The following is a 72,089-nucleotide window of genomic DNA, read 5'->3' on the forward strand; positions in this document are numbered from 1 at the left end:
AGGAGGGGCAAGTGGGTTAAAGGAGCGTCTAGACTGAGAGTAGGTTCTTGGAACATTGGGACATTAACGGGAAAATCCATAGAGCTAGTTAAGATTCTAAAGAAAAGGAAGATTAATATAGCTTGTGTCCAAGAGACCAAATGGGTAGGTTCTAAAGCTAAAGAGGTAGATGGGTATAAGCTTTACTTCTCTGGTAGATCGAAGTATAGGAATGAGGTAGGCATTTTAGTAGACAATGATTTAAGGGCTCAGATGGTGGAGGTTAGGAGAGTCACCGATAGGATGATGTCGATTAAGGTGGCCATTGAAGGGACCACGTTGAATATTATTAGTGCTTATGTGTCATAAGCGGGCTTAGGCGAGGAGGATAAGAGGCGTTTTTGGGAGGATTTGGATGAGTTAGTGGGAGGCATACCTCTTATTGAGAAGCTTTTTGTGGGAGGGGATTTCAATGGGCACATCGGATCTATTTCGGGAGGGTATGATGATGTGCATGGAGGCTTTGGCTTCGGGGACAAAAATGGAGGAGGAATTTCACTTTTGGATTTCGCAAGAGTTTTTGGGTTGGTGATAGACAACTCGAGTTTCCCAAAGAAGGAGGACCACTTGGTAACCTTCCATAGTTCGGTGGCTAAGACTCAGATAGATTTTCTACTCCTTAGGAAGGATGATAAAGATTTGTGCAAAGACTGTAAAGTCATTCCGATCGACAACCTTACAATCCGACATAAGCTCTTGGTGATGGATTTAGGGATCAAGATGACGAGGAAGAAGAGGGTCGGGAAGGACCGATCTAGGATCAGATGGGGGAGTTTGACCACAGCTAGTGCCCTAGAGATGGGAGAGAAATTGAAAGATATGGGGGCCTGGGATAGTAGTGGGGATGCAAACAGTATATGGGATAAGACGGCTAGTTGTATTAGGGTTATAGCAAGGAAAGTGTTGGAAGTCTCGATAGGTAGTCGTAGTCGACATCGAGGGGACTGGTGGTGGAATAGAAAAGTGCAAGGAAAGGTGGAAGCAAAGAAAATAGCATATACGAAGTTGATGGAAAGCAAGGATAAGGTGGAGAAGTGGACGAATAGGGAACTTTATAAGATGGCAAGGAAGAAGGCGAAGTCGGCGGTTTCAACGGCAAAAATGACAGCTTTTGAATGCCTTTATACTGAACTAGAAGAGAAAAATGGGGATAGAAAATTGTTTAGGCTAGCCAATGCGCGGGAGAGAAGGGAACGCGATGTGGGTCAAGTGAAGTACACTAAAGATGAGCATGAAAAAAGTATTGGTAGAGGAGACCCTTATTAAACAGAGATGGCAACCATACTTCCATAAACTCTTGAATGAAAAAGGGGATAAAGAGATTGTGTTGGGAGATTTGGAACATACAGAGAGGCGGCACAATTTTGGGTGTTGCAGGAGTATTACGGTCGAAGAGATTAAGGGTGTTGTTCGTAGATTGCGTTGGGGAAGAGCAACCAAACCTGATGAAATTGCGGGGGGAATTTTGGAAGAGCGCGAGCTCGGTCGGTTTGGAGTGACTGATTAGGTTATTTAATGTCATCTTTGAGATGGCAATGCTGCCCGAAGAATGGAGGTCGAGCATAATGATCCCTCTATACAAAAACAAGGGGGATATCCAGAGCTACAACAACTATAGAAGTATCAAGCTTCTAAGCCATACTATGAAAGTGTGGAAAAGAGTGGTGGAGATGAAGGTTAGAAGAGGCGTGTCTATTTTAGAGAACTAGTTTAGATTTATGCCGGGACGATCAACTACAGAAGCCATCCATCTTATGAGGAGACTGGTGGAGCAGTATAGGGAGAGGAAGAGGGACTTGCATATGGTATTCATCGACCTAGAAAAAGCTTACAATAAAGCCACGAGAGATACTATAGAGATGTTTGGAGGCTAAAAGTGTAGCTGTGGCATAATTAGGGTGATCAAGGACATGTATGAGGGTGCTAAAACCAGGATAAGGACAGTAAGAGAGGACTCAGAACACTTCCATGTTGTGATGGGGTTGCATCAAGGATCAACTCTTAGTCCATTTTTATTTGCCTTGGTGATGGATGGATTGACGCGACAAATTCAAGGTGAGGTGCCATAGTGTATGCTTTTTGTGGACGACATAGTCCTGATCGATGAGACTCGTAGCGGAGTTAATGCTAAACTAAAGGATTAGAGACATACCTTAGAGTCTAAAGGGTTCAAGACGAGTAGAACGAAGACAGAGTACTTAGAATGCAAATTCAGTGAAACACCTTAGGAGGTTAGCGCAGAAGTTAGACTTGGTGACCAGGCCATCCAAAAGAAAATTAGTTTTAAGTACCTTGGGTCTATCATGCAAGGCAGCAAGGAGATTGACGATGATGTTATACACCATATTGGGGCAGGGTGGATGAAATAGAGGCTCTATTCTGGTGTGCTATGTGACAAGAAGGTACCACCACAACTTAAGGGCAAGTTCTACAAAGTGGTAGTTAGACTGGCTATGTTATATGGGGCAGAGTGTTGGCCGGTTAAGGTCTCTCACCTTCAAAAGATGAAAGTTTCCAAGATGAGAATGTTGATATGGATGTGTGGGCATATCATGAGCGACAAGATTAGAAACGAGGCTATTCGGCACAAGATAGAAATGGCCTCAGTGGAAGACAAGATGCGGGAAATGTGACTGAGATAGTTTGGACATGTGAAGAGGAGAGATACAGATGCCCAGTGCGGAGGTGTGAGAGGTTGGCCATGGATGATTTCAGAAAAGGTAGGGATAGGCCGAAGAAATATTGGGGAGAGGTGATTAGACAGGACATGGTGCAATTACAGCTTATCGAGGACATAACCCTAGATTGGAGGGTGTGAGGGACCCATATTAAGGTTGAAGGCTAGTACATAGTCTCGTTATTCCTCCTTATTAATAGGCGCATTAGCGCACTATAATTTTCTGTGCTCTGATTTCTATTATTATCTATTACTTTTTATACTTTGATTACTCTATTTTATCTGTGCCGCTTTGGTTATTTGATTTCTCATATATGCCTTATCTAACCACTTTTATGCTTTTATGCTTTTATTATGCCGAAGTCTTTCGGAAACAGTCGTTCTACCTTTGTAGAAGTTAGGTTTGCATATACTTTATCCTCCCCAGACCCACGTTGTAGGATTTCACTGGATTATTGTTGTTGTTGTTAACATTTTTTTAAAAAAAGAAAAAAATTACCATATATTGAATGGCTTTCAGAAGTGTACCATGAGAAGAAGAAAACAAAGCAGCGTGCTCTTCACTTGCAAATTAAAATGATTGAATGGCCATTTTCAGTAATAATTAATTATTGGGTTATTTTGGATACAAAACTTTGATTCAATGGATATATTTTCTAATTTTCTCTTAACAACATATTTAGTAAAATCTCATTAAGTAGAGTATGAGGAGGGTAGAGCGTACGAAAATCCTTACCACTACCTCGTGGAAGCTTAAGAGGTAGATAGTCTATTTTCAAAAGAGTCTCAACTCAAGTGCATTAAACCCAAGTCCTAAATGAAGAAAACATATCAGTTAATAAGAAAAGCAGTGTAAAGTCTATAAGAAAGAAATAATAACAAAAAATTTGATAGTCAAACACAATAAATAACATATGATAAGAACTAAAATGGTACGACTAGTACTATGCAACAACCTTCGAAAGGCAAGAAAAATATTATTCCCCTACTAACCTTCTACCTTAATGCACGACATTCACTCCTTCCATCTAGAGTCATGTCCTCAGTAATATAAAGTTGTGTTATTACCTGTCTAATCACCTCTACCCAATACTTTTTTTATCTACCTCTACCCTCGGTGTATCCCCTACAACTAGTCTCTCACACTTCCTCACTAGAGAGTCAGTGTACATCCTCTTTACATACTCTAACCATCTCAGTCTCATTTTTCTCGTCTTCTCCGTCACAAAGGTCACTCTTACGTTCTCTTAGATTATATCATTCTTAATCTTGTCTCTCTTAGTATGCCCACACATCCATCTTAACATCCTTATATCTTCAACATGTATCTTCTGAACATGTGAATTTTTGACTGGCCAATAATCTACCCCATACAATAAGGACGGTCTAACTATCACTATGCAGAACTTACCTTTAAGTTTAGGTGTTACCTTCTTATTACATAAGACTCCAGAGGCAAGCCTACAATTCATCCATGTAGCCCCATTGCAATGTGTGACATCAACATTAATTTCCTCACTATCCTAAATTTTTCACTCCCCAAGTATACATCCTAGTTTTGTCCGGCACTCGAAAATCATTATTAGTCCCCAAACGAATCATTGGTCTGACTGACTACTAAGCGGAAGATTTAACTTGATAAACAAAGTTTGAAAGCAGTGAGCATTTTAAACACTTTTAAAAATCTCATAAAAACTGTCTGAAATACTCTGAATATATGTAAAAAAATGTTTAAAATATAACTCTAAAATACTGAGTCAACTTTTTACACTATCTATGAAGCCTCTAAAGTACTATAGATAGATACTGAGATAGGCACATAACTACCTCAAAAGAACTAGTAGAAATGAATTAATTAACTACAATGAGTTCCTCCGAAAGCAAAGAGGTCTCACAAAAAGCTGGAGAAATATGATCTTCAACATTACGCTTGTTGAGGATCTCTAACACCTTTATTTGCATCATAAATTGATGCAGCATCGAAAGATGTCAGTACAAAAAATATACGATATGTAAAATAGCTGGAGGAAAACATACTCACTGAAATGAGTGCTGAAATAACTCACAAAAAGTAAAGCATGTAAGTATAATGAAAACCTCAAAGCTTTACCATAAAATAAGATAATAAATGCAACACAAATAATATAGTATTTTCTCTTCTTGAGGAGTTTCTCTAACCGAAAATCATCACTATGAGCGTCGTGATGATACAATGTATTACTCATGTTGTCAAAGCCATCCTTTACCTTGTCAGAATGAGGGATGCAAGCTTAACTCATGGATCCATATTTAAGTCCATATCAGCTACTAAAGCGAGGAGTCACTTGAATCATCGGTACAATCCTATCCTACGTTGGCTACATAGTTTATGGAGTTTGAGTTATCTAAACTCTTATCCAAATCGATACTCAATGCTAGTTTGAGTTATCTAAACTCTTACCCAAATCGGTGCTCAATACTAGTTTTAGTTATCTAAACTCTTACCTAAATCGGTGATCAATACTACTCACAAAATCAAGCAATAATGCTCATATAATAACGTGAGCAATATACTCAAAATATATCTCATTTAGTCTCATTGGACTTTACTTTGATTAACTCAACTCTTTCTCAAACTCTTTATTCTCTCTCTTTTAAAACGACATGCATTTGGGACTACTCATGTTTTCTAATGCTCATTCTTAAAATACCAATCATACATAGTATGCTAACTCATTTAGACTCTGAAAATCATGCATAAAATCATTAATGTAAAACTCTATGAATTCATGTAATGTAATGCACCTGGGACACTCATGTTCCCTCAAAACCTCTTTTTTTATTCGAAGCATGAAAATACTTTCTCCTCATTCTAAAATAATGCATAATAGTAAGAAAATAGTAACTCAATTCGGATTTATAGAAAAGCAAGCATGAACAGCAACCTCAAGAATTTAAACCATAGGAATACTCACAATCTCAATAAATATACAAGGGACTCAACGCAAGGAAATTTTAAGTCATTCAAACTCAATACAATCTGGACAAAAACTAAAACTTGAAATATTTAATGAAGGAATTGAGAAATAGGGCGCGAGGACCGCGAGGACGAACTTAGTCCAATGCTATGATTAGTCTTACATATCTGAAAGAATGATATTTTTTGCGAAACTCGAAGAACTTAATGGATACACTTGAACTCTAGCTTTTTCTCCTATGATTTGTTTCCGTCGCCATGGATAAGTCAATGGGAAAGAAATTTGGGTCAGAAAACTTCTGAGTAGTAACTTGGAAATTTCGACCCTTGATCAAACTTGGATGAAATCTAAGTCATGTGAATCCTGGGTAATCCGGTAATGGATGGTTAATTTAATTATGAATTTGATCATTTTAGTTGATAGCTAAGACATTAAGGAGCCTGTATGACTTTACGAAATCAAATTCAAATGAGTAGAACTCTCGTAATTAATCTTGGTGTGAAAGAGTTATTTTGGAACATCACGGTTTGAGTGTGTGTTACGAAATAGAGCTATGGGATGCGAGTTATGAGTTTTTATCTTCCTGAAACCCTCCACAATGGGATTATTCTCGCTATGGTGGGGCCTTCATAGAGGGATAAGTGGTGTCATGGCGGGACAGTTGCACACTTAAGTCAGAAAAATCCCAAAATTATTTTTATTTCTCCCACTTCATTTTTGAGAGACCAGAAGAGACCTAAGGCTATTTTTCTTTAGAAGATAAGTTAATCATTCCTCTAACTTTAATTTGATTTCTAGACCTTAGAAACTATGGGAATTCTCTTAGGGAAAGGTTTTAGCCTAAAATTAATAGTGGGAAAGCCCTAGTTGGGGGGATAATCATGAAAGTGGTCAATTTTGATATAATTCGGATATTGTAGGCCATTGTTCATTGATTCAATATATTCTTGATTGTTTCTATACCAAGAACGAGCCAAGACTTTGGATAAAAGGAAAGATCCAATTTTTTAGAGTTCCCAAGGCTTGTTTCGAGGTAGATGATGGTTAACTTCCTCTCTATGTTATGTGTGCATATTAAATACAATTGGTAGTATTGTGTGCATGTATGTGACTATGGAGGGATGTAATGAACTTAGTGAAATAACTATTGTGATCAATTGCATGCAATAAAACGGATACTTTATTATACAAGTTTGTGAACTATTCACTGTTGATTGTGATTGTGGTTGTTGGATCGGGTTTCACGCTGATACATAATTGGATTGAGTACCAGACTGGTACATATTTGATCGGTGTCACGTCGATACATATTGGATCGAGTACCACACCGATACATACTAACAGTTTAGGAATGGGTTCCATGAGAGGATAATTGTTGACTCTTATAATTTGAGATTTACACAGTAAAATTATTTATTACTAATAAAACGATAATTGGTAATGTGTTTCCATATATGTCTATACTATGTTGTGGTTACTTGTATATATTGTACTTACTGGACTGACCGTGTTATTCTATCAGTACACCGTTGTTATGTTTACTAATACTGCACTTGATATTTCCTTGTTGAGTACACGGCATCTTCAGGCGGCTACTGACAGACCTCAATTAGGGGATGAGTGATTGTAGAATTCAAGGGTGAGCTAGCTCTTTTAGACTACCGTGGATTCTTCTCTGTCTTAGTCCTTTTCCTTCGGACTTAGACTAATTTCATACTTTATTTTATATATTTATTTTTTTGGGGTTCCATCCCCTTACTCTTAGACTTGTTACTTAATAGTTTTGGTACAATGACTTTTAGGTTTTAGGGGTTAACTTTCGCATTATTTACTTGTTTGATTTATTTCTTTAGTTTATGGTAACTCAACTTAAAACTATTATTAAACGATGTTCTACATCTTTTAATGCCTAATTCTCTGTTAAGATGCTAGTTTGGGGTATAGTTTGGTTATCTCATCGGAGGGTTAGTATGGGTGTAACTCATGGTCCGATTTGAGTTGTGACATCTCCAAACCTTGCTCTAAGTCTTTGAAGTGTTAATGAGGAAAAAATCCGTATGATACTGATAAGTGACTCAAATTAGCCCCAAAACGTCAAGGTTTTGATTTGTAAAAGGATGAGAAAATACCCAAATATCCTTCACTTAAAACTGCATGAGGTCATCTACGGGTACCTCCTACGGACCATAGAGTTTTTACGAGCCGTAGGAGCCCTCTAGTAGAAATGGGGTGCACAATTTGGAGCTCACCAGAATTGCAAGAATTGGGTCTACGGGTCCCTTCTATGGATCATAGACCCTACTACGTTTCATAGGTCCTAGTCGTGGAAAGGGTCTGAGGATGAGGGTTTCAGGACCATGATCTATGAGACCTTCTACGAATCGTAGAATCTTCTATGCATCGTAGGGCCCCTTCGACTTTAACATTAAATGGTCAAGTCTGAGAGCTTGGTCTACGTCTCAGGTCTACGGTCTGCAGAACCTCCTACGGCCCATAGGCTTGGATTGTAGGTTGGACCTTTTGAAATAGTAGTTGAGGTTCATTTCCACGGGCCATTCTATGGTCCGTGGAAGCTTATATGGGTCGTAGGTAGGATCCGTAGAAAGTTACCTAGTGGAAAAATTGAGCTTTCTTTTTCTAGGTTTTTTGGAATGATCTAAGTAAATATATTTTGGGGCGTTTTAAAATTACAGACGCAAGATACTTAAATGTTTCTCTCTTAAGAATAGTCTGTGTGGCAACTCTTACTTCCATGTCCGCTTCATCCAACGCTACACTAAATTTACACTCAAAATATTTCGTTTTGGTCCTACTCAACCTGAATCTTTTGAATGCTAGAGTTAAACCTCCAACTTAATGTTAACTCTGTCCCGTGTCTCATCAACCAGTATTATGTCATTCGTAAATGACATACATCATGAAACCTCTTGAATAGACTGCGTCAACTCATCCATCACCAAGGTTAATTTTCCCTCAATAATATAATACATTTAAACTCCTTCGCTATTTGGATAGTAAATCATATAATAACATATCACTTGATGATACGTACTTTCTAACAAAATTGTATTTGCTTTGCACCTAAAGTTCTTTTCCTTTCTTCATGAATGAATGAAAAAGAGAAAAAATATTTTTTTGAAAAAGATAATAAGCAAACATCCAAAGTTGCAACAACTATAGAGGTATCAAGCTTTTAAGCCATACTACGAAAGTGTGGGAAAGAGTGGAGGAGATGAGGGTGAGAAGAGGCGTGTCTATTTTAGAGAACCAGTTCGGATTTATGCCGGGACAATCAACTACAGAAGTCATCTATCTTATGAGGAGACTGGTGGAGCAGTATAGGGAGAGTAAGAAAGACTTGCATATGGTATTCATCGACCTAGAAAAGACTTACGATAAAGTTCCACGAGAGATACTATGGAGATGTTTGGAGGCTAAAGGCGTACCTATGGCGTATATTAGGGTGATCAAGGACATATATGAGGGTGCCAAAACCAGGATAAGGACAGTAAGAGGGGACTCAGAGAACTTTCCAGTTGTGATGGGGTTGCATCAAGGATCAACTCTTAGTCCATTTTTATTTGCCTTGTTGATGGATGGATTGATGCGACAAATTCAAGGTGAGGTGGCATGGTGTATGCTTTTCGTGGATGATATAGTCCTGATCGATGAGACTCGTAGCGGAGTTAACACTAAGGTGGAGGATTAGAGACATACCTTAGAGTCTAAAGGGTTTAAGATGAGTAGAACCAAGACAGACTACTTAGAGTGCAAATTCAGTGAGACACCTTAGGAGGTTAGCGCAGAAATTAGACTTGGTGACCAGGCCATCCAAAAGAAAAGTAGTTTCAAGTACCTTGGGTCTATCATGCAAGGCAGCGGAGAGATTAAAGATGATGTTACACATCATATTGGGGCAGGGTGGATGAAATGGAGGCTCTCTTCCAGTGTGCTATGTGATAAGAAGGTGCCACCACAACTTAAAGGCAAGTTCTACAAAGTGGTGGTTAGACCGGCTATGTTATATGGGGCGGAGTGTTGGCCAGTTAAGGTATCTCACATTCAAAAGATAAAAGTTGTCGAGATGAGAATAATGAGATGGATGTATGGGCATACCAGGAGCGACAAAATTAGAAACGAGGCTATTCGGATAAGGTAGGAGTGGCCTTGGTGGAAGACAAGATGTGGAAAATATGACTGAGATAGTTTGGGTATGTGAAGAGGAAAGATACAGATGCCCGGTGCGGAGGTGTGAGAGGTTGGCCATTGATGGTTTCAAAAGAGGTAGGGTAGGCCGAAAAAATATTAGGGAGAGGTGATTAGATAAGACATGACGCAGTTATAGCTTACCGAGGACATGACCTTAGATAGGAGAGTGTGGAGGACCTATATTAGGGTAGAAGGCTAGTACATAGTCTTGTTATTCTTCCATATTAGTAGGCGCATTAGCGCACTATAATTTTCTGTGCTCTGATTTCTATTATTATCTATTACTTTTTATACTTTGATTACTCTATTTTATCTGTGCCGCTTTCATTATTTGATTTCTCATATCGCTTTGAATTTCTTAGCCTTATCTGAACTTCTTTTATGCTTCTATTGAGCCAAGGGTCTCTCGAAAATAGCCGTTCTACCTTGGTAGGAGTAAGGTCTGCATACACTTTACCCTCCTCAGAACTCACGTTGTGGATTTCACTGGGTTATCGTTGTTGTTGTTGTATAATAAGCAAACAAAGGAAAACGAAAGACGAAAAAAAGACATCATGGAAGAACTGTTACATAAAAATGACAATCTTATATAATTTATGCAGTTTTCTTAACTTCGTTACTTTATAATAATTATCATCATTTATTATGATTGGTTATTAAATTATGGTTTAAGATCAAAATGAATAATAGTTTTATGATTGACATTTAAATATTATAAATACATTGAATGTGTGGATTGTCCATTTAGTTAATAAATGAACCTCTTACATTCATGTATACATATTTCCTAGGTTCTATGAACCATTTTGGATAAGAATGTATTCATTAATTGGCATTTAATATAGTAACTTTTGGAGTGATTTCTCAACCTATAAATAGAGTTGTCATTCACTATTGTAAGACACTTGAATAAAAGAAAAATTCTCTCTTTCATCTACATTTTTTGTCTTCTTCTTTTTATACTTATATTGTTCTGAACTTAGTTTTACAACACATTATTAGCACGAATCTCTAATATTATTTTCATGATTGCTTTGAAGTTCTTCATAAAAGAAGAAAATATGGTACTCACAACCATCTCATTGGTACTGTAGTGAATAGTACCTCGAAGCTCAGGATGTTGTGTTTATCAACGTTTATAGCATTTAAAGTTATATGATATAAATCAGGTAGTATATTTCAATTTTATTCCATTCTAATATTGATTTATGGATTATTTGGTTGTTCTCTATTTAAAAGTTAAGATTTATGGGTAAATTATAACTTTTAAATGATGATATTGACTATTTATTGTCACTAGTAACTATAAACTTGGATTCCAAAATAAAATATTTTATGGAAAAAAAGGGTTAGTTCTTTACCTTATTTGATGCAGAAGAGTCAAATGCTAATAAGCAAAGTGATATACATATATGCTATTTAATGACTTGTTGCTCTCTGATTTCTTGATTATATTTCATATATTATTGAAATCCACTTGTGCAAATAATCACAAAGTGGTAATATATCAAAGTCTTAAGTGTGTTTGTTCGACTTTAGCTTATTATGTTAATGATTGAGGGTAAGACGATGGGTTCAAGTTCTATCGCACCAAATAAGGTAGACATCGATTTGAAATTCGGTGCACCATGATGATAAGATGTTGGATTCAAGTCCCATCGATTTATGGCCTAAGACGGCTTTATATGGATAAGACGTTGAGTTTAAGTCTTAATGCGTTATAGTAATGATCTAATGATGACTATGAAAAATTAATGTAATTTTGATGAAAAATCATAAAACCTGTCCTATTGAGTTTGCACCATTCCGTGAAAAGAGTGTGGTAGCAGTACATGATAAGTCTGAAAGATGATAATAATTCTTGTGGTTGTACAAATGAACGTGGATGTGGTGAAGGACAAAGTAATGTTACTCATCATTGTGGTGATAGAAAAGAAAGCATATTATAGGCTCTTAAAATGGTCCTTCAAAAGGTGAAGATATTTTTTGCCATCAATTTGGTATAAAAGGTCATTTGATACAAAAAAAATTTGGATATAATAATTTGATAAATTTATAAATCCTCCATAAAAAAAAAGGAAGATAAAGTGGTGGTACACTTGGCCTTCAAAGTGATGTTGAGGTGGATCATATAAATATGATTAATGTCAAGATATGACAACAAACTTATAATGAAAACTTATGGAGCATTATAAATGGTTTCAGTCCATTCTTTTGAAGACAATGTGACTTGTGTTCGTATGGATAAGGACATGTTCATGTATGGTTAGATAAATGCCACATCTCACCTCTATGGAAGATTGAGAGAATGAAAGAAAATATTATGATTTAAATGATCATTTGGTCACGTGGTTTGAGTATATCACAAATATTGTGGTATGTTTTATTATGAACTATCCAAGGAGAAAAGAAAGGAATATTATTGTGTGACTACATAAATTTGTCATTGGTTGTGTACCCATGGTACGACAAAAGTAAAACAAGAAACATATCTTACCTGTAATAATTTTGACCATGACAATAATAATATAATTTTCTCTTTGAAGGAGATGTTTACCATACGGATAGTGTCATGAAATATATGATTGTACACAAAATTAATTGTAAGCTCCAAAAGAGCTACTGTGTTACTATTGGAGGAATAATATGGGGTTGTAGTACGTTTGAAAAAGAAGCTTTTAAAGTTTCAGAGAAATTGAAAAGAAAAATTATTTTATTAAAACTATAAATTATGAGAAGATTTAATATCTTCGGATTACTAAAATCGAAGTTGGTTGTAAATGTTTATATAAAAGGTTACCTGTTTTTTTCTCTTATTTGTTGTACACAAAAACGGGCATGGTAATGAAATCACATGCGAAAGTAAATAGAAGTTTACTAAAATAAAGATCAATTGGCATGACCAGTTGGCCATTTCGGTTCAAACATGATGCAAAAGCAATTAAGAATTCACGTGGCTATATGTTGAAGAAATAAAAGATTCTTCAAGAATTTTCTTATGTTGCGTTCTCATATGAAATGTTTATCAAGGTTGGGATTGTATTTCCTTGAAATTTTGGAATATGAAAAGGTGAATATGAGCCCATTCACCTGCCATGTGGACCATTTGCAATTATATGATTTTAATAGTTGCATCTATGGGATGGTCACGTGTGCTTTGATTTTTGTAAAGTTGTTTGCTCGAATTGTAAAATTAAGAGCACAGTTCTAAATAATAAATTATGTTGATATTGTTGGTTGGTTTAGCAAAAATCACATGCCTCTAATTATAGCTAAACCATGGTCATGAGAACAAAACTCTCAAATATTATTTAACATATAGGAACACATGTATGCATCAAGCCAACAAAGTTCCCCCATCACAATTGATTCAAGATTAGAAACCAAATAAGTTCCATTTGAAAAATTAAATTTGTGGTATACGATTTAATTTCTCCACTACGCACAAAGATGAATCCCCAAAATAAGATTGGGGTAAATGTTAGATTTCCTAACATTTAGGGAGAGAGATGATTAGCAGTTGAAAATTATACGTGGAATAAATTATCTAGATCCTTATTTTAAAAAAATGTGAATTTGAAGTTCTAGAGATAATTCTAATTGCAAAATATTGGAAGTCAATTGCCAGACACATTTGCTGACCTTATGTTATAATCAACTATAAATGCTCAAATGAGAAGTCGCTGAAAGGATAGAGCAAATGGTATGCCTGAAGCACGATGGACCAATCAGTTCCAAATGTTAAACTTTTTGAGGAAGGAGAGGAGCAAATGATCAAAGTGGTATTGATAATAAGGCAAGTGTTATTAAAATGCACCATGACATAACACTTTATAAAATCTTGACAAAGGTTAAGGTACCTGAAAATAATAAAAACTGAAGAGAGCTCGACAAGTTATGTCGTATTGTAACTGATATCAAATAACTGTCGATGGAATTTTTGATATAATGTAATGCTCAATATTATGAATTGTAATGAGGAGGATCTTGTTTTTAAGTCTGTCAAACGGTGTGGACAGATAAAAGATTGGACAAATAAATATGCACCTCAAGTATATTTAATTTTACTTGAAAAGTGATATTTTGAACTTATAGTCGATAGATCAAGGTATAATGTCAGTGGGGGTACAAATGAATTATTATGCGAAAGTATAACTATAAGATATCAAGTACGACTTGTGTCTTGGGGAATAAAGGGTTTTTTTTTCGCAAAATTTTTGACATTATTGTGTGGATCTATATGTTTTCTTGTGGTGGATGCAATGAAGTTTGTTTTGATTTGGAAATATATGAAAAACTTGAATGTGTATAATGACTAATTGTCATGTCTAGCTAGACGATGAAGGTTAGATGAAAATCCTTGAAGCATTCAAGGTGTCTGAAGCATATAAAAGGTTAAGAAACTTGTTCAGTAAAGCTACAAAAATCCTTATGTGGATTGAAGCAATCATGAAAGAAAGGGTACAAAAATGACCCTATTTGATTGTCGGAATCTAAAGTTGGTATAATAGTTGTGTATGTTGATGACTTGAAAATCATTAATACTCTTAAAGAGCTTTCAAAAGCTATTGTGTGTTTGAAAGGAAAAATTTGAAACGAAAGATCTTAATAGGACAAATTTTTTGTCTTGTCCTACAGAATTTGACAAATAAAATATTTATCCATCACTCATACACAGAAAAATTTTGAAGCGATTTTACATGGATAAATCAGATTCATTGAGTATTCCAATGATTGTGAGATCGCTTTACATAAATAAAGATTTATTTTGACCTCAAGAGAAAGATGAAGAGTTTCTTGGTGATGAAACTTCATATCTTAGTGCAATTGAGGCACTAATGTATCTTGCCAATAATACTCGACCAGATATCTGTTTTCCAATAAGTTTATTGGTAAGATTTAGTTCCTCCCCAACGAAAAGACATTGAAATGGCGCTAAACACACATACTTAACATATCTTCGGGGGATTATGGATATGGGTTTATTCTATTCCAATGAATCCAAGTTAGAACTAGTTGATTACACAGATGCAGGATTTATCTGATTCTCATAAATCTTGATCTCAAATGAGATATTTGTTTACATGTAGTGTCACAACAATATCTTGGCGATAAATTAAGAAAACATTAATAGTCACTTCTTCAAATCATGCAGAAATAATAGTCATCCATAAAGCAAATTGGGAGTGCGTTTGGTTAAGATCAATGACCCACCATATTCAGGAAACGTGTGGTTTTCTTTTGAAAAATGATATACCATCATGTACAAAGATAATATTATATGTATAGCTCAATTGAAAGGAAGATATATCAAATGAGACAGGACAAAGCATATTTCACCAAAGTTCTTTTTTTAAACATGATCTTCAACAAAATGGTGTGATAGAAGTTCAGCAAATTCGTTCAAGTGATAATCTTGCTGATTTATTCGCTAAGGCATTGCCTACATCAACATTTGAAAAGTTGAGACATAAAATTGGAATGCGCCGTCTTCGAGATATCAAATGAAGTTTTCATCAGGGGGAGTGAAATTCGCATTGTACTCTTTTTTTTAACCATGTTTTTGTCCCAATTGGATTTTTCTAGTAAGATTTTTAATGAAGCAACACTTAAAGCGTATTACGAGATGCGTGTACTTTATTTCCTTCACTAAGCTTTTCCCTACTGGTTTTTTCTTATAAGATTTTAACGAGGCACATTATTTATGGACATTCAAGGGGGTGTTATAAATATATTGAATGTGTGGATTGTCCATTTAGTTAATACATGAACCTCTTACATTCATGTATCCATATTCTCTAGGTTCTGTGAACCATTTTGGATAAAAATGTATCAATTAATTGGACATTTAATATAGTGACTTTTTGAGTGATTTCTCAACCTATATATAAGGTTGTCATTCCTATTGTAAGACACTTGAATAGAAGAAAGATTCTCTCCTACATCTATATTTTTTGTCTTCTTCTCTTTATGCTTATATTGTTATGAGCTTAATTTTACAACATTAAATTATTTGTATTACTTAACTAAAGTTATATGCCTCAATTATTAGAATTATTTAATAAGAAATTCAAGTTAATTATTTTTTTACATTTAAGTTAAATATAATCTCAGTATAGCTAGCAATTCTCCAAGGGTATCCTATACGAAAAAAATATTAAAGTTGAATGGGCATGAAAATCTATTATTATTCACTTTATTTGAAATTTTTAAAGTTGAAGTTGAACTTGAAATTGTGTTTGAATATATTCTTTTCTAAATATTATTCACCTTATTATGTTCCTCTTTAAGAGTACTATCTTAAAGATTTTATGTTATTTTATTAAAAAAATTGTACTTAATAATATAGAGTACACATTACAATTTATTCTTCTTATATATTTATTATTAATTAACATAATACACACGTGCAAAACATGTACATTTAACTAGTTAGAATAAAAAGAGGAGAGTATCCAACGTTCAAATTTGAGGAGAGAATTTGATTTTTAAAGTTTAATTTTTTTTTATTTTATTTATCCAAACACTAGAAAATATTTTAAAACAATTTTTTTAAAAACTTAAAATCATCTAAAACAAGCCAATCCAAATAGGGTCATAATCTAATTTATTATTTACACTATAACAAAGCTTAAATTAGAAACTGATCAATATATTGTGCAGTCTATTGTCTCCTTCGATAGCAAATTAAGGGTGTGAAAAAATTGAATCGAAAAAAGTGTTATTGATTTATTGCTATTGGGTTATTGGAATAACAATTATTTAATAGTTTTATAAAAAAATAATTATTGGGTTATCGGTTAAGTATTAATTTTTTAATATGAAAAATTACTTGAATGAGTACTTTTTAATAAATAATTATTAATTTTAGTGATAATTTTTATTTATTACCAACAATAGCAATACATAACAATACTATGATAAATATGCTATGTATTAAAAGTGAATTGTGCATACAATATAAATGTTTATAATACATTATGATTGTTTGGTAAGAAGTTGACAATATATTATCCATGAATAAAATTTGTATTATACGTATTTTATAATTGTTCTCTTCAATATGTATTAAAACTATATTATAGATGTATTATAATTGTTCAGTAAAAAAATATTATTGCTATAGATAGTAAATGTTTTCTTAATATAGCATATCTATGTAAGTTTCCCTTTTAATATTGGATTATTGGTTAAACTGATAACTCATTAAGATTATAATAATTTACTTTTTATGTTTTACTCATACATAAATATCAAATTATCAAACAAAAGATATTAATATAATCACTATATCAGACTATCAGTATCCTATACAATTTATAGTTCACACTACTTCACAATTTACATGTAATTACTCTTTACACTTTAGTATTTCTTTAGGCTCACAGTGTCAAAATCTTAAAAACTAAGAATGGTGGCGGCTACTGTTTACAACGAGAACAATAAGGGTTAGGCTATTATTAGGATTGTGAATTGTGGCTATTCACAACAAGGATGCCTAAAATTGCTTGTTTCGCTATATGCTTGTATCACATTAAATTATTGGAGAAGTCGTATATTTATTTTGAAAACATTTTCTTATTGGTTAAACCGAAAATTGAATCGTTAAAAGTCAAAGACCGATAAACTATAAGATGATAACAAATATCTTATTAATTTTTTTTATCGATTTAGTGTATTTAAAAATTTAAAATTAAATTGATCATACTTAAAATCGAACGGAACCGAATAGAAGACATAACAATTTGCTAACCCACCCAACTTATTCTTTTTGCTTAAACCACCCTTTTTGCTTCGCCCGTCTCCACCAAATACTTCTATTTTCTCTTTCTCCACAACCGGTATCTTCCTCGGCTTGGTACCACCACATCAATCGACTTCTTAAACCCCAAACCCAACTGTCAAAACCCTAAAAAAGGTATGGACTTCCAACATCAGCATCCGTACAATCGGCCACCTCCACCACCACCACCGTTACCACCGCCGTCCATGGCGGATCCCCACTATCAGCTCCCGCATTCTCAACGACCGCCGGTACCCTCACCTGGTTCATGGTACTCGAACCAATTCCAATACCACCCACCTCCTCAGCAATCTCCCCCTCCTCCTCCTCCTCCTCCTCAGCCGCAGCAGTGGGGTCCACCCTTTCCTCCTCCTCCTCCATTTCCTGGACCTCCTCAGGGATCTTATCCACCTCATCATATTCAACAACAGGCCCAGTATCCACCTCCTCTTCCCCCGCGGCCTCATGTTCCCCAATCTTCTCCTCATGGAAATCAGGTGATATAGTGTGTTTCTTTTTAATCCCTTGAATTTGCGCCATTTAACTTTGCTTACCCTGTTTCTAAAAGGGTCCCTTTGTGTATGACTTCAGGTTTTAGCCATCTGATGTTGTAAAATTCTTTTACAAGCTCATAGTAATTTGACCTACTCTAAGTTTTCAACATGTTACCAACTCATCATTAATGTAGATATTTAGCATCCGTTGGGATTGTGCAAACATTTACAGTCGGGGCATAAAACTTGAGATCTCATTATTGTACTAGGTGGAAAATGGTGCATTTTGCAAATGCTTATATAATATGAAAACTAAATGAGGGATAATTTAATTGGTTATGCAGTTTTTGAAGCTAGATGAGTAAAATTATTCGTTACAGTTTACAAGAAAGCTTGCTTATTGTTCTATTTTATTTATCTAGTAGTGTAGAAAGAGTTATGTATGTCATAATGTTAACTCATATGCAAAAATCATTTGTTTTGCTTAATGCTTTGACTATTTGTCCTTTATTTTGGATTGTGGATTTATGTAGCAGCTTTGACCAATGATTCCAGTTGCTGCGACTATTGTCAACAAAAACTGTGTGGCTGTGTGCTAGTGCCGTTAGTTAGGAAAACTAGTGAAAAATTGAAATATTCTTGCGACCAGTAATGTTATATGGGGGTAAGGGTTGCGGCATTGTTGCCCTCTAATATCTGCAGATTCACAGGACAAGTGTATTAAAAATTGAGTTCATACAAGTCTAGACAAAATTAGAAATAATCGTATTTAGTAAAAGGTACAAGTAACGTGCATAGAGGATCGATATATAGTTTGGCCATGTAATACACAAACATTTGAATACTATGATCCATAATATTTTAGACTGAAGATTGAAGATATGCTGTAGGTCTATCGGATACAACCTCTCTACCTTCTCAAGGTGGGGGCTCTCCAGACCCCACCCATGGGATTACACTGGGTTTGTTGTTGTTGTTCATGATGGTTGAAGGTATGAAAAGAGGATGAGGTATCTAAACTCACATGAAACTACGTGGGTGTTTGAATTGGCTTATTTAAGTGAGTTTTGACTTTTAAGCTCTTTTTTAGTTTTGAAAGTGTTTGAGAAACACAAAACACTTTTTTTAGGCTGAAAAAGTTTTAAAAAAAAGCCAAAAGCCAAAAGTTGGGTGTCCCCAACTTGTGACTTTTAGCTTTTAGCTTATTAGTCACTTATGAAAAGGCAATCAAAACAAGCTATAAGTTGTTTCAAAAGACCTATTATCTCTTGTTATTGGTGTAGTCTCAACAAAGAACATAACACATTGGAAGTAGGCTTAGTAGTTGAAATTTAGGTTCTATGGTACTGGTTGGGTGCACGTCACTGGTTTGAACTTTGTCCCAGACAAAAGGCTAGTATTTTAGTAGAGAAGGGTAAAGGGGCTAATTTTTATACAATGACTTTTTCCCTCTTCACATTTTCCGTGACATTTGACCTTGGGTTTTTCTCGATTATCGAAGGAAAAAAAATGTCACGGAAAATGTGAAGAGGGAAAAAGTCTTTCTTCTCTTGGGTATAACATCCTAAACTATGAAGCCTATTTTTTTATAATGTTCTTATTGTTAGTTATCTAGCCATGGCTGACAATTTGTTTATATCATTTTCGGGAAAAATCTTTTGATCCCAGATGGGCCAAGTCTTTTGAGCCTACTCTCTAACTTAATTAATATTGAGCCTTTTCTGGATGAAGTTAACTTATGGCCCAACATCACAGAAAACCAAGATAGCTCTTTAGCCTTAGCCAATCAAGACATTATCTCTGAACTTGAGAAATTGCTAGACCAACAGAAAATCGATCTTCTGGGAGCAGAACTTCAACTACATGCTGGAGGGGTAAATTCCACTATAATGGGGGGAGGAAGGCTGCAAAGAAGAGGTAGAAGACCAAGGCGCAATGAAGCAAATAACTCTCCTGGGGGATCCTACCCCAATTTACTTTGATGCCTCTAGGTGTAGCAAAGAAGCAGGGAAAAAAGTGAATTTATGGGTCCAACAAAATATCCTCAGACTAAGTCAGGAATTTGGGGTTGCTTTCGAGGGGTGTATAAAAGAGGCCACAATATTGTTGCTCAAAATTGATCAAAGGAGAGAGAAGGAAGACCCAACAACTAAAATCTCAACAAAAAATCTCAGAAATTTGGGGTTGCTTTCGAGGGGTGTATACAAGAGGCCACAACACTGTTGCTCAAAATTGATCAAAGGAGAGAGAAGGAAGATCCAACAACTAAAATCTCAAACAAAAAATCATGACAAGTAGATAGTCCCAAAAGAGCTCAAAAACCTTTTCTTTGATATAAAGTTTAAGGATATAGAATCAAGGAGCGACGCATGAACCAGTGGGAGGAAACAATCCAATCAGTTGTTAGATGAAGATTCTAACATGGAATGTTAGGGGGTTAAACATGGAGGAGAAAAATAATTTAGTAAGGAGTAGAATCCAACAGGAGGGAGCAGACATTATAGTCTTGGTGGAGACAAAACTAAATGGGACGGTGAGAAGCTATACTCAACAATTGGGTGGAAATAGATGGATGGGGGGAGGGGGAGTATGGATGGAAGCTTGAGGGATTAAGGGAGAAATCATTATCATGTGAAACAAAAGGACTTGGAGGGGGGAGGAAGTAGAGAGTGGCAATTGGATGATTACTTGCAAATTATGTTGGATTAATCAAGATTTAAGCTGGTTTATCACAACTGTCTATGCATCTTGTAATAAGAATGAAAGAATGGATTTATGGGAAGAACTAGGGGCAATAAGGAGTTTGTGTGAAGGGCCTTGGGTGGTTTGTGGAGATTTCAAGACGACAAGATTTCCATCTGAGAAAACTAATTGAGTCAACCTATCTGGAGCAATGTCTGAATTTTCCAGCTGCATGGAACTCATTGACCCTCCACTTTTTGGGGGATCCGATACTTGGAGAGGAGGGGCAAGTCACAGAAATGCCTCTAGAATAGATAGATTTTTGTATTCTTTCCCTTGAGATGAAATGTTCACTTAAATTAGGCAAAGCTCTCTTCCTAGCCTTGGGTTTGACCACAAACCCATTCTTTTGACTTGTGGAGATGGAAATTTCAAGAAGTCTTACTTTAAGTTTAAAAAGTGGTGGATGAATGTAGAAGGTTTCAAAGAAAAAGTCCAAGAATGATGGTTTTCTTTTATTGTTTTTGGTACTCCTGACTATATCCTGGCAACAAAAATAAGCATGTTAAAGACTAAACTTAAAGAATGGAGCAAAGAGCACAAGATGAACTGGAAGGCAAGAAAAAGCCACATCCTAGATCAACTAGGGAGCTTTTGAACCATCCAAGAGAGCAGACCCTTAAATGATGATGAGCAGCGGGTAAAGGCTCATTTAACTATGGAATATGAGGAAGTGTCCAGAAATGAAGAAATTTTTTGGAGGCAGAGATCCAGAGTCCATTGGATCAAATGTGGTGATAAAAACACTAAGTTCTTTCACAGAATGACCACAGCACATAAGAGACTCAACACTATAGATTCCCTGTTGATCAATGGAGAACTATCTAGTGATCCGGTGGCTATCAAGGGCTCCATTGTGGATTTTTATCAAGATCTCTACAAAGAATCAGAAAACTGGGGACCTTAATTGAATCTTAATATAGTACAAAGCTTTTCAACATAAGAAAGAAATACTCTTGAGGAGGTTTTTGAGGAAGAAGAGGTACTGGCAGGGATAAAGATGTGTGCTCTAGGAAAAGCACCTGGTCCTGATGGTTATACCATGGCCTTCTAAGCTTTTTGGAAACAATAAAGGAAGAACTGATGCAGACATTCCACAGATTTCACATCAGAAGTTTGAGAAGAGCTTAAATACACTTTTGTAGCTTTGATTCCTAAGAGGGTTGGGCCAAATGATCTAAGAGATTTCATACCCATCAGTCTAATCTCTGGGATCTACAAAATCATAGAAAAGGTGTTCGCTGAGAGATTAAAGAAGGTAATAAGCAGGGTTATAAACAACCACCAGATTACTTTCATCCAACGGAGACAAATAATGGATGCTACTCTAATTGCTAGCGCATGCATTGACACCAGGGTTAAGAGGAGATGTGCTTGGAGTTATGTGCAAATTAGATATAGAAAAGGCCTTTGATCACCTAAAGTGGAATTTCTTGTTGAGCACTTTCAGACTAATGGGATTTGGGAGTAGGTGGCTTAAATGGATAGAATTCAATATTAAAAGTACCAGGGTTTCCATTCTGATAAATGGAGAGCCTGCAGGTTTTTTTTCCAGCTGAAAGAGGTCTGAGACAAAGGGATCCCATGTCCCTTTTCCTGTGCATCATAGCTATGGAAGGGCTAGATAGTCTGATGGGAAGGCTGCAACAAATAGCTGGATAAGAGGCTTCAACATTAAGAACATGAATAATGAAATTATGGAGGTGACTCACTTATTATATGCTGATGACACTGTGGTTTTCTGTGAAGCTGAACAAGAACAAATTTGCTACCTAAGGGTGATTCTGGTGATCTTTGAAGCTTGCTCTGGGCTGAAGGTTAACTAGAGGAAAAACAATATTTTTCCAGTTAAAAAGGTGAAGCAAATTCAGTCTCTGGTAGATATTTTGAAGTGCAGGATAGAGGAGTTGCCCACAATTTATTTGGGATGCCATTGGGTGCTAATCACAAAGCTGTAAATATATGGGATGGAATAATAGAGAAAACAGAAAAAAGACTAGCTCTTTGGAAATCACAATACCTTTCCCTGGGAGGTAGAGTTGTTTTGATCAATGCAGTCCTATATTCTTTGCCAACATATGTAATGTCTTTATTTCCCATTCCCGATGAGGTTGAGAAGGGATTTCTTGTGGAAAGAAAGCAAGATTGGGAAGAGTTTTAACTGGTAAAATGGAGCAATGTTCAGCAAAGCAAGAGTTTTGGAGGTTTGAGAGTGAGGAACCTAAAGCTTCATAATAAGAGTTTATTTATGAATGCTATGGAGGTTTTCTCAAGAAAATCAGTCTTTGTGGAAGGAGATTATCCTTCATAAGTATGGTCTAGAGGGCCAGTGGTACATTAATAAAGTGACTAATACCTATGGGGTTGGAGTTTGGAAATGTATCAGGAATTTCTCAATGACTCTCAAGCTTAACACTAAAGTTAGAGTTGGTATGGGAGACAAGGTACTCTTTTGGAAAGAGGACTGGAGGGGTAATGGAACTCTTCAATCCCTTTTCCCTAGACGGTTGTGAATAAGCTTGAATAATTGATGCAGTATACAAGAAATGTGGTCCCTCAAGGGTGGAACCTGACTTTCAGAAGAATTCTAAATGATTGGGAAATATGATGGGTAGCAGAACTTCTAAATCCTAATAGGAAACTTCCCGGGCACAAATATGGATCCAAACAAAATGATGGAATTTTCACTGTTAACAGGGCATACAGAAGGGGACTGAATGAAGCCGCAGGCAGGTCAACTGGACCTTGGGACACTATATGGAAGAGTGTGGCTTCTAATAAAGTGAAATGCTTCACTTGGCTAGTGGCTAGGAAAGCATGCTTGACACATGAGGCATTACAAAAAAGGGGGGTCAACATAATATTTAGATGCCTTCTATGCAAGGAGGCACTAGGAACAACAAACACCTCTTCATGCATTGCAAGTAATAACACAAGTTTGGGCTATGTTCACCTCCATTACTGGATTCAACTTGATCATTCCTGAACATCTGCAGACTTGATTAGTTGTTGGATCAGAACAGGAGGAAACAAAATCCAGAAAAGATGGTGGAAGATAGTCCCAACCTGCATCTGGTGGACCATTTGGAAGGAGAGGAAGCAGAGGATCTTTGAAGGAAAAGAATCCTCTATTCTGAATAAGTGGAAAGTTATTACTTCACTAGGTTTTTGGTGTAAAGAACATAGTGTAGAAGAGAAAATCCAACTATTGGATTTTATAGGCTCCTTGTAAGTATCTTTCTTTTCCTTTTCTGTAAACTTTTTGTAGGTAGCCAGCATAGCCTTATTGCTGAAGAATACAATTTACCGATTTAAAAAATAAATAAATCTTCTGATCTACTTGATATTAGTGAATATTAAAGTTCTTTTGTTGTGTAGATGATTGGGTGGAGTTTGTAGAGAGTCATATTATGTAGTTTCATTACCTTTTGGTATACCCATTGTATACCGTCACTTTGGCCATGTTTATGAATGAAAATATATTTACTTGGTCAAAAAAAGATTATGACAGGTTGTGCATGAGTATCAAGTAGTAGAAGATTTATCAGTAGAAAAAGCTATGAAACAAGCATTTCATTACTGAGAATGAGAATCTTTGTTGGACATGGGGAAGGATGACTCAAACATACATTTTTGAAGTATCCTAAAATTACTACAACTACTACAAATTTGCAAGAATTGAGAGGATAATATTTCAAATATGTTTATTTCAGTGAATGGATATGATAAGGTATGAGGTGATAAACTTGATAAGATCCTGCACGTTCTAGGAATTTTTCTCAACCCAAGATTTAACCTCTCTAATCTACAAATTAAATATTATGGATAAGCTGCGAAAATCCTTCAATGATCGCATAGGGGTGCACAAAGAGCTATCACCACCTCTAATAGAATCAAAGTTAGTCACGAAGCAGAGTGCGAGAACACCCAATTTATATTAAAATGCCTTATTGACGATTCAACGACACTTTCAATCTAAGCCCAACACTGAAGTGACCCAAAGGTGGCTCCTAAACAGATGGAAAATAGGTGTTGGTCTTAATGTCACTCCTCTGAATCATAATTTGTTCCTCTTCAAACTTCCTTTGAAGTGAGAGGCTGTTCGAGTTTAGGCTGGAGACTGGTTTTGGAATGGCAGACAATTCTTCTTTGAATGACTTTATCAGCCATCTTGCTGAGGCTCTCCATAGCCAGAATGTAGAGGATGGATGAGAGGGAGTCACCTTGCCTAAGGCATTTTTGTGGAGAGAAAACCCCCCACTGGTGTTGGGTGGACTATTACTGAATACTTGACTGTTGGGAATGTTGTATCTGCTATACTTTGGTGAACTGGTCTAGCCACAATGTCGAAACATGTTGGTGGTCTGGGCAATAGAGACCTTACTGTACACAACAAGTGCATGTTAATGAAGTGGTTGTGGAGAACTGGAGATATAGCCAAGGGGGAATGCGCTTTGGAAAGACGTGGTAAATGAATGGTGCCAAAATCACATTGGTGTACAAAGTTATCCAGGGATCCTATGGTGTTAGTCTATGGAAGAACAATAAGAAGTTGTGGAGTGTTTCTCGCATAATATTTCATTCAGGTGGGCAATGGTATTCACATCAAATTCTGATAAGATAAGTTACTAGATGGGTCTATCCTAATAAATGATTTTCCCCATCTTTCCAAATAGCTCTTGACCCAGACTCAACAATCTCACAAATTAGACAAGGCAACGTCTGGGACTTGCACTTTGGGAGAAATGTTCAAGATTGAAAGTTTGAGACTTGAAGAACTACTGAATGTACTTACAAAATTGGGGAACTTGCACAGTAAGTGATGATGCAGTTGACAACATGAAGTGGGGTAGCAAAGGAGGGTTTATACACTGTGAAAGCAGGTTACTTGCACATGCTTTCAAAATGAATTATGGAAAGCTAGCTTTGGAAACTAATCTGGAAAACTAAGTTACCTACAAATGTTATTTGCTTTAGCTGGAGAGCTTTATAGGAATATTGTAAATAGATGTTTCGTGTGTCTACAGCAGTCGGAAACCAACAAACACCTCTTTCTCTGCAGTCCAATTGTTGCAGAAATTTGGAATATGTTTCTCTATATCTTTGGACTCAGGTGGTTCATGCCTTTGGGCATCAATCATGCCTATGAATGCTGGAGTTTGTGGAAACTTGATAAAACTATGTGGAGAATCTGGAAGATGATATCATGATGTATTTTTTGGTGTGTTTGGACAAAAAGGAACCACACGTATCTTGGCAGGATATCATCTTCTAACCATTCTCTCAAGGCTAGATGTCTCCTATGGTTATATTGTTAGCACAACTTAGCTAGTGAAAATTGCCCTATTAAATTTTTCGACTTTGTCATTTTCCTAGCCTTCTCAGTAATGGAAGTGACCTCTTTTATTTTGTACTGTTTATCTTTTGTACCATCTGCAACTTCTTGATGCCATTAATGAATTCTACTTGATAAATTATTGTAAGGAATCTTTTTATTTTGTTTGGAGAGTTGTGCGGTAATGTCCCTGTTAGACATATTAGAATGAATCCAATATGGTGCTAAATGGATATTGAGGATTGATATATCGCCAACACGAAAAATTTGGGATGGAGGTGTAGTAGTAGTTGTTGTTGCTGTGTTATACTGCTTCCTATTCTGCTGATGGATTCGTTATAATATTTTTGGCTAATAAATATAAGATTCTCATGTGCTTGCAGGACTGGGGCAGTATGAACTGGGGTCAACAGCAAAGTTGGGGAAACTCAGGTTTGGAAATATAGTATTGATTGGAGTCTATGCTTGTTTAGCAATTCAATATGCTGGGATGCATCTGCAAGTTTCCTGAAACCCATTTATGGTTGAAAATTGTTTCGAAGCTGATGCAAGCTGTCATCTTTCTTACTTATACTATTTCTCAGAGTTGAGGCCAGTTCCTAAAAAATATTGATGTTTAACTTTTCTTTACTGCTCCCTGTTCTTTTTGTGGCAACTCAGACATGCTTAAATGTTACCAGAAAATAATTGGACTTACTTTGTTTGTTAGAATTCTGGAATGCTTAGGAGTGTCATCATTTTACATACTCCAAGTTTTATTTAGTTCTCTGCAATGGTCTCCACAAGTGTCTGTCGTGTCATATGGAACTGATCAATGCCGTCTTTTCTTGAATCAAAAAAGATAAAATCCTAGCTGTTGATTGAGGAGGTATGCTAAAGAAGTTATTAATCTCTTAACAAGGTCAAATTCTTATTTAAAAAAAGTCATTAGGTTTTAGAAGCTCAAATATGAAAACCTAGTTCATTGTTTGTGAGAAGAGGTTTATTTTCTGTAGTAGAATTAAGGGGCGCTCTTTCAAATTAGAACTCCGGGATTGTTTCCCTCTGTCAGGTCCTTCCTTTACTTCTTTTTTGGCTTTTATTTTTCTTTTGCCCTGGCTAATTTCTGATTCTGTAGAAGCAGTATTTAGTTTCTATGTGATATACACTTGCATATTACCTTCTAGTTTTTTCATCATGGACGACTCCTTCTGTCATTGGTTAATAATACAGAGAGATCGTATGTTCTTTGCCTTTCCTCCTCCCCTTGGTACTTCTGTTACCTAAAGGTTAAATCTACTATTAACTAGTAGCACATAGCAACGAAGATTGGGCTGCAAAGGCCCGAGCATGGGCTGCTGACAAGGCTGCTAATGACCATCAGCACCAGCACTCGCAATTTACACATGATAGCAGGCCGGAGCAGCAGAGTCATTACTATGAGCAATACACTCAATCTGCTGAGCAACATCTCCAAGACATGCAACAACAGCCAGTTCTGCCATCAAGTAATCAACACTCCTTAACTCCTGTGGCACCTCCTCAGAGGGCATCATTTGGCCATTCTCAGGAGCCCTCATTCTTCAGCTCTGGGCAATCTCCTTATGTTCTACCTTACTCTGTGAGAGATGGAAATTTCACTGGAGATTCAATTGCTTCATTCCCTCAGCAAGGAAACTCATCCATAAGTCCATTAGTCCATCAGCAGGAGGTACCTTCTAGTTATTCTTCTATTGCAGGTAAAAAAATTAATTAATATATCAATATTGCATCTGAAGTTACTGCACTTTTGAAATTGTTTCTGTACAGGAGTGTGTATATAACTTTGTCCTGCTTGTGGCTTCTAGTTACTCGTTTGGCAAGCTGTGTTTACTCAAGCCCCTTGAGACATAACTAGAATTTCATCCTTGTTGGTTCCTTTTCTTTTTTAAATCCTCAGTGTGACGGAATTCACTGTAGATAATTGATGCCACTATATTTTGTTTGTTTTCATGGAATATTGGTTCCATCGTACTGACATATTCTTTCCGTTGTACATCCTGTTAACTTTGTGTATTGTTTTTCAGGAATACTTTTGTTTCTGATATTTTTTCCCAAGGATTACAAAAAAGAGGAACAACTGAAAATTTGATATTATTTTGAAGTCACTTGGATTGATGTTTATCAAGCTATTGGATAAGCTTTTAGGCAATAACCTTATCAAAAACAAAAAGAGAAACTTTTAAGCGATTTGCTTTATTCTATTCAGCTAGAGTAGGCAGAATGGATTTTGTACATGTTAATTAGACCTGCTTGATTGCACAATCCTTGAATGTGTGTGTCTGTTGAGTTTTCTGCCCTTCTGTCTAATCGTGAATCAACGGATTTGAATACTGACATGGAATTGGTAGAAACTGTCTCCTTGTCCAATAATTTTTTCCTCTTCCATATCTTCTCTATTGATATTAAATTAAATTGGCAGAGGAGAGGAAGATCTAGCCGCAAAGCTTTATGGTCTAGTGAGCGGAACATGTGATATGTGGGTTAGGCGCACCTCACGGTGCCACAGATAAGCATGATATTAAGTGATGAAGGGGCGGGCCCATTATCCACCTAGGTTTGAACCATGCGCCGCTGGTCCTTGGATTTCCCCGTTATCAAAAAAATGTTGGAGGAGAAGATCCAATTTATTTGAAGATTTGGTTCTCATTTATTGCATTAGTGTTTAAGTAGCCTGGCAATTATCTGAGTGATAATAGCAGAGATCACTGTCACAAAGGAAGTGAAAATTGTAGGAAAAACATTTCACTTATGAAGGAGTACAAATATCATGGACACATGAAAAATGAAAAATGTCTCAAGTGTATTTCAGCTTGCAAAAACAAAACCCAGCAGCTCTTACATTTGAAGACACAGTTGCTTAGAGGGTTTTACGTATTCACCATTTTTTTGTCCATTTGCACTGTCTTTGTTACTGGTTAGCACTGTGTTGGACCTATACAGCTATACCAATACAAGTCTTTTTCTTGAACCAAGATATCAACTATTTCAAATATTGTAATTAAAAGTTATTCACTTATTCTTCTTTCCCTCAAACTATTTGTTTGTTTCTGCCTTCATGACTTGGAAGGCTCTGTAAGAGATGTCAGTCTTATATCTATAAAGTTATTGAATAAGCAACAACAGCATACCCAATGTAGTCCCACAGATGGGGTTTGGGGAAGGTAGAGTATACGCAGACCTTACCCTTACCTTGTAGAGGTAGAGAGATTGTTTCCGAAAGACCCTCGACTCAAATAACTCATATCAAAGCAGTTTGAAAACAATCTCTCTACCTTGTAGAGGTAGAGAGATTGTTTCCGAAAGACCCACGACTCAAAAAACTCATATCAAAGCAGTTTGAAAAGGAAAAATACAAAAGTAAAGAGGAAAAGTTATTGAATAAGCAAAGGCCAAAAATTGAGAACGGAGTCTCGAGCAGTATAAGTTTGATGCTGCTGACAGAGTGGCTCTTTTTGAAGTGTTTTCTCTATATATGATTGTTTTTCCTTCAACACATTGGTGTCTTGTGTGGCTAAAGACGTTGCCTGATCAACTAACTATGCAGGGAAGTAATAAGATTAAAATAATAGTCAGTCTAAAGATTGAGGTTCCTTTGAAAACAATACATTATTATTTAGTTATCATGTACATTTTATGCATGAGATATAAAACTTTACCTCACGGCGAGACTTTTTTTTTTTAATGTCTTTAAACTGTTTGACCTCTCCTGCATGATGGAACTACCATTTCCATAGGAATTAATAGGCTGGTTCTAGTAGCAGTTTTCATGTTTTTGAACATATTACGGAGTTGAGAGTCAATCCTACGTGAGGAAATGTTTCTGTTACTGAAGTCTTTGTGGTTGCAAATCCAATTGTAGAGGTTGCAGAGAGTAGTTTCTGTTGAGTTGCATGTCTTTAGTTTCTTAATGCCCATTCTATTTTCAGGTAAAGAAGAGGCTGGGAATCAACATGAGCCGTTCTATGGTTCTTCACCTTTGCCTGCCAACTCTTCTCAGCAGCATCATGCACAACTAATGCCAGCACCCAATAAAGCTGCAGCGATGGAAGAGCGCCATTACATGATAGGTCCTGATCTTAGTGATCAGCCTTTGGATTTTGCACCTCGTTTTAGTCATGAGCATGACCGGCATTCCCAGCCATATTATGTTCATGCTGATTCAGGAGGCTCTGTAGGGGGTGTTGATCCTATTTCAACAATGCCTTCCAATTATACGTGGCCTTCTTCTGCTGCTCCTGGTTCTGCATATCCTCCTCTTCCTCCAATACCTCCAGTTGGGTCTCAGGTTTTAGTTTTAACTCCAAGGTTAAGTTAAACCCAATGACGCCATGATAGAGCTTTCCTGTTGTCACTTTTATACCGCAGGTTGATCCTTCTGTTGTTGGAGCTTCTCCAGCCCCTGAACACTCTGTATCACTCTTTGGAAGGGCACAGAGTTCAAGCTTCCACCCAGCTGTCACGTCAGTTGGTGCACACTTTGGTGCTGGTGCGGGGGCCGCCCTGCATCCTGCAGCAGCTTTTCCTGCTGATGCATATGGGATTTCTGATCGTCCTAAGAAGGTTTATATACTTGTTCTGTGGGCTTTCAGTTTGTAGACTATAGAGTCATGATTCATCTGTATTATTTGTCTGGCCTTTTTTAGGCTGCTGTTCCAAACTGGCTTAGAGAGGAAATAATAAAGAAGAAAGCTGTCATCACAACTTCAGCTCCAGAGCTTCCAAAGGAGGATTCTCAATCTATTGAAGATGAAGGTGTCAATAAATCTTATCGGAAAGGTGACCAGGCTGATAGCAAAAGCATCGATTCTTCAAGGTCAACTGAGGACGAGGATGATGATGAGGTCATTTACTTTTCCTTGATTACTCCTTTGACAGAAGATGTTGCTTTTTTGTTGAATTTGTTTCGTGTAAAAGTCTGTTTACTTGGTTTAATACCCTTTGTTGGACTATACTGTTCCAATGAATTTATAGTGTTGAAGCTTTCCCCTATTTACTTTTCTGGAGTTATTCCAAAATTGTCTTTAATAATTATCTTATTCACGTCAGACAAGTGTAGGCTTACCTGAACTTTTATTGGTCCATGCAGGTTGAGGTGGAAGCAGCACGTACTGCAGCGATGAATCAAGAAATAAAGCGTGTCCTAACTGAAGTTCTCTTAAAGGTTATTGATGATAAATATGTGATCGATTTCTTCACGTGGTTTTGCAAATTTATTGACTGGATGCTGTTTTTACAGGTTACTGACGAGCTATTCAATGAGATTGCGACAAGGGTTCTTAGTGAAGAGGATCTCACTGTTGATGGTTGGTGTCTCCCTTTTTCAAATCTTTTCCTCTTTAAATTTCCTTTCTCCATGTCTTTGAACTTAGGCCGTTTATATTTGAGACTAAGTTGGTCTTCTTCCTCCTTTAAGTTGAGCAAAAAACTGGTGCTTCAAGTCAGAAGGTGTTAGCATCTGTTCAAGCTGTTACAACTCCCAAGGCCTCTGCCAAGGTTCTGATACCACTCAAACTGAAAGATGCTCATTCTGTTAATGCCAGTGAAAAGTCTACTTCCACTTCTCCTGGGGATCTATTAGGCCTTGCTAACTATGCATCAGATGATGAGGATGACAATGAAATCCAGAGTTCTGATAAACACAAGCCCAAAGAGCATGACAATGGAAAATCACATGAAGAATCTGAGGAGCATGATAGATCTCCTGCCAACCTGGAGAAAAGTCTTCACAAAATGAGTCCCAATGTTGGCACTGATGACAGTTCAACTAGATATTCTGCACATGAAGATGCTGGAGACTCCTCTAAGACTGAATCCAGAGTTCCAGAGGATAAAATGCCAGGGGGGAAGGATGTGAAAACTGAAAAGCCATCCCAGACTCTTGACATCAAAAAGACTAAGATAGATAATTCCAGAAGCGAAGACAGAAGAGATAAGCCGGATAAGAGCGGTAAACGTGAAGTTAGAAAGGGTTCTGACACAAATGATAATGGTATGTACATTACAAGCTCAAAGGACAGAAAAACTGAGATAGAAGAAGGAACCCGTGGGAATCATGAGGAAAGACATGCTAGAAAGGAAAAAGTGGGTGATCTAGATGGTTCAAAAGATAATGCGAAGGAGAAAAGCCGTAAGTCGGGGGAAAAATCCAAGGAATCTGACTCAAGGAAAAGGCCCTCGCCCTCCAATGTCAAGGAAGAAAGGAAGGAGACAGAAAGAGACAGCAGAGCTGATGTTATCACAGATAATGGTAGAAAAAGAGAGAGAGCGAAGGATGAGAAAAGAGAAAAATCTAGACGTAAAGATGAAAGGGGCTCCAGCAGACGTAAAAGACACCGTTCATCTTCTAATGATAGCAGGGGTAGAGAGAGCAAGGACAACTCAACCCGTGCCAATGATCCCAGTGATGAATCTTCAGATGATTCTAGAAGGTTAATTTTTTTCTCTCCTATTGGCGGTGCAATAATTTGACCCTCACGTAAATGCTCATCTTTTTCTTGTGGATTGCAGGAAGTTGAAACCAAATAGACACAGATCACCATCACCACTCAGGTCAAGGAAAAGGTATCTTTTGAAGGACCTGGATGCTCTAAAGTCTAATTTGTTTCCATTAACTCACAAAGATCAAGATCATATGTTTTATTCCCTAATTATTTCACTATTTGTTGGTCATTATCTTCTGCCTCCCTGGGAATTGACATCTTTTTTCTTAAAATTTATTTATTTTTAATTTACTGTTCCCTACTTAATTGGGTTAGTAATGTGAGTGTGGTAGTCCTGAGAGTCCGGAACCTAAATAATGGACAAAAAGACATTTAACCAAAATAAAGTGTCAGAGTAAAGTTTACATTTTTTTGCATATAGCACACTAATTTAGTGCACTATACTAGACTTGGTTAATGGCCCTCATAAAAATCCGTTACATGTTTTTTTGGTTAAATAGTTGCATAACACACAAAATATGTGCGCTATGCAACCATAATGGACTTCTCCAAGTTTCAAGGCACACTACGTGTTGGTAATTCTGCCACGTAAGTGTAGTTTTCCTAGCCAACGTTAATTTCAATTTACATGTCTTACATTATTACATTGAGACCCTATTTATCGACACTACATTAGCCACCTTCTCCAACTAGGATACTATATTACAATCCTTTTCCAAGTAGGATTCTATATACTATTCTTATTCCTATTTCTATTCTAACACCATATATAGAAAAGTATCAGTCTTTTCAGAAAAGATTCCAGACTAAAAATGAGGAGCGTCCTAAAAAATGAAATGAAGCATTAGTATTTTCTTGATTGAGAGAACTTTAACTGAAGCTAGTAAAGACCTTACTTTAAAGAGCGTTAGTAAATATAAAACTATATTTCATGAAGAACATCCATGGAGGTGTGGACTAATGAAAACAACACATTCCCATGGAAAAGACTTCACAGTTGAGTCACTACTAATTAAATGTGCTAAGGAGGCTGTACAACAAAAGGCATGATGAGGGTTTACTCGTTACATCGTGGTACTTGTGGGTTAAAACTGCTAAGCACTCAACAGAGTAATCCTGGTTCCCCTTTTGAGTGCATTAAAATAGCCGATAGTTTGGACTTGCAATAAAAGGTAATGTCAGAAGAAAATAGTGAATAATGTGTCACTGCCACTGACTCCTAAGATTGATTTCTGTTAGTTTCATCATGTTGTTATTACCTGGTTTGATAGCTTTGTTACAAATCAATTTAGCATCACTAATTTGTAACTGCATCTCCACATATCTTTGCAAGTGTTATATGTGTTATCTATCTGATTTAACATCTAAGCATTTTGTAGAGTTGGAAGCTTGATAGGTTATTCACCCACTGCATTGCCCTTGTTGGACGAGTACTCCCTTGGTGTTGTTTATATCATTTAACTATTAACAGTACTAATGCCATTTAGCTTTTAAATAAAAAGTACTAATACCATATATTCTAGTAATCAATAAATTAATTACTCAGGTTTAAATTGTGTACTCTGTTGTCACCTGCTTTTTGCTAGAGTCAGAAGTCATTGCTTACGCCATAGTGAATGGTCCCTGTGGACATGATTATTAGTCTTATAGTTTAGATACCTATGCTGTAAAAAAAGGCTAAAATGGCTTAATAGAGAACTCCTATTTATGGTACTTCCAAAAAAGATTCATAATTAGGGTATTCTCTTGCAATTCCAAGCTGTTGTGCTCATGTCTTCTGTGAATATTTACTTTAAGGTGTTTTTTGAAGGGGTGATGTGTTATGTTAAGAAAATTTATAGGAGTTGGACCAATTTCTTTGTTGAATACTGTTCATGCTGATTTTAGCCCTTTGAATGATTTTCCCAAATCTGTGAGATGGGATGACTTTCAGTTGAATTTTTTTGAGTTTTTCTTTTTCACATGGATTATTTAGGTAAGCTTTAATATTTCCATAATGTGTTTCCTCACAAGTGACTACTTAGATAGTTTGATTCATTTTCACATGCTTACAAGGATTATACATTTTTTTGTCAAACTATAATTTTGCGGTAAACTAGTAGATGACATAGCTGCTGGAATTTGTTTAAAAGGGTACAAATTCCACAATTATAGTTGTTTTAGAATTGTTCACTAAAAGAGTACAGTCTTCACTTCATTACATTGACTCAAGTGTAAATGAAATTCCCCGTCACGGGGTTTCCCCAACATCAATAAAATTATTTGCCGTGTCAAAAGAAAATGTGTAACGAAATTCCTCAATTTTTTAATCTTGAATTTTGTAACACTCAACCATATAAGGTTGCTCGTATAATTTTCTATCCATTCACCAACTTTATATTAAGGGTGTGTTTGGTATGTTTCTTTGGAAAATATGTTACTGAAAAACAACTGGATTTTATTACTTATTTTTGGTGTTTTGTAAGCAAGCAAAAAATAAGTCTCAAGAGCATTTATATATAAATTTAGGCAAACACTATGGGGATGGTTGTGGTGGATGGAGTGGGGGGATGGGTGGGATTGGGGGTAGGGTGGAAACCGTCAAATTCGAGAGTTGGAGAATGTTTTTGCTCTTGGTAGAGAAGTCAATGAGGAAAACATTTTTCCAAATATTTAAGCCAACCAACCATGGAAAAATTGGAAAACATCTCCATACCAAACACACCCTCAGCACCATTAATTGTAAAGGAATTGGTAAAGAGGTTTAATTATAGTTGCTATCAATTAGATGACTTTTTGATTCAAAATTATCGTGATAAAAAGTAGCTTAATGAAGTGACTACTTTATTGTTTTGATAAACTCTTAAGCAGTTACTATTACAGGATTTTGGACCACAAATTAGTACTCTCATCAAGAGGAAAATACTATGAACTGCCACCACTGTTTGAATATGTGGAATTTATGTATTCTGAGTCCAGATTGAGGCAATTCCACCCCCGAATCATTTGATAATGATCATTAGCTATATATTATAACTTGTTAAAAAAAATCAAACCATACGGAGGTCAAATTCTTCTAGAGCCTGAATATATATATATAGAAGGCTGAGGATTTGTATCCAAAATATTGTGTCTTTTTGTCACCACTTACTGGTTTAGCATATATATAGAAGGCTGAGGATTTGTATCCAAAATATTGTGTCTTTTTGTCACCACTTACTGGTTTAGCATGTAATCTTTTTATTTCTAGACATGTTTCGCGGTCTCCTCATAGCAAGCACTCTCAGCGCAGGCGTTCTCCTTACCCTGCTAGTGAAAGCATCAGGTATCTTGTTGGATGTTCTTAAATTTCTCTTGATATTTTTCATCTTAATCATCCATCAACATAGCTTAGAATATCTGATACAGGTGAACTTATCTAATAAATGCACTTCAGAATTTTTATCTTGTTTATAAGCTGGTCCATGTAATTGCAGGGGAAGGAGGTCAAGGTCAAGATCAAGGTCTCCTAATCGTAGAAAAAGATGAGCAAACAAGTACCTGGAGTCAAGATAGAGTAATTAAGGCTAGTCACCTTGCATATTCTTATTGGCCATCACCTTTGGATGCTAAGTAGAGAGTGGATGCGCCAGTTGACCTGTTTGAAATCCTCTGTACCGCCTTGGCTGTTAAATATGACAATACATATGCTAGTGACCTATTAAAATCTTGGTTTCAGATTGGGGCTGACAGGAGTAAAGCTGCGATACCCCGTGCATAGGACTGATGATATGAGAGGTTTATGGTGCCTGTATCTATTATCAGCTTGTCCGTAGTTGACATTTGCGACAGTACTAGTTATAATATTGAGGTTGATAAAATTTTGTTACTGTAAATTGTATTTGGAGGTTGAAGTGTCTGAAGAAGAGGTGAACCAACACTTGAACATCCATGACCTTTTTCCATTAGGTACTAGTATTCCTTAGAAGTGGGGAGTCCCAGATCCCCATTGTTATGCAATCTTATATTATTATATTGTTTCTGTGAGAGGCAAAAAACAGAATATTATGCATTATGTACTGAAGAAGAGTATTGTATTAGGGAAAGTGAAAGAGAGGAGGGATCCCTGCTAACTCGTGGATGTGCTTAGAATGAAAAAATGTCAGCTATTTAGTTGTGATTGCTTCCCAGGGTTGCTATTTTATGAAGGGTGGCCGATAAATCATCCATGTAAAGTGTGAATGCCTGTCAAATAAGGAAAAAGAAGAAAAAATTGGTGAAGTGTGGATCAACTTAGAGACTGAACTCATAATCTTAGAATTTGTATTTTATTTTGGCTATCTTAAGTAAGGGTCTGGATAAAAGTTAGAAAGAAGCGTTTTTTGGTTAATCTGTTTTTGTGTTCTTGTATCAAAACCAAGCATCAGCATGTTTTTCAATGTGGAAGCAAATTGTTTTTGTTTTTATGGATGTTTATAGTTGGCTTTAAATTATGAATTCTTATCTTGTATTAGGATGAAATGGATTTTAACATAGTTGAATGTGTTCAGGATTCATATTGGAAACTGACTATTTTTGCATTTGAGATTTAGATTTGATCGAATTGTACGTCAATGTGGAAATCTTTTCTCCTACGATGTTTGTGACTAATTACATTGTGCGCATTGAGGTCATTTTAATACCTTTGGCCAGCGTCTTTTAAAATCTACTGTAAACTAACTACATTGATTCAAAAAAACAAAAACAAAAAGATGAAAGTGTAACGGGGAAAGGAAGAAAATATAATACTTTCTCCTGATCAATTAGTATGAGTATTGTAATAAAATATCCCTATTAATCATTGTAGAAAATATTCCGTAATGGTGGATTGGAAGTTGAAGTTCCACTACCAATTGATAGTTGCATCTGCACTCACCATTAAAATAATGGTGAAGAAAATGGTGACATTCATTGACCCTTCAAAACTTCGGCTGCCTAACGCAAATGCCTCACACTCACATGCTTTTAGCTTCCTTCCATGCTTTTCCCACGGCGTTGCTGCTGCCACTGTCAACTTTTTCACTTATTTTTGACTTTCATCCGTTAAAGCTTCATAAACCCATTAAACAAAATCATGAAATCTCCAACCTCTTCTTTTTACAAACAACAATGAACTCCTTTCAATCTATTCTCTTCCCATATCTATACAACAAAAAGGTCCATTTTCAACAAAGATTTCATCTTTATGCATTTACTACAATCAATATTGATTCTTTTTCAACTTCAACAAAGTTTTCAACTTTTATGTATTTAATTAATATGTTCTTTATCCTCTTTCTGCATTTACTATGCTATTGTGTTCTTTAGCATCAATCAGTACTGATTACTTTTTCACTTCAACAAAGCTTTGAACTTTATGCATTTACTCTGCCATTGTGTTCTTTATTCTCAAATCAATATTGATTTTTTTCCTCTCTTTTGGTGGATTCACAGGCAAAGCTACTTGGGTTGTGGTTGATTTGGGTATGGGGGTTTATGTTGATTGGTGTCTCCTTTTATGCTACTCAACTTATGCCATTGCCATCTTATTTTAAAGGTCAAATAAAAAAATTCAATGGTGAATTGGTGGATGGTCCCACTATTACCATATTTACAGCCCCAAGGCCCTTTGTGGGTACTGTTGGGGAAAGGCAGGCTCTTGCGATTCGATCTTGGCTTGGCTTATCAACAGATATTAGTGTTGTTCTTTTCAGTCAAGACCCTTCTGTTTCCTCCTTTGCTGCATTATTAAGTCACAGGGTATCAGTTGAGCCAAACATTGATTTCACGTATGAATTTTACTTTTATTGCTTACTTAGTCTCTTCTTTGCAAGTAGTTTTGGTGTTTTCCCTGTCTTGTTTTCTCTGGGAAATTACTACCTATATAAAGTTACAAACTTTATTAACCATAATAGTCAAATCACCTTGATGGATATGTTTGTTGTTATAGTGGGACGTTTAGGGACTTGACCGTTATAATGGATAAAGTTCAGCTACTTTAATTGGAGAAAAAATAGTCATCTTGACTGTTATTGTCCGTAAAGGTTAAGTTATAAGAAAATAGTTTTGTGATTTTACGATTACAATGGATAAAGTTAAGTTCAGTGATCATACCTGCAATTTGATTGTTTTCTTCTTGTTAACGAACTTTACAGTGTTAATCAGTGATCATACCTGCAATTTGATTGTTTTCTTCTTGTTAACGAACTTTACAGTGTTAATCTTCAAAATCAGTCAATCCTGCATAAAAAGGGATTTACCCTGTGCACAAAGTGCTTTTGGTTAGTAAGGTAGTAAGAGGAGAATGGGTGTATACTGTTTGCAGTATTCCCTATGCATTTTTGCAAAGAGGCTGGATATAATCTCTGGCACTATGCTGATACTAGATTTTTTTTTATGCCAAAAAGTAGGACTTCTAAATAAAGCTTGGGTTTGAACTGATAATTATATCTCTAATTGTTGGACATGTTTATAGATAAAACACAAACATTGGGCATATGCAGAGAAATAGAATATAGTCACAGTAGTTGGTTAAATTACTTTACTACAAATGGTCCAAGTTGGTATTTTATCCCTTAGTATCAGGATTTACGCTTACACATTGTATATAGATAAGACAAATGTATCTTGCATCTAACAATAACTTAAGAGCTTAATAGCTGAATGAACGAGTTTGAGAAGAGGATCAATTTGATGATCACTTGCTGAAAACTTGATTTATTGGGTTGTATGTAAACTTATATTATTTTTGTCAGTTTTAGGCTTTAATTTGATCTGGAAATTTTGAGCTGTTACTATAATTTTTATTTTAGGTTCTTAGGCACACCATTTTTCCATTCCATGGTTGCAAGGTCAAAAGCATCCTCTTCAGATATTTCTGTTGTGATTGATCCAAACACCGTACTCTTGCCAGACTTCATTAAAACTATTAGACATGCTCATAGTCTTGATCATGATTGGCTCCTTTTTTCTTCATCAAAAAGTGTTCCCCACTTCCCATTTCTCTTGGACGCAGATGGAAAACATTGGCTCCGAGATGATGGAAGCCGAGTGAAGACACAAAAGGTATGTTTAAAAAGAGACCTTACAAATGATTTGGACAGGATCAGTCCTGAGGAAACTTCTTAATTTGAGTATGCTTTTCCTGTAGTTACAGGATTTCCTTTCACAAGAATGGAAATGGAACCTTTGTGAGGAAAAAATGCTAATAGCATGGAACAATGGGGATCTTCCCTTGCATAAAGGAGTCCTTCCCCCTTTTCTTTATGGAAAGGGCTTTCATAACCGCTGGCTTATAAATGAAGCTATGCTCTCTGATTTCAGATTTGTCTTTGATGCTAGTTGGGCCATTTCCAATTTGTACCTTAATGACCTTGGCCAGGATCTCGATCACACAAGTGAAGATTTTCTTGGCCTGGCTACTGGAAAAAAGTTTTGGGAAGTTGCTGGGAACTCCAATTTGGCAATGCTTTATGGATCATTATATTTCCATGAACAGAACTTCTCTAACATATTTAGACTTTTTCAGTGTGGAGGATACTATCTCTTCATAAATTCCGCACAAATGGTTGTTTACCCTTTGAGGTATAAAGGATCATTTAGTTTAAGAAAAGAAGTTATGTTCAAGTCAACAAGAAAGAAGAATACTTTGGAATGCATTGATACTATCAGATCAACTGAGGGAGCTAAGGACTGCTCAGTGAAGGACTACTTGAATGTGTCGATGCCAATTTCGCTTTCCTTGTCTTTAGAAATATTACTCTCACTTTGTGCAGACAAAAATAAGACAGTTGTGCTAGCAGTTGTTGGGTATAGTTACAAGGACATGCTAATGAGTTGGGTCTGCAGGCTACACCATCTCCAAATCTCTAACTTTTTGGTCTGTGCTCTTGACGATGATTTATATGATTTCTCTGTCTTGCAGGTAACCTATTTTGTTTATTAACTAATATTCTCCACGCTAAATGCGATTAATAGGTTGAACCATTACTTCATCTTATTAATAGCTCACTCATTTATCTTTTCGACTAAGATGCCTGCCAGTTAGCATGACTACATCAATTTCTTGGGAAAATTATATGTCTGACCCCATACACAGTACGTTAAGATTTCATCCCCCTCCCTTCTGTTTTACCAGTTACTGAAAAAGATGAACTTGTGTTTCTAGGGCCTACCCGTCTTCAAGTATGCCAATCTTGAAACCGAGATCAGCTTTGACAACTGTCATTTTGGAACTGAGTGCTTTCAGAAAGTAACCAAAGTTAAGTCCAGAACGGTTCTGCAGATACTGAAGCTTGGTTACAATGTATTAATGAGCGATGTTGATATTTATTGGTTCAAGAATCCACTCCCCTTGCTTAGCTCATTTGGCCCTGCAGTTCTTGTGGCACAATCAGATGAATACAAGTTGACAGGTATTTATGTATTTCCCTTTGAAGGACATTGTGTTTTTTGTTGAACGCTGAAATTTGGAGTGCAAAAAAAAAGCACTCCTTTCCAATTTGTTTGTCTGGTTTTGACTTTTGAAAGTAAAGAAGACTTTTGAATCTTGTACTCTTAAACTAAAGATATGTAGAATGTACTAAAATGCCCTTTGCTCTTGCGGTCTCAAACATGCCACGTAGAAAATTGAAATAAAAGAGTTGCCAAAAAGGAAGGAGGCATTCTTTTTGAAACATACTTAAAGGAAAGTAAGACATTTCAGGAGTAGTTAATTAGTGGGATTCATCTTCAGGAGGAAGATAAACTGTTACCACCCTTGATTTAAGCTAAATGTCTCTTTATTTGCACATATGTATGCCTCAACTACAGGACCTATAAACTTACCTCGACGTCTGAATTCTGGGTTCTACTATGCTCATTCGGATGCTATGACTATTGCTGCTCTTGAGAAGGTTGTGGAGCATGCAGCAAACTCAAATCTCTCTGAGCAACCAAGCTTCTATGATACATTGTGCGGGGAAGGTGGATACAATCGCATAGATGACAGCAGATGCTTAGAACCTCAAACGAACCTGACCGTTCAATTCCTGGACAGAGACCTCTTTCCGAATGGTGCATATAAAGATCTTTGGCAAGAAAGAAATGTGAAGGAAGCCTGCTTGATAAAGGGTTGTTTTATTATTCATAACAACTGGATTAGTGGGAGAAGGAAAAAGCTAGAACGTCAAGTGCCATCAGGGCTCTGGGAGTACGATATGAGCACAAGGATGTGTTTGCAGACGTGGCACAAAACAAAATTTGTATATTTTTGAAACAACAAAACGTTAGATGCTTTTGCTGCTTCTTGTAGCATGGAGGACTTTGGTTTTGCCGGTTGAGGAGAATACAAAGAGATTTTATTGTTGGGGAACATAATTTTCTTTTTGGCCTTTGGAGTTATCACTTGATTCATTTGAGATAATGTTAAAGTTCATAATGGCTGGCCTAGAGAAACAAAATATGCTTATTATGCTGGAGACCTTGTTTATATAGAGATATCTGACCTCAACTACACTCCTATTTTTCTGTTTCTGATCGATGATGCTCGTAATTGTTGTAGCGGCCTTCTAATTGCTGGAAATGCTGAAGCTTTGTGGTAACAAGTCAGGAAGAGGCCAGAATACCGACAGAGAATCTGAAAAAAGGAAAAAGTTGAAGGAAACTGACTCGTTTAGCCTGAGTTTGCAACTTAAGGATATCACTGTGCGGATAGTTCATCCTGGTGGGAAGGTAGATATGTACGACTGTGCCATTTCTGCAGCTCAGTTATTAAAGAACTATCCAGGAAGGCATGTAGCTCTGCCGGACTTTTTCGATCGTCCCCATGAATCTCTTCTCACTGCAGATGATATTCTATTGCCAGGGAAAAAATACTTGGTAATCCCATCGAGTAGTGTAGAGAAACTGATGCACAGACACACTCATAAAGCAAAACATCCCACTGAAAGTGAGGAGCCTAAGTTGGACCACGAAGAAGTTGTGAATGTAAACGGAAATTGCTTGGAGGACTCTATATGTCTTGCAAAGCACTTCTATGCCTCCAAAGAAAGATGGACTGGTTGGTTATGGAAGAAAAGGCAGCAGGAGAGGACGCCATTTGTACCTCCTATCTCGACTCTGAAATCATGGAGGGATTCGAGATGGGAACCTAATCTAGATTCAATAGAGGAGATTTCTCCATGAGTATCCCTTTCACCTGATTCTCAACCCGTTTTAACTAGTACCAAAAACATCTGGTATGTCAATTTTTTTTATGCTGTTTTAACTGCAATGATCTATCTTCTGCTAAGGAGAGATAATGGTCTTTTTGTATCATATTTTCAAGATTTGTGTTCTTCGTTCCTATCTCTCAATTCTTTGAGTCATTATTTGTGTTGGTTACAAATGTTACCTGCTGGAAAACAGCTGGACAGACAAGGAAGGAGAAAACTTTGTACCATTCTGCTATTGTATTCCACATAAACATTCACAGCTCTGAATCTCCAAGAAATAAAAGGATTTTTATCTTTCATAGTTATGGCACAATTTTTCCTGTTTACATTATGCATGCAGTGTGATCGAATTTGGACAACATGAGATTTTAACCATTTTGCCGAAGTTAGACTGATACCTCAGCTTGGATGAAGAACAGAGACACACTTTCAGAAATTACTTTGCCTCCTCATTTTCTTGTGTTCCCTGTACTGCCTCCCTTTATCCTTCACCTCAAACTGCATTTTTCTTTTACTCATATTAAATGGCCCTCCTACTGCACTTTCAGTCTACAAGATCTTACTTTTTAGTCTCTTGTTAATTGGCAACTGGGGTGTTGACCTACTGTGTCCCACATATGTGAATAATAGTTTCAAACTTTAATGTCTAAGATGAGCAACCTGACATGGAAGTAAATCAGAGGCGAATCCAGAATTTAAATTTTATGTGTCCAACATTTAAGGTTCTTAGCATTGGACCCATTATATATTTAATGTTATGGGTTCATGTCTACTATTTGTTGCAACTTTAGTGAATTTCTACATATAAATTTATGCTTTGTGTCAAAAGTACCGTGTTCAGATGAACTCATCAGTGTTGGTATATGCTACATCCACCTCTGGGTAAAATACAAAGAAACAAATCACATTTGCTCAAGTCCAAAAGAAAATTTAGCAGCTCATATAGGATCTTTAGCTTCCTGAACCACCTGTTTTGTATTATTTGTCCCCATAGAGTTATTGAGATGCTGTCAATATCAGTATCCTTGGTTTGGTACTCAGGCGTATAATAAGTAAATTTATGCTGTTTTAACTTCTTTTATATTCATTAGTTATAGAGAAAATATCTGAGGTTTAAATAATTTAGAGAAACTTTATGACATCTGTATATTTGGTGCTACGCCCATGTGCAAATTTTGATGGTTGCTGATACAGCTTGATCGAAACTTTTAGTGTGGTTTTGGAGTTTTTGGCAGTTCTATGTTGTAGCAATCTACAGTTTGAGCCAAGACCAACCGAAACAATAGTTTAAGAAGCAAAATTCATAGGGAAGCAAATTGCTAAACGGACAACAAAACAGATTTCTTTTTCTTCATCCAAACGAATGGACTATTACTCTCGCTCATGGATCAATGAGGTTCAAAAATTGCAGTTCTCAAATCACGACAGGAAGCCCATTTATGTGATTTCCTAATTAAATCACATACACCGAGAAGTTGTGCTGTGTTGTCTGTTAACTTACACTCAGAGTAAGTATGACAAGAGCTTAGTGAATATCCATGTGTAAATAACAGCAAAGGTAGCACCAGCTGGAATTGTCACTGCCCAGGAAGTCGCAATCTCTTTCACTGTCTCTGCTCTTACACTGTTAAATCCTCGAGCAAAACCGACACCCATGACTGCTCCCACCAGGGTATGTGTGCCTGAGATTGGCAAGCCCAGCTTGGACGCGCATAAAACCACAGATGCAGCTGCAAACTCAGCTGCAAATCCTCTGGTGGGTGTTAATTCTGTTATTTTCTTTCCAATAGTTGCAATCACTCTGTATCCCCACATTGTTAGCCCTGCCACTATTCCAAAGCCTCCCCATGCTAGAACATCATTTGGAATAACAATATCAGCTGCGCTGAGCCCACCCTGAAGAATGGATAATGCTGCAGCCAATGGTCCTATTGCATTGGAGACATCATTTCCACCATGAGCAAATGACATGAAGCAGGCTGATAAGACTTGCATGTAGCCAAAAACACCATAAACTATTTTCAGTTGTGTTCCTTTAGGACCTGCAATATCTGAAAGAAATCCAATGTTTTTAGTATCAGTAGTTTCTAGTTCTGGTTCTGGTTCTTTTGAACTGGCCTTGGCCAGGAGGTGGCCAAGTTGGCCCCGGATGATCCTATCAACTGTAAACGCACCAATGGCACCACAGGTTATGGCCTGACCAAGAGCTAGACTCAAAGTCTTGCTCAGAGGGAGAGCTATGAAAGAGATTCCAGTGACACCGAGAAAGACAGAAATTGGTGCAGCTGCTGCAGCTGCTTGTCCTGGGTTCCGAGCACTGTACACAAACTAAAAATAGTAAAAGACACCAGGATTAGGAATTGAGAGTTGCATTAAGAAAGTCTTGTCACTAGAGCCTGAGGCAGAGTATGCACATCAGAAGAACATACCCTCCGGATGCATTTGTACACGAGAAAGGACACCACTGCTCCCAGTAAAGGTGAGATCACCCATGAGGAAATTACCCTTGCCAGTGAACTCCAAAAGACTGCACCAGTTCCCCCATAAACAAGACCAAAACCAACCATGGATCCTACAATACAATGTGTTGTGGATACTGGCCAACCATAATATGATGCAACCTGATCAAGAAAACAATGAGCTAACCAAAAACTTCATACGCGAGTACTTGGATTGCTAAAATGGACCAAAGTGTTTCATCTGTCAAATGCATGATCAGATAGATGCAGAGTGATAGTGGAGATTCATCTGAACGAAACGTGAAGGGAAGGCAGAGGTTCTAGCTAAGACTTATTAGCCATTTTTTTAACAATTAGGGTCTGAAAATTATTCAGTCGGGAAATTTAATGTTAGGGTAGTCTATGTATTCCCATGCAATTTGAACTGAAGTTACATTTGTGTACTATCAAGAATTTATCATTTCAATAACTTCTCAGAGTGGCTTTTGTGATGTGCAATTTATCAATCAAGAAAGAAACATGTGAAAACAACCATAAAGTTTACATGTGAAAATGTTGATGTTTACTATTTGTCAGTTCAGGGTAATGACCTACATTGATAGTCAAAACACAAGACTTTGTTAAGTAATTACTTGTGCCACTCCCATAATCATGTAAAATAAAGTTATGTCAAGCACATCTATTAAGTTTGTCCTTAGTTGTTTTGGATAATCTATTCACCATCAGTCCAATGGAGTAATTTCCTTGACCATGTTTCTTAGTGTTACTATTGAGGCGACGGCTAAACAAATGCAGGCCTAAGTTGTTTTTAGTTTTATCCAGTAACAAGAAACTCAAGACGACTTCAGGGTTGTTTGGTACGAGGAATAAGGGATAATAACCCGTGATAAAATGCAAAATTATTTCATAGGAGGGTTACCAATGTATACATTCGGCCATTTGGTTTACCAAAATGGCCGAAGTATACACTACATAATTTTCTGTTATTTTATCCCATATATATATACGGTGGAATAACTAATTCCATGGGATAACTTTGTTATCCCAATGCTCCATACCAAACAACCCCTTAAAGGTCAGGTATTTCAGTGGGTTTTCAATTTATGTCTGACTGATTCATTTTTTAGTTTTTAATAACGGTAGTGTTCAATTCACTTCAGTTGCCTCCCATTGGCACACGTTTCGGATAATTTAGTTCATCAAAACTTAGGAGTGGTTGATCTCCAACGACTTTTCCGACTTCATTAATCCCTAAGCCACAATTATGTCATTTATTTACTACTTGTTTAAGTTGTATACACTTGTGGTATATGAAATATAAATACAATTATGTCACTTTTGCAATTAGCTCTATTCAAAAACATATTCATTGATAATCTATACTAAAGGGAATGCACCTGCAACCATGTCCCTGCAGCAGCCAAAGAAGAAAGCAGACCAGCAAATAGTAAAGTATCTTTTCCTTGGAAAACATTAGCTACAAGAATACCCTTCTGCATTGTATTGGTAACATGTGTTCCCATTAACAGTGCCCCTGAAAATTCAAGAACCCCAGCCATGACAACGGCTTGTCGGAGACTCAATGCCCCTGAACCAACTGAAGTTCCCATGGCATTTGCCACATCATTGGCTCCAATATTCCAAGCCATGTAAAAACCAAACAAGATGGTTATATAAGACAAAATCTTGTACTTAAATCCCAATCCTTGACACAAAGACTTCATGAAAAATGGCAAAATAAGTGCAGCTAAAGCAATGCATATTGATATTGCAGAAGCTGTGCTTGAAGATATGTGAAAAGCTTGTGCCATTCCAGGCAAGTTAACTTCATTATCCTCAGAGAAAACAACATTTTCTTGGTGGGATCTGATTTCAAAGTTCTCATCTTTTTTATCACCTTCTGATTCAGCAAAAGATGATAAGGCAGCAAAAGGGAGTGTAAAGCTGGATTTTTTCAGTCTCAAAAATAAAAAAGAAGAAGAAATTTGGGGCTTGAGTATAAGAAAATCTTTCTTGGGAAATTGAGTTTCATTGGAAAACACACCAAGCGTCTGTCTTGGAAAGAAAAGATAAGAATTGGGAGGTACTAATTTAGTAGAGTTTCTAATGGAAGATAAAGAGTACGAAGAAGTCATGACTTAAATGGAATTGATATTTATTTTTTTTGTTGACAAAACAGTGAAGTAGAATAAAAAGGAGTTATTGAAGCAGAATCTTGGCCATAGGAGGAAGATGAACAGGAAGAAAAGAGAGTAGTAGTTGGTGAAGGAAGAATTTGTGACAGAACAATTTTGCATAGTGTTTTTGTTCCCAAGGGGAACAAAAGCTAAGGGTGAGAATGGATTGGGATGCTAGATTTGGTTCTATTTGTAATGAGTGGTGGTCACGGCTTCTCCAAATTGGACCTTCATCTGCATGACCACTAGTTTTTCAACTCTAAATTGGACACATTTTTCTTTCGAATCTATAAAAGGCAGGCGGAATGGGTTCTGGATTTTAAGACGGGATTCAATCCCGCAGCTCAATAAAATAAGTGGTCTAAAGTCAAAATTAAAAAACGTGAGTTATACTTTTTTTAATTTTTTTAAAGATATTTTATTCTTATAAATTTTAAAAAAATTATTATAATATATTATAATTTAATAATAAAAATTTTATTTGACAGAGGCAAATAAATATATAGAAATTATTGTATGTTACGTAACAACACAAATGTTTAAATCTCTCTTATTGATTATAGTTTTGAAATTTTTTTAATAGAATGAAATGTTACATGAATTATCAAAATTATTCTAAATGTGTTTTAAAATAAAATTAAGACTTCATTTCATTAAATATGTCAATTAGAGTATCATTTCTTATATAATTATTTCGTAATACTTTAAATTACAACAACCAATATTATAGTGATTGTTACCTTTAGAGGACATTAAAAGTTAAGATATTTAAATTTAATTATTTGATAATCTAATTAGTTTGAGTTTGAAATGTTTAATGAAACATCTCAAAGCATTAAAGACAATTGTACAAAGTCAATCTTAAGACATGATTGATTTAAATTGAAGTGAATTAGACAAATTAAAAAATAAAAAGTAACTATAAATTTAACTATTTACGAATTTTATTATAACTATATCAATAATTAAATTTCAAAAATATGTGCATAATAATTACTAAAAGATTAACAACAACCTATAACAGTAAATGCATAATTTTTTTATATTCTACTTAGGGTTTCTTCCAAGTGTGCTATTGGCGGTGCTTCACAATTAATATTAGCATTTTAACATATGTATGTATCTCCTTCATCTCTTTCTTTTGGCTCTTCGTTTATTCGGTCGAATTTATTTCTTTTTTGTGCATCTTCGATATGTTCTTATTTGAGCGAACTGAATTTGAGGGATTTTTGGCCTCCTTATGTTTTGGGGCCTAAAGCCACTGCTTTAGTCGCTTCAGGGTTGAGCCGCCCTTGATAACAATCAATTTAAGGAACTATTACGAATATTTGATATATATGATATACATTTTATGAATGTAAACATTATTATTATAATTGCACCCGATGACTTTTGTCATGTAAACAATCAATGGTCGCATCATTAAATACACTTTAAATACTTCATCCAGGTACAAAAAACTAAATAATCATTCAAAAAGTCATGTAATATCAAACTTAACTTCACAAGCAAATAATTAAGTTTCCAAGTTTTGTCCATATTTGTTTTAACAAATGTCTTTGAAAGATCTCCCAAATTCTTTCAAGTTTGAGAGTGTGTTGTCCACTTCTCACTAATTAATATAATAGTTGATGAAATATATGTGTCTACCACACGAGTCAGGGGATCAGGTCCATTGACACAATCAGTTAACATGCTACTAAAATTAGGTGCATGTTTATGTGGAAAACCTCCTTGCTCAAGAAAGAAAAAACAACGACCTATTCCACAGGGTTTCACAACAAACGTCATTAAAATCAATAGCAAGGCTTCTTATTATAGACTCTCATCACCTGAACCTCGACCTTTAGATCCCTTCTTTCTTGTAACAACTCTATTACAAGACTTGAGCCTAAGCAATACCTCTATTGCCAATTCTCCCGACTAACTCTAGTTGACATAAACTTTGAACACTCTGATCAAGCTAACTCTACCCATGACTCGAAAACTAAGCAATAACTCTATTGCCCACTATACCAACTACCTCTAGTTGACATAGACTTCAAACACATCCTTCAAAGCTAACTCTAGCTATGAACTTGATGACAAGGAGTGTACTATGAACTGATCAAGATTCCTTTACAATATAGGAACTGATCTTACAATGTTAGAACATAAGACACAACATTACAATAAAGCAACAAAGAAAGACATTTCTTGAATAACTCTATCAGGTCCCTTGTTGCCTTGGTGAAGTTGTTCTTCCTTGAGAGAATAATGATTTTTGTTTGTATATTCTTGATGTGCAAAAACTTGGTTGTTTCTTCTCTAAGGATGGGTATTAACGTATGGACAAAAACCACCTCGTGCATTCTGATTGACTGAGCAGGTCTGCTGTCCTCTACACAACAGGCAGTGACAGCTTTTACAACTGGTATCCATTATGTTGTTGACATTCCGTGTTCATGCGATCAGGTTCGTCTATCAGGTCACATGGTTTGTCGATACAACAAAACACGAATATGCACCTCTGCTGCAGTGCCAACCAACCTCTGCACTTTTGCAGCTTTACAACTATACTCCACTTTCTTGGCTTGGACATACATTACACATGGGACCAGGTTCCTCTACCAGGTCCCATAATTTGTTAGATCGTCAAAAAACAAATATAACATTTTCCTCTTTTTGATGATGTCAAACTGTATCAAGTTTGTTCCCCCTTTTTGATTATTGTCACTGCTTGCATATTTTCCCTATCAGTATACACCTCTTGTCTTCCATGTCCCTCTTTGCATTATTATTTGTATGATATTTTGTTAAATCATCAAAATCCAAAATACAATAATTGTCAAGCTTCAAAAATATTCACGCTTGAAAGTACCATGTTTTAAAAGGTCTAGGCGCAAAGCGAGACGTATTAAACAGCAGAGTGAGGCGTAAGTCCATCGATCTACAGGACGTAGATCTCATGTATCTTCAATTTTATAATTTTATTACTTGAGAAAATAAGCAAAAGTTAAAATTTTCAATTATTTTACAAATTCAAATAAATCACCAATAATTAGAAAAAAATATTATAATTATCATTTGAGAAAGGTAACAACACAAAAAATGATGATAACTGAGATAATCTTTAACATAATTAAAATCATATCTCCACATCGGCTAGTGATTTTCATCATCGACTATTATTTGCACTTATCATTTATATATTTTAAAAAGGGAGAAGGATAAAAATGTAAGAGCAATGAAAAAGATGGATGTAATTTCCTAAGAACATAGTTCTATGAAATTCCATCAATTTTAGACATGATTATCTAAAAACTATTTATGACAATGTCATTTTCTATGAAAGTGACTTTCTTTCTTTATATATTTTAGGAAAAATCACTACAACATGAAAACATGATAATATAAAGTATAAATATCATCGCACCAGTTATAAAAACATAATTTATAGCAAATATACTTTTAAAACAATAAAAATTAAATTTAACACTCGGGGTGTATGTTTTTACGTCTAAGGTTTACACCCCAAATTATAGAAAGTACGTTTTCTAAAGCGTTTTTGGTACGCCATGCTCCGGGACTTGTTCCAAAAACCTTTTTGAAAACACCGGAAAGTACTGAACTCAATTGAACAATATATAGCAAGTTTGAGGAATTATTTGTATACCATACAATTCTTTCCTTAAATGTATATTAGGATTGCCATTAAAAAAATGTTGTTGGCATCTTTTTTATAAGTTTGAATGTATGAGGTTGATTGTGTTTTTTTCATGTAATATTTATTTTTATTATTAAAAAATATTTTACAAATTAGTAATTCAAATAAGGCCTGATTATGATCTGTTTAACTTAATCTTTTTTGCTAATATATGAAGAAGGTTAACAAATGATGCTTAGTATTTGTCCATGAAACTTATGAAATTATATATTAAAAAATATTAAAATTTATAATAAAAATAAGAAGGGAAAAAAATAAAATACATGATCCCTTTCTTCGACTAATATACAAATGATATATTTTCGCGAATTTGTCAACAACATCTGTTGTAGTCTAGTTGGTTAGGATACTTGGCTCTCATACGAGTGACCTGGGTTTCAAATCTTTGTAAATCATAGTATTGTCAATTCTTTAAACGTGGCTTCCATGCCTGGCGTCCATCTCTAAATGCTTTCATGCCTGCTTCTATCTCTATGGATTTCCTTTCTTTTTTCAGTATAATATCTCCTATTCCTCAGTTAAAGAACTTCCCCTCTTCCAACTTTTTTAGTGTGTTGTTGTAGCATTAAGGTATTTCTTTTTGGTTGTTCTTTTCTCTTCGTCTTCAATTTTTTCTTTAGATTTTGTTTGTGCATACAAATATGGGACAGTGAGGGGAAAGACAGGATGAGAGTTCTTATTTATGTATTTTTCAGATCTAATTTCATGGATTTATGAAATTATGGGTCAAAAAATCAGAGAGAATTCGAATTAGGGCAAAAATTGAGATAAAAATGATCTGACTCACTGCTCACTCATCAGCATCACAATCAAATCTGAAAATTGTGTTACTCAATCAAATTTGGTTTTAAGGTTCCTAGAATTTCGTTCTGAATTTGAGTTTTAATAAGGCTTTAAGCTTTGTTCTTTATTAAAATATATATAAACAAGGGATAACAAACAAAGAGGAAAAATGATCGAGAAGAGTTTGTTCCCCCTTTGTGAAATTAGAGGGTTTTCCTGGTAAAAATATTTGTACTGTACACTTTAGTCTTCTAATATTTTGAAAATAATAAATATTGAACTACATAAGTCCAACAAAATCAACAATATAGTGAAATGGTATATACAAGTTATGTCGCTTAGGAAGTAACCGAACTATTAATTTAGATTGTTTCTTTCAGGTTTCTGACTCTGTTGTTATGATTAAGTGTTCCTCAGTGCACTCAGCCTCCTTAACTTTGGTAAGTATCCATCATTTTTTGCTTTAATTGTTGTTGTTTAGCTTCTTCAATTTGTCTATCTTTGATTGTTTGTTATTCTTGGATTCACCTGTGTCTTATTAGCTAGAACTTTATTTTATTCTAACTTTGTGTGTGAAATTTTTATGGCTCGGCTGTAGATTAGTAATCATCTACTTTTCATTCAAATTATTTATCCCAAATTTAAAATTATGCCTCGATTATATTCTTCACTGATCACTTCCAAAACTAACTCCAATTGTTGCTCCAATTAAATGTGAGAAGTAAGCTTTTGTTTTCCTCTGTTTCCTGAATTTATTTTGAAATAAAAACAAGCTGCTTTAAATTTATAAACATTCTAATTTTGATGAGACACACTTCTCTTTTTCTTATACTTTAATGTTAAGAAGTTGATTTATAAACATGACACCTTACTATGTACTTCTATAAATTTTTCAAGATGTCTGCTTTTTTTTAATATGTGATGAACAAAGTTTGTTGTTTTGCACCATGAAAAAATGTACTTGTAAATATATGGTAAAGAAAACGTTATTAAAGATTTTGAAGTTGTAATAAAGTTAACTAATGCTAAGAAGTTAAGCTATTGCACAGGAGGGGGGTTCTAATCTATGGGCACCCAAAAAGCAGCGGTTTTTCTTGTCGTAAAAAAAATAAAGTCAACTAATGTCTACAATTTTGTACCGCAGAGGATTCATGTCATTCTATACAATATATTTGTTCTCAACAGTGATTATGGTGGGTATAAATAAAATAACATATATTGAATCCGTACTTGCACGGGCTTTTTGTAATTTATTCCCTGTGTGCAGTTGTCGATGGACATGTCAAACGACTGTAAGATGAAGATATCCAATTCAATCTCCTGAAAATTATTGGATTGAATGTCCAGCAAGCATACGTAACTGTGTCCTACAGATCCTAATGCAACTCTTGGCATAAAGTTGCCCTTCTTAGTCATGATAGTGAAGAATGTGAAGAAGTACTTCACCTTTGAAATTCAGGTTTTAGATGATAAAAATGTTTGGAGAAGATTACGAGCTTCTAATATCAACTCTGTAAGTCTTTTCATGATATCTAGATTTGTTCATGTGACTTCTTTGTGTCATAATTTGAATATCGTTTTGTACATGTAGTCGTCCCAATATATGCCATTAGTTTAAGAAAGTTGTTAGAGTGCTGTCTATGCATGATAATTGATAATATCTTATCATTTGAAAGGAGCTATGGTTGAGTGGACTGATCATCATTTAAAACAAAACTAGGAAAAGAAAGAGAAGAAGAGAACAAGTGATGCTTCTACTGCTTTCTTGCTAGAGTGCGTAAAAGCTTTAGTCAAAACACAAGAGAAGAAGAGAATCTAATCGTCATGTTAGCAACAACAATCTCCTAATCATGACATCAGAATCTACATTTGTAAGTTAGTGTTTTCCTCACAAAATCAAGTTTCGACTTAATAAAACGCATCTATCTATTGTCCATCTCGAGTTGAAGTAATTTCTAAATCAGTTACATTCTTTATGTTTTGCTATCATTTTTGTCTATGTTAAAGTGGTATGTTTCTATTTCCTTTCTTTATTTGAAGCAAATGATATGAGAATTTTTTTACCAATTACTCTTTTGTATATGTTTTATTTGGATTAGATATGTAGTGTCAAACTGGAATGACGATGGTGATAGGCAAATATTGTCACTGTTAAGTCGTAAGCTAGATATGCAAGTTCAAGATAGGATCATGTTAACTCACATACCGTCCCCTGTAAATACATATCGTGAACTTCTTACAGCAGAGCAGGAACTCAAAAACCCTACACGAGGAGCATGAATAAGGAAAATATCTTGTGGACACCCAACTAGAGATTGCCACAACTAGCTTAATGCATCAACAGTGGATCAGATTTTAGATATAAAATATTTACTTACTGGCAACCAGGATATATATGAAACTGCGTTTTATTCTCTGCTTATTCAATATGGAAGATTAGTGTCATCCTCAGGAGATCCACTTTGAAGTGAACGGATTCATAATATGAAAAAGCTTTAGCATTGTCAAATGTTATAAGAGTGACTCTTTTTCTTTTTACAAAGGTTGTTCACTTGTCAATTTGTCAATTCAATGTGTTTTAGAGAAGAATACAAACTGATGTATCACACCGGTTGGATTTATCAATTGAAGTGAAATTTAATATATTTTGATACTTTCTATTATTCTTTAATTCAAAGCATCATCCTCTTTGTACATATCCTTTAGGTGTTTTTTTATTACTCAAGGAAAAATGAATTCTTGAATTGCAATACTTGTAGCTATATGCTCGATATTGATAATCAATCTTATCTAAGATAAAGGATTATTATTGTTATTTAAAAATGTTGGACCCGTGTTTGCAATGTAAATAGCATAACCGCATAGAGTGCTGTCACAACTGTAATGTATAAACAATATATATGTGTATATTTACCATTCCTTTACTAATTGTCGCCTTACTAATATTTGTGACAGTTATGTTCAAATAGAAAGCTTTTAGGCCAATTCATGGGGCCGTGCGCGCATGGCCAATCACGTCTAGTTACTTTTCTATTCTTCCTATTGAAAAAAAAGAAATTCTTTTGTGTTTTGCTGGAAAAAATATATTCCGCTTTCACTATGGTCTATTAATTTTGGTGTAAGTTATGTAATCACACTAAATCTTGAAGAAGTCACATTTTTGGGGAACACAACAATATAGTTATACAAATTACAAATCATATATTGTTATACAAATTACAAATCATATATATATACATGACAATGTTGAAAAAAGGTTAAAAGGTGAGTCTAAAACTTTTGGTGAACACAACAATATAGTTATACAAATAGAAAATATCATAATGAGATATGCAACGTTTGATTAAAAAAAAATAAACATCAAAGTGATATTGCTTCAAAAACAAAAAGACAAATAAAAGGTAAACAAATACTATAAAAAAGAAGGAATAGAAAGATGGAAAAACTATCTAATTAAATAAACATTTCTAATTATACAAACATTTCTATTATATCTACTAATTTTTTCTATAGTTTAAAATAATTACATATTATCTTACTAATTAATAATTTCATATTAGATTTTAAATCAGTTTCACTTAGATATATGTATTTTGCTATTAGATAGACTAAAAAAATAAGGAGAGAGGCGAACGAGAGAAGGATAGAGGCGAGCTAGATAGTCTATGAATTTCAGATACATGCGAATCACACTAGATACATATAGTTGGGATACCAGATACATGGAGAGAGGTGAGCGAGAGAGGAGAGTGGCAGGTGAGATATGAGAGAGGCGAGCGAGAGAGTCAGATACATGCGAATCCACTTGGATACAGTGTATCTACAATAAATTATACTTCATTTTGATTTCACGTATCCTATATACATGCATTTGGACGTATCTAGACACACCAGATATATGTATCTGAAGTTCAAATCCGATAAGATTCATAATATTGTAAACTAATATAAATTTAAATAATTAACTTCCAAACTAGTGAAATTTCTACAAAAAGGGGCTTGATTTTTGAAGGATGACAATAAGTTTGTAAAAATCAGTGGGCTTCTTTATTAGGGACTTTTATCTTTTACTTTATTTAATGATTTTTTTTGTGAAAATTACGCGGATAAGCAAATATATACTAGTTAATTAGTTAACATAGCTATAATTTTAATTAATTATGGCTTGCGGTAAACATTTAGCTGTAATTACAATTTGAGTTTGTATAATTCGCACGATTTATACAAATGTTGTGCGCGAATCGAATTGTATAGCGAAATATACAAACACTACAAATTGTATAACGAATTATACAAATGTTGTGCATGAATTGTATAGTAAAATATACAAACGTTATACAAAAGCTATGAATTATATAGTGAATTATACAAACGTATACAGATGCTGCATTAATTATACAAACGCTGCTATAACTATAGCTACGAATTGTAATTAGCAAAGTATAGCTATGGATCATAATTAAGGTATTTTTGAGTGATTATATGCAAAAAATTCCCTTTTTTTTTCAAAGAAGGGTGGAATGACGGAATAAAAAAAATAATTACTCAAAAATATAATTGACTCAAGCACATTGTAAAATAGGCCAATGTTTTTAAATTTGACCAAATTTAGCTATTAACCTATTGATATCGCTCTTTACTCTCTCTTCTCTACGCCGAAAACACTCTCTCTCCTTACACATTTCATTTTCTATTCATCTTTGAATTTTTCAGATGTGATTTTATTACTATAGAAATTCGATCATAGCTAAGAGGCTGACGGTTTCTCTGATGAGGGTGGCTATTGCAGCAGTGGTGGCGGCGGCGGCATTAATCAATTGATTTATTTGTTTTGTTGTTCAAAGTGAAAATTAAATAGTCCATATGTATATATAGTTGAGTGATTGGTAATGACTTTGCTTTTGGAGAAATTTACATATTAAGTCATTATTTTATCTTTTTTGTTGGAGTTACTATGAAGTACTATTGACATTTCGTTGAAGTCTTGGCAATCATTGTTGAAACTCGAAACCATATAATTTGAAAATCAAATTTTCACAAATAAGCTGAGTTTCAATAATGGAACACCACAAAAAAACAAAATTTATGAATTATTAATATTAATTTAAAATCTAAAAGTCTAAAAATAAAAATTATATGCCCTAAAACTAAGAAAAGAACGTGGGTTAACTTTAATTTTTTTATATTTATATATTATTAGAAAACTTTAATTTTGTAAAGAATGTATGTATTAAATTTATATATTATTAGCAAACTTTAATAATTTATTACAAATTTATCTCAAATTTTTTAGCTGGAGACTAAAAAGTCATGTTCAAATGAATTTTGAATATAAAAATCAATCTTTTTATGCATTCTAAATTATTAAAACAATAAAATCTAAAAATAAATATAAAAATTGCATGCCCTAAAACTAAGAAAAAGAACGTGGGTAACTATAATTTTATATGTTTATATATTTATTAGAAAAAATTATTTTTTTAAAGAACGTATGTGTTAAATTTATATTTATATATTATTAGCAAACTTTAATAATTTATTACAAATTTATCTCAAATTCTTTAATTTGAATTTAAAAATAAATCTTTTTATGCGTTCTAAAATTATTAAAACAATATGATAATTTCAGGAAAAAAAGTATTTAGGTTATAAATAAATTATTTGAATTTGGTTTGGAAATTAGACACATTTATTAAAAATAAGAATTATCTCCTTATTTAATCTTTGCATTTTTAAATTTTTTATCTTTAAATAAAGAAGTTAAGAATAGTAAACTTGCACGTGTGGTAACCCCATGTTCGCACTAACTTACAAACATACACTCACATACCCAATCTTATATGAAATAACTGACTCCTTATTTGCAGTAACAAATACAAGTATGTATCTCTTCTTTTCACTTCATTTTAAAATTTGTATTTATCCAAATTAAAATTGTAAGCAGTTAAATTTTTTTAAATTTTACTTATAACGGTTTCTCACAGTTAAAATTAATCTTTATCTTAATTGCACATCTTAACTGCACCATATAATTCCTTCTCTGCCACTTTTTTATTTTTATGAACATGTAAATCTTTATTTCACCCTTTTCCTTTTCAAGTTGTCCGCATAAATTTGTTTTTTCTTTTTTTAAAGTTCTTTTTACAACAACAACCCAGTGAAATCCCACATCGTGGAGTCTGGGGAGGGTAAAATGTACGCAGACCCGACTCCTACCAATGTAGGACGGCTGTTTTCGAAAGACCCTCGGCTCAATAGAAGCATAGAAAAAGGTCAGACAAGAATATTAAAAGTAGATAAGTAGATAACGAAAGCGGTCCAAACAATAGTATAATCAAAGCACAAAAAACAGTAGATATTATTAGATAATAACATAAATACCATAAATAACATAAATCAGAGTACAAGAAATCATAGTGCGTTAATACGCCTACGAATAAGGGGGAATAATGCCACTATGTATTAGCCTTCTAAATAATAGCTATCCTTTAAACCCCCCAAAAATAACTTTATTGACTAAGAATTAGAAAAAAAAAGCATTTATAGTAAAGTCTAAACAAGAGTGGACCAAATACTCAACCTAGTTATGAATAATAGCTATTCCTTTAAACCAAAAGAAATAATTTTATTGACTAAGAATTAGATAGAAAACGTTTATAGTAATTCTAAACAAGAGTGGATCAAACACTTGCCGTAGTTATAAATAATAGCTATTGTTTGACGATTTTTTTTTATTGACTACGAATTAAAACGTTTATAGTAAATTCTAAACAAGAACGGATCAAATACTCAACATTAGTTATAAAAAATAGTTATCCTTTAAACCAAAAAGAATCACCTTATTGAGTAAGAATTAGATAGAAAACGTTTATAACAATTTTAAACCAGAGCTTATCAAATACTCAACCTTGGTTATAAATAATACTCCCTCTAAGTTCATATTAAGTGAATTTGTAAGGCAATGCAGACCTATTTAGAAAAACATTTAGTATATAAATTGAACACAACTTTTCACTTTTCCTTTTAGTTATTGTCAAATTATTCTTGAAAATAGAAATAATTCAAAATAAAATCAGAGCAATTAATTCTCTTGAATTTATCACCTAAAAATGTAAATGAATGGCAAAAATGAAAAAATTTCAAACATTTATTTTAAACTTTGAACAATTTACTTATTTTGAATTATGAAAAAAACTCCAAAAATTTATTAATATGAAATAGCGAGTAGCTATCCTTTGAGTAAAAAAAAAAAACTTTATTGACGAAGAATCAGATAGAAATCGTTTATAGTAGTAATTCTAAACGAGCAGATCAAATGCTCAACTTTATTATAAATAATAACTATTCTTTAAACCAAAAGAAAAAAAAAGCTTTATTGACTAAGAATTAGATAGAAAACGTTTATAGTAATTCTAAACAAGAGAGGATCAATTACTCAACTTTAGTTGGGACCTAAATTAAGAAAATAGTTATTGCAATTTGCAGTAGTAGTGAGAGTTATCCACCCTACAAATGGTCCTTTCATTTACATTTAATTAAATTATTTTATTTCTTTTTGTCAATCACATGATAATTACGGTTAAACTTCGTTGTAATATCATTTTACTATAATGGTCTGTTTTCTCTAGAATCGAATTTTTATATTATACCTTCCTTCTTTCTAACAACATTCTACCTATAATAGTAGTGCCATTTATTATGGTGTTACACTCTTTATAAAATTATCCCTCCGTACAGGAGTTATGTGCGGATCAAATAACTAACCTTTTTTTATTTTTTTTAATAACTAAGATGTCATGCCCCCAGTCTTTATCTTAAGCGTGACCGGTACTCGAAAATCATTACTAGTCCCAAGAAAATTCTTTGCATGACTGACTACTTAGCGGAAGACTAAACTTAATAGCGAAAGCATTTAAAAGGTGAGCATTTAAAACACTTAAATATAAATTCATGCATAGTCTGAAATAATCTTTGAATATAATGAAAAGCATATTTAAAACATAATCTAAAAGACTGGACAAGCTCATGGCTACCTCGAAAGAAACTACTAATGCTAAAATAAATAACTAATAAGGAGTCCTCCGAAAGCAAAGAGGCCTCACCAAAGGTTGATGAAGTGTGATCACAATGGAGTACCTGTTGATGATCTTGAGTGCCTGTGTCTACATTATGAAAGGATGAAACATCGAAAGATGTCAGTACATAGAATGTACGGTATGTAAAATCATGTATAATGAATATTAATGCAAAAGTCTCAAAATCAAATAATGTACTTGGGACTCTCATGTTTCCCTTAAAATTCTTCTTTTTCTCATTATTTTGCAATACTTATAATTTAACTAAAAATAATGCATAATATATATCAATGTAAGATCTACAACAACTCAAATATGATTCATGTGAAAAAAATAAACATGAACAACAATCAAGAACTAGAAGCATATAGGGAATCATAAGTTCAAAGATAGAGAATTGAATTTAACAACAAAGAATAATAGAAACTCTAAATTCAAGAAAAGGATTGGGTCAAAACCTAGGTTAAACTCTTACTGACTGAATTAAGATATAGTGCGCGAGGACAAACTTAGTCCATCGCTATGAATAGCCTCACACCGAGAAGAACAATGTTCTTGAAGAAACTCAAAGAACTTGATGAATGCTCTTGAAACCCTAGCTTTTCTCCTCTGAAACTTTGTTCTTAGTCTTGAGAGTGATTATGAGGAGGAAAAATGTTAAATGAAACTAATAAGGGACCTAATTGTGTCCCAAAACGTCGAAGCATGTACTAAAAAAGGGTGAAAAAAGACTCAAATATCCTTCATTAAAATTGTCGAAGTCACTACGAGGGCCATCTACGTGCGTAGAAGCTTTTATGGGCCGTAAAAACCCTCTCATAGAAGCTTACTAAAACTGGGGAATTTTTGAGGTTTGGATCTATAGAACCTTCTATGGGACGTAATAGACCTCCCTACGAACCGTCCTGAATGTTTGTAGGAAGGGTGCTGGGACTAGTCTTCTGAAGTTGGGTCTACAGGACCTTCAACAGTCAGTAGACCCTTTTACGGGTCATATGAAGGCTCGTAGAAAATCAATCGTGGAAGGGGTTCTCTGAAGTTGGGTCTACGAGACCTTTTACGGTCAGTAATGGGGGTTCGTCCTATTGGAATTCTAAAGCTCTGAACTTTTTCTACGAGCACCATCTACTGTCCGTAGGAACTTCTACGGGTCATAAAAGTCATTCATAGAAAAGTAGAAAGGTAAGTAAAATTTCACTAAGTTAAGGAGTGAACTACGAGCCTCACCTACAACCCGTACCTCCATCCATGGTTTGTAAGTGTTGTTCGTGGTTCACAGTTTCTGATGAAATTTTTCTAACTTTTTTCTATTTTTTTTGAGTTGGTCCAAGTTAGGATATTTTTGGGGTATTAAATAATAGTTATGTAGTGTATATATAATATATCAATATTGCATTGATAGTGTATAAACATGTATTTATATTGTATAAATGATGTATGAAAATGTATATATGATGTATAAATAATTATGTAGTGCATATTTATTGTATCGATATTTATATAAATATTTAGGGAAAATAACACAAAATAGACCAAATTGTGAAACTATTTACTCAAATTGGACCCAATCCAAACTATTTATCCTTAATAGACTCATGACCCAAACTATTTACCATTTTACCCCACTTTTTCCTTTTAATTTTGTGCATGATGTCATGTTGATGTCAGCATCACTGCTATGAAATAACTCCTGATACTCCATCGATATATTGATACAATATCGGTGTCATAAAAGATTGAGCTTAATTCTCTGTGATACTCTATCGGTATATTGATACCCTATCGGTATCATATATGATAGAGCGCTTTTATTAAGAAATAAAAATAAAACAATTAAGAGAAAATTATTAAAATCACAATCTTATTTATTAAACACTAAATTAGTAAATATATTTTTTGTGATACTCCGTCAGTATATTGATACCATATCGGTATCATATAGGACTAAGCTTAATTCTCTGTGATACTTCGATGGTATATTGATACCCTATCGGTATCATATAGAGTGGGCGTTGACGTCAGCATAACGTCAACGCGTGAATTTTAAACTAAATTCATGTCATTTTAAAATAAAAAGGGGTTATGAATAGGTCATTTAATAGTAAACACTTTTCCTTTTTGGGCTATAAGAGTTATTTTCTCAAATATTTATATAGTGTATATGTAATGTATCAATATTGTATAAATAGTTATGTAGTGTATATGTAATGTATCGATGTTGTATAAATCATGTATTGATCATCTAAATGGTACATAAACATGTATATATAATGTGCAAATAATTAGGTAGTGTATATATAATGTACGATATTGTATCTAATCATGTATTAAATTATTTAATAATTATATAATGTATCAATATTCATTTGACTATCATCCATTCTCACCTTAATAAATAAAAACATAAAACGATATAGATATTCATTTTTTCTACAAAAACGTGAAACAATTAGAAAAGGAAAAAAGTTTTTTTATAAAAAAGGATGCCACAACCCAACTCACCGAACCATGTGGGGCACCTACTCTAATATATAGATCAGAGAACCCTTACCACCCATTTTAAAAACAGGCAATGCGGAATAAACAAAAACATAATATTTCACCATTTTTAACAATAAAGAAGATATCAACCTTAATTTAAATAGAACATCCTTAACAAGTTGAATAAAAACTTCTTTTAAAACACAAGAGCTACTAAGAGCGCACAATTTATAAAAGAAATAAGACATAGCTCCCACCTTATGAAACGAGGAGTGGAAGATGTCAGAGATCAATATCTTCTTCACATATGAAACATCACTGAATTTTTATAATCAGACTATGCCAAAAGGCATAGCAAGAGTAGTATCAGTATAAATAACACTTACTGGTAGGCATCATCGGTCGACCCCCGTACCTACCACATAATATAAAGTAGAAATTTAGAAGAGAACATGCAATATGAAAGTTACACCGCCCCATTCCGCTATCCAAATGATTTCACCATCACATGTTTAATACCCATAAACTAGTACACTCTTACCCCAACCTCCTACCTTATTCCGCTTCCAACTCTACCATTAAACATTCGACCCTCTTACCATTCTATGCTTCCTAAGCATATTCTTTATGCCACCCTAAGGGTTCTCAGGACTACCTTTGATGCCACCCTAATATAAGATCATAACCTAACCCTAGTATCACATAGAGATTCTCAAATACAAGACCACCACTAACTCTGTTAACCAACCTACTAACCTGACCCCTTCAGACTAGTACCTGACACTGGCGCCTTAGACCAACTTGATTATCTTAACTCAAATTCACCTTTTTAGATGTGTTCTAACAACTGAACAACCACAACTAGGCCCAACAATAAACTATGCACCAGACTCCCGATCATCTGCCTAGCCTAGTAAACACAACTTAGCAACATAAACTCCTCGAACGTAACATTCACAATTCACATAATCCACAATATTACAACAAGCCATACCTAATTAATCACATCTATTACATAACTCATACCTCTAAGGATCCTTAAACATCATTATGGTATTTAATATGCAACCCTAATCTACACAAAAACCATTCTAAAATTTACACACAACAACACGACTAATCATGTACGAATATTGCTAACACATATAACAATAATTTAATAACAGAAATAGACTCGCACTATCAAATATTAACTTCATAAATGCATAAGATATAACCCACATGATCAACAACCAATCTGTTTCTCTCAAGGAACCATCATATAAATTCTTAGTGTACCAGCATGGTACCCGTTTAAATGGTTAGTGTACAATGTAGTACCCATTCCAAATGTATTGGCATGGTAGCCTATCCAAATATATCAACGTGGTATCCAAACTAAATTTACTAGTGTGGTGCCCGATTAAAATATAATGACCCTCCAGGTTATTTTTGAATTTAAGCATTCATTCAGTTGTTTAGAGCATTCCTGTAGCGACCCCAAGTCATTTATGACTTGCTGTCACTGATTATTCGATCACCTAGTCATTCATTTAGGTTTTAGGTCTATTTTTCTATTTTAGAGCTTTTATAACTTGAAAAGTTAGCTTCGGTCATAACATTAGGAAAATGACCTTAGAGTAAAATTTTGACGATTCCATCAGCTTTAAAATGACCAAATTAGGCTAGTAGCATAGTCAGCATGAGTACCGAGGCAATCGGTGCAAGTTTTGCACCATTTAACGCTTTTGCCTTTGAAATTTGGCTCACAATTGACTTTGGTCAACGTTCTTGGAAAAAGCGCTCGAATGAAAATTTTAACAACAAGGTTAGTTCTGAAATGTCGAGTTTTCTTTAGAACGACCCTTCATTCGTTTCCCGAGGATTTTGGTCTATCTTGAGGCCTATTGTGGAAGTTGACTCAAAATGGTCTATGGGTATGGGACCCACTTTCAGTCGTAATGAGCTTGTATAGAAATTTTGACTATGCCATTGAGTTCAGAAAGTCGAATTTGGTAGAGTAGTAATTCTCGTTTGCACGCACGGGATTTTGAACAAATTTTGAGCACTCCATCAGAGTTTTTGAACTTGGTAAAATATTAGCTAAAAAGCTGGTATCTGGTGTATTAAAGTTTCTCTCCGTGATCACGGGCCCCAAGCCGCATTCACGGAGGTCCATGAATTTGGTCTCCACGATTACGGAGCCTTGGCTGCGTTCGCGGAGGCTTGAGTCTTTGGACTCCGCGATCATGGGCCTCTAGCCGCATTCGTGAAGGCCAATGTCCTGATCTTTTAATAAAGACCAAAGACGAATTTCATACTTTAGTTCAAAGTTCAAACATAGATAACTCCATCATCTTTAGGTTAAGTTAGGCGATTCAAAGGTCCAATTTCATGGGAGTTTCCTAGGGAATCTAGTGATGAGCTTGGAAATACGTGGAGAAGCTTCGTTTGAGATAAAAATGTGTAATTAGACACTCATTTAGTTAGTTGATTTCAGAGTTGTATTTTGTTGAACTTTGGTGAATTATAACTTGAGCTATTTAGCTCCGTTTTATTAATTTTTGAGGCTAAATTGTTGGGTTTTTTACAAGGATCGTTATTGTGTAATATTTTTGGGTTGGAAGGGTATCGTTTTTTCGGAATTAGATGATCAAGAAGCTGCTATTTTCTTCATTAGTTCAAATTTTTGAGAATTTTAGTTGCATTCCCGTCTCACACAGTTTTCCACCCCAAATTGTGTTATAATTCTAATTTGTGAGCTTGAATTGATATTTAGAATTTATATTTGGGGTCAATTTCAAAATTCTAGACGTAGTTCCCATATATTTTTTATTTTAGACCCTGAAATTAGTCCATCACTGAAATCTAATAACATAAATACCATAAATAACATAAATCAGAGTACAAGAAATCATAGTGCGTTAATACGCCTACGAATAAGGGGGAATAATGCCACTATGTATTAGCCTTCTACCTTAATGTGTGTCCTCCATACCTTCCTATCTAAGGTCATGTCCTCGGTAAGTCGTAAATGCGCCATGTCCTGTCTGATCACCTCTCCCCAATATTTCTTCGGCCTACCCCTACCTCTTCTGAAAACATCCATGACCAACCTCTCACATCTCCGCACTGGTGCATTTGAGACTCTCCTCTTCACATGTCCAAACCATCTCAGTCGCGTTTTTCGCATCTTGTCTTCCACCGAGGCCACTCCTACCTTATCTCGAATAGCCTCATTTCTAATCCTGTCGCTCCTGGTATGCCCACACATCCATCTCAACATTCTCATCTCGGCAACTTTCATCTTTTGCACGTGAGAGACCTTAACTGGCCAACACTCTGCCCCATATAACATAGCTGGTCTAACCACCACTTTTTCTCTTTCGTATTTACTTTATGTTTTGTTTATCTCTTTCATGTTTGCTTTCTATTTTATTTATTAAATATGTTTGATTCATGTTTTATCTATCTACATTAATATATTTTTTTACATGAATTCTATTCTTCTTTCACTTTTTGGAATTTGTTTGTTGTATTTTGTAGATTAATAGATATGGTAGTGAAAACAAGCAATAGATACATTGATGATCATCGATGCCGTTTTTATTTATCGTCATGAAAGGTTTCAACTATCTTCTCAACTCACACACCCTCTTACTATTCAATTTTCAATTTTTTTTTAAAATTATGTTACGTTATTTATGATGTATAATATTTTTATCAGTAAATCTACAACCTTATGAGGAGCTTGATCACACAAACCTTATCCAAGCTTTTGAGTTTAAAACAAAACTTTGTTTAAATTAATTTATTTGTTCACATGACTTCCATATCAAAATTTAATCAATGTTATGATTTTATGTTTATAATTTATTTAGCTTTCAACTTCATGATAATATTAGAATATGTCACAACTACATATTGATTTATGTACTATTCTATTATCGGTAGAGTTTTAGTTGACAATTTTCAGAAATCAAAACGTAATAATTTGAACCGTCGTTAATTAAGACCAGAAGAAATACCAAGAAAACTAACCCAACTAGGTTCCACAATTTCGGCAGAGCGGAATATTCCCGCCATAGCGATGCCGTTCCAGCGGAATTTTAGCCACCAGAGCGGGAGAACGTGGACAGAACTTAATTCGCGATTTTCTTATTTTCCCATTTCCTCCAAAGGGAAAGTGAGAGGCGAGGGTTACCACAAAAACCCTCCAAAGGATGCTCCTGACTTGGAAAGAGAAGGGGAAGAAATCTCAGCACTGAAAGGCTTCCAACCGATAAAATTCAGGCATATATTGCCTGTTAGACATCTGGAACCAAGGATTGAAGCACATTATCTCTCCACAGTTGCTTGGCGCCCATGTAGGCTATGCTTTTCTCATCTGAGTAGTTAAATCTCTAACCATTTGTGTAGTATAGACTGGGATTTAATGAGAGGTTGTATAGTTAAGCTCTGGGTCATGATTTATGGGAAGAAATTTGGGTGTTGTTGGTAGTCTAACTTGAAGTGACCTGAGTGAGAAAGTTATGCAATGGTTTTGAGAGAAATTGGCGATGATATTATTGCATTTAGAGGGGTGAATTTGTACATGTCATAGTTGTATGTATATTGATAGAAAAGGTGTGAATATTTGTGATAAACCTTAGGGGTTAACAACCTTGGTGAGTTGGTATAAATTCGGAATGATTAGGTGCGTTGTTCTATTTGCTCATTGTACATGTGAATGTTGTGGCTGTGAGGATAGGGTGTCACGTTCCAACAGGTTCTTGGATTGGGTATCACGTTCTGACATATAAATGGCTTGGGTGTCACGTTCAATCACATAAATGGATCGGGTGTCACGTTTTGACACGTTCTTGAATTGATTATCACGTTCCGACATATATATGGCTGAGTTTGGGTTCCCTGAGAGGGCCAAGTATATATGTGGCTGGTCTCATGAGAGGACCCGATGATATCTATAAACTGTGTAATAATGAGGGTAGCTATTAATGAACTAGAGAAAATGACTTATAAAAGAACCCTATGATTTTGTGGTATATCATTAGTAAAGGATTGCGAATCAATATAGACTTATTCGTGGGAATATGATGGACCTTGTTAGGCTACGTTGTGATATATGTGATATTCTATATTTTAGGTTTAAGGGTGGAGGTTTCTTGTTAGCGGAGAGTTATTCTCATTAGAGTTTAATTCGTAATAGTGGTGGTGGTAGTTTTCATCTAGAAATCATAGTAGTTATGAGGTGTGGTTATGGGATGGCTAGGTCAGTATGTTGTAGGACAACTAGATCAAGACTAGTGATAGGTGTGTGGAATCATTAAGTGTCTAAAGTTGTTGGCTGGTAATTGCTAGTGTGAAGTGGGCAATAGCATGGTGGGCCCATAACCCACAGGTCTCAAATTCATAAAACAAAGTTGGTAGTGGACTCGTGGTTAGTAGAGTGGTGAAGACTATAAGTGTGAGAGTAAGTAGTTGGCTAGCAGGTTGAGGTGGACTGGTTTGAAGGCTTAATTGTTTATGATCTCTTTTATTTCCCTATACTTATATTCTGCGGTGGGTATCAAATTGATCGATGATGCCTACCAGTACGTGTTGTTTGTACTGATACTACTGTTGCTATGCCACTTGGCATATTTTGATTGTAGGTTCAGTGAAGTTTCCTAGGTGAACGTGAAAATGATTTTTCGACAGCTCCTATTTTTCCTATGGTTAGAGCTGTGTCTTTTCATTTGTCTTACATCCTATTTTCTGTAGATTTCTTGAACCTATTTTAGACTAGTATCCTTGGGGTTTATGTATTGTTTTTGTATTGAAATTGGTTTTCTACGGATTTTCTAGAACTTTTCTGACTTTAATACTTAAGTTGCTATATTTCCGCAAATGCCAATTTCATTTAAGAGGTTAAGGATTCTCCTACTTAAATTGTTATATTTCCGCTCTATCGGACCGCAACACCCGATCTAATAAATATGTCAGAATGCGATACCCGATCCAATATCACAATCATAATGCACAATCTTGCACAATCAAGTAATCAGGCTCATTGCATGTAATTGTTCACAAATAGTCATTTCATTAGTTTCATTCTATATTTCTCTTCATTAACAATATTTCATCAAGCCTTTTTTATGTAAGGCATCATTTTTAGGTTGAGCAAGTTCAAGATTATGAATTTCATAGTTTTGGAATTATAGAGCCATCAAAATTATATATCAATCATTCAACCACAACAATAAAATGCATTGTAAACATCACAATATTATTCAATAACTATTAAGGGTCTTTTTATGATATAGACTAAACCATAACCTACAACCGTATGTAATCAAATACGTTCATGGCATGATATCTATCAACACTAAGTCATTCACATTCACCCTTTTATTTCATGATTCACATTACTCAAGTAATTTACAAGGAATAATCACATAAATTATCGGTATAATCACATCCCATTATATACATCAATACCTCATAACCCTCAGGTCTTAAGATATACTAACAACCCAGCAATAGTCTACATTTAATACAAGGGTCATTGGCCTTCTAAACAGTTTTCTCCAAGGTTAACATTCAAAGATTGAACCTTTATCACTAGTAACATAATAATCATAATCCACATCATACATTCCCACTCTAGCCATTAATTGACAATCATTTAACTATCAGATTTCTTGCCCTAGACAAAAATTCTCTCATCAATCTACATTATATTATGCAATAAAATGAATTTATAACTACTCAATTGAGAAAACCTAGCCTACCTAGGTACCAAATAATTATAGAAGGATTATAGCACGATCATTGACTTTCGAAAGGAGACGGGCCTGAAATCCGTGAGTTGTAGTCTTCCTTGCTCTAGGAATCTCTTCTTCCCTTATCTCAAAGCCTAAAACAGCTTCTTGGGGGTTTCTAGGATAACCTTCATCTATTTTGTCACTTATAGAAAGAATGAAATAATAAAAAGATGCCCCCTTTCCATTTTGTCCCGTCAAATCCTGCCACAAGGGCTTAAATCCCGCTCTAGTGGCCTAGTACAGACAGTGCTCAGTAAAATGGCATAACTTTTTACTTCACACTCCAAATGAGGAAAATTTAGTAGAGTTGGAAAGAAGACCCATAGGCATTTAATTGAATAGTTTATGGGTCACCTAATGCTTTATAGGCCAAGAGATATGGTCATTTGAAGTTGATCCTAATTTAAACTCAAGTCCGAAACTAAATTGGAAAGACACTTTCAACTCAATTTTGAGATAGGAGCATAGTACGACTTTAATTCACAACTAATTCACTCGCATACCAAGGAATTAATCCTAGTCTTAAGATGAAAGAGATTCGTATACCCTTACCATAGAAATTTTTAGTAATGACGGGCTAGGTCATTACATTTCCGACACATTCTTGAATCGAGTATCACGTTTCGATACATATATGGATGAGTTTGGGTCCCATAAGAGGGCCAAGTGTGTATGTGAATGGTCCCATGAAAGGACCCGATGGTATCTATAAACTGTGTAATAGTGAGGGTAGCTGTTAATGAGCTAGGGAAAAGGACTTATAAAAGAACCCTGTGATTTTGTGGTATGTCATTAGTAAAGGATTGCGAGTCAGTATAGACTTATTCGTGGAAATATGGTGGACCTTTTTAGGCTACATCGTGATATATGTGATATTCTATATTTTAGGTTTAAGGGTGGAGGTTGCATGTTAGCAAGGAGTTGTTCTTAATGGAGTTCAATTAGTAATAGTGGTGGTGGTAGTTTTCATCTAAAAATCAGAGTAGTTATGAGGTATGGTTATGGGATGTCTGGGTCAGTATGTTGTAGGACAATTGGGTTAAGACTAGTGATAGTTGTGTGGAACCAATAAGTGGCTAAAGTTGTTGGCTGGTAATTGCTAGTGTGAAGTGGGCAATAGCATGATAGGCCCATAAACCATAGGTCTCAAATTGGTAAATCAGAGTTAGTAGTCGACCCGTGGTTAGTAGAGTGGTGAAGACTATAAGTGTAAGAGTAAGTAGATGGCTAGCAGTTGAGGTGGACTGGTTTGAAGGCTTAGTTGTTTATGATCTCTCTTATTTTCCTGTACTTATATTCTGCGGTAGGTATCAGATTGATCGATGATGCCTACCAGTACATGTTGTTTGTACTGATACTACTCTAGCTATGCCACTTGGCATGGTCTGGTTGCAGGGTCCGTGGAGTTTCCTACGTGAAGGTAAAGATGATTTTTTGATAGCTCTTATTTTTGCTATGATTGGAGCTGTGTCTTTTCATTTGTCTTACGTCCTATTTTCTGTAGAGATCTTGTACCTATTTTAGACTAGTATCCTTGGGGTTTAAGTATTGTTTTTGTATTGAAACTTTTTTACTACAGTTTTTCTAGAACTTTTCTTACTTTAATACTTAAGTTGATAAATTTCCGCAAATGCCTATTACATATAAGAGGTTAAGGGTTCTCCTACTTAGATCATCAGAGTGAGTGCCTGCATGGCTTGGTGGGTTGGGTTGTGACAAAAAACAAGAAAAATTATCTGCGATAATGAATTTATTTTGTTGACTTATATTTTTTGATAATGTCTTTTTAAATTTATCATTTTACAGATAAATTAACATAATAACTCTTATACATGCTTTGGATCTACTAACTTATTGAGTTTTTTGTAACTTAATTTAATCTAACTTATTTTTATCGAGCTTTTTCATCTTGCATCATGCTGATTTAATGTATTATGTTTTGATGTTTTGATATTTTGATTGCATGTACAATGAACCAATAAAATTTATATTTGTCGGATTATTTAATGATTTCCACTCAATAGACTATTAGTATGTAATAACTTTGCTATAGGAAAATGATTTTTTTCATTGCTCATTTAACATATTTTCAAGTTTTAGAATCTTGAGTCTATATTTTACCTTTTTCTGAAATTATGAATATGTACATTTAAAATATTTTTTTATTATTGCAGTTAATTATATGATCGGAGATAGATTGTTGTATTTAAAGAGAGTACATACAAATTAAAAGGACATACTTTGTAACTTTTATATGACATTGTCCTATATATTTGTTCTTTTTTTCTTTTGAACTCCGAAGTTTATTGATATTTTGTAGCTTTCAAGTTATTTTATTTATAGATTTGATGTTTTAAATTGGATTAAAGAAAGATAAGTGTGTATTAAGTACAACTTAAATCTATTTTTACCCCTAAACCCTACTAAAACATAAATTAGCAATGGACAAATTTCATTATTACAACATTGCTTGCTAACTATATTTAGCGATAAATTAACGATATTGTTAAAATAACGGTTAGCTATGAACGATTTAGTGATGAAGTTAATAGATAAATTTAATTTTTAATTTATTTAAAATGAAAAAGTAATAACCTAAATGATTTTGATTACAATTTTCTTTTAAATAATATGTCATCCTTTTATTTTGAAGATGGAATAATATGGATGAGTTTCATGTTAATAAAGGTTAGTGAAAACTCATATAGTCAAGCTTAATCTGTGGTATAGTTATTGTTTCTTCAAATTTTTATTTTT

The 72,089-nt window shown here is 34.9% G+C and overlaps 3 protein-coding genes and 1 long non-coding RNA gene across 17 annotated transcripts; 3 read left to right on the forward strand and 1 right to left on the reverse strand.

Annotated features, from left to right (window-relative positions):
* The first annotated feature begins 17,651 nt into the window (after window positions 1-17,651).
* LOC129880389 (uncharacterized) lies at window positions 17,652-36,620 on the forward strand. Of its 4 annotated transcripts, none has more exons than XM_055954394.1 (12): window positions 17,652-18,162; window positions 26,620-26,668; window positions 27,526-27,954; window positions 30,184-30,542; window positions 30,623-30,817; window positions 30,901-31,098; window positions 31,344-31,418; window positions 31,494-31,560; window positions 31,671-32,685; window positions 32,765-32,818; window positions 35,927-36,001; window positions 36,153-36,620. In XM_055954394.1, exons 1-12 carry the CDS (start codon window positions 17,803-17,805, stop codon window positions 36,202-36,204), a joined length of 2,928 nt encoding a protein of 975 aa, XP_055810369.1. In that variant the 5' UTR covers window positions 17,652-17,802; the 3' UTR covers window positions 36,205-36,620. The 4 variants fall into 4 exon arrangements, with proteins under 4 accessions (XP_055810369.1, XP_055810371.1, XP_055810370.1 ...); XM_055954396.1 differs by having other exon boundaries at window positions 30,184-30,530; XM_055954395.1 differs by having other exon boundaries at window positions 27,529-27,954.
* A 939-nt stretch (window positions 36,621-37,559) lies between these two features.
* LOC129880390 (beta-arabinofuranosyltransferase RAY1) lies at window positions 37,560-42,303 on the forward strand. Of its 4 annotated transcripts, none has more exons than XM_055954401.1 (6): window positions 37,560-37,851; window positions 38,128-38,462; window positions 39,486-39,738; window positions 39,824-40,597; window positions 40,841-41,087; window positions 42,215-42,303. In XM_055954401.1, the coding sequence occupies exons 1-6, from the start codon at window positions 37,639-37,641 to the stop codon at window positions 42,223-42,225; spliced, it is 1,833 nt and encodes a 610-aa protein (XP_055810376.1). In that variant the 5' UTR covers window positions 37,560-37,638; the 3' UTR covers window positions 42,226-42,303. The 4 variants fall into 4 exon arrangements, with proteins under 4 accessions (XP_055810376.1, XP_055810374.1, XP_055810375.1 ...); XM_055954399.1 differs by lacking the exon at window positions 42,215-42,303 and adding an exon at window positions 41,485-41,927; XM_055954400.1 differs by lacking the exon at window positions 42,215-42,303 and adding an exon at window positions 41,485-41,927 and having other exon boundaries at window positions 39,830-40,597.
* Window positions 42,304-44,186: 1,883 nt separating this feature from the next.
* LOC129880391 (inorganic phosphate transporter 2-1, chloroplastic) lies at window positions 44,187-47,791 on the reverse strand. Its single transcript, XM_055954403.1, has 3 exons — window positions 46,723-47,791; window positions 45,296-45,487; window positions 44,187-45,194 (listed from the first exon to the last, which is right to left on the reverse strand). The coding sequence occupies exons 1-3, from the start codon at window positions 47,458-47,460 to the stop codon at window positions 44,370-44,372; spliced, it is 1,755 nt and encodes a 584-aa protein (XP_055810378.1). The 5' UTR covers window positions 47,461-47,791; the 3' UTR covers window positions 44,187-44,369.
* A 3,713-nt stretch (window positions 47,792-51,504) lies between these two features.
* LOC129880392 (uncharacterized) lies at window positions 51,505-54,649 on the forward strand. Of its 8 annotated transcripts, none has more exons than XR_008765379.1 (4): window positions 51,505-51,778; window positions 52,372-52,431; window positions 53,041-53,504; window positions 54,091-54,649. It is a non-coding gene; the product is annotated as an uncharacterized LOC129880392 (long non-coding RNA). The 8 variants fall into 8 exon arrangements; XR_008765377.1 differs by adding an exon at window positions 53,668-53,862 and having other exon boundaries at window positions 51,506-52,431; window positions 53,259-53,504; XR_008765381.1 differs by having other exon boundaries at window positions 51,507-52,431; window positions 53,041-53,184; window positions 53,259-53,504.
* The last annotated feature ends 17,440 nt before the right edge of the window (window positions 54,650-72,089 follow it).

The sequence above is a fragment of the Solanum dulcamara genome, chromosome 2 (assembly GCF_947179165.1).
Source record: "Solanum dulcamara chromosome 2, daSolDulc1.2, whole genome shotgun sequence".
Taxonomy (NCBI): Eukaryota; Viridiplantae; Streptophyta; class Magnoliopsida; order Solanales; family Solanaceae; genus Solanum; species Solanum dulcamara.

Coding starts and splice junctions, on each gene's coding strand:
- LOC129880390 (XM_055954399.1), top strand. CDS start 37,639: ATGCCTCACACTCACATGCTTTTAGCTTCCTTCCATGCTTTTCCCACG. Junction 37,852..38,127: donor CATATCTATACAACAAAAAG/GTCCATTTTCAA, acceptor GTGGATTCACAG/GCAAAGCTACTTGGGTTGTG. Junction 38,463..39,485: donor GAGCCAAACATTGATTTCAC/GTATGAATTTTA, acceptor TTTTTATTTTAG/GTTCTTAGGCACACCATTTT.
- LOC129880389 (XM_055954394.1), top strand. CDS start 17,803: ATGGACTTCCAACATCAGCATCCGTACAATCGGCCACCTCCACCACCA. Junction 26,669..27,525: donor GCAAAGTTGGGGAAACTCAG/GTTTGGAAATAT, acceptor ACTATTAACTAG/TAGCACATAGCAACGAAGAT. Junction 32,819..35,926: donor CCACTCAGGTCAAGGAAAAG/GTATCTTTTGAA, acceptor TTTTATTTCTAG/ACATGTTTCGCGGTCTCCTC.
- LOC129880391 (XM_055954403.1), bottom strand. CDS start 47,460: ATGACTTCTTCGTACTCTTTATCTTCCATTAGAAACTCTACTAAATTA. Junction 45,488..46,722: donor CTGCAGGGACATGGTTGCAG/GTGCATTCCCTT, acceptor TTTCTTGATCAG/GTTGCATCATATTATGGTTG. Junction 45,195..45,295: donor TGTACAAATGCATCCGGAGG/GTATGTTCTTCT, acceptor TACTATTTTTAG/TTTGTGTACAGTGCTCGGAA.